Raw genomic sequence first — 72,089 nt, 5'->3', positions numbered from 1 at the left:
TCCTTTTTGATTCTCAAATTATCTAAAATTTTGCTAATGGGAGGCCCTTCAAGTTTGCTTCTGTGACTTTTTGCTATATCTCCGTCAGTCTTTGAGACCTTGTTTTCTGGCATAACTGGTTTTCTGCTTACTTTATATATCCCTTGCCTGAGAGTTGGATCAGTTATTTCTTCAAGGGGGCCTTTTTTTTCAGTTGGTTTGTTTGAGTTAGAGCCAGTTGGGGTCCATACATTGTGCTTAAGTCTCTCTCTCTTTTTAAAAGTAAACTTTTTTATTGTAAAATAGTTTTAGATTTACAGGAACATTGCAAAGATAGTACAGAGAGGTCCTGTACACCCCTGACCTAGTTTCCCCTATTGTTAACATCTTATGTTACTGTGGTATGTTTGTCACAACTAGGAAACCAACATTGGTACATTACTATCAACTAAATTCTACACTTCATTAGGATTTCACTATTTTTGCTTCATGTTTTTTTTTTTTTCTGTTCCAGGATTCTATCCAGGATAGCACTTTACATTTAGATGCCATGTCTCTTTAGCCTCCTCTGATTTATGACATTTCCTCAGACTTTCCATGTTTTTGATGACCTTGACATCAACATACTGGTCAAATGTTTTTGTAAAATATTCCTTAATTAGGACTTTTCTGATTTTTTTCTCATGGTTAGACTGGGATTATAGGTTTAGGGTATGAAGACCACAGAGGTGAAGTCCCATTCTCATCACATCATCTCAAGGATACGTGCTAGTAACATGACTTGTCACTGATGATATTATTTTTGATCACTTGGCTGAGGTACTATTTACCAGCTGTTCCAACTGTAAAGTTACCCCTCCCTCTATACTCCATTCTTTGAAGCAAGTTGCTAAGCATAGCCCACACACAATGAGTGGGAAGGAGGGAAATTCACTTCCCCATCCTGGAGGGGAGAGTGACTGCATAAATAATTTGGACTTCTCTGTAAGGGAGATTTGTCTTTTTTTCTCCTTTTATTTATTCAATCATTTATTTATATCAATATCAATTCATAGATATTTATTTTATACTTTGTGTTATAATACAATGGTATATTACGTTATTGCTCAAATTATTTTAACTTTGGCCATTGTGAGCTCTTTTAGGTTGGCTCCTATGTCTCTTTGACATCTCCTCTCCCCATATCCTCTTTTTCTTTTTCACTGAGGAAGATTAGCCCTGAACTAACATCTATGCCAGTCTTCCTCTACTGTATATGTGGGTCGCCACCACAGCATGGCTGATGAGTGGTGTAGATCTGTGCCCAGGATCCAAACTCATGGACCTGGGCCCCCAAAGTGAAATGCACTTACTTTAACCACTACACCACAGGGCTGGCCCCTTCTCATTATTTTTTTAAAGCATTTCTTTACTTGCTGTCACTACAAGATTCTCCAGTCCCATCTTGTATTTTCTCTGTCCCAATCCTAGAGTCAAACATTTCTTCAAGAGGCCCAGATTCCTTTTATTGGTGAATGGTTTTAGAAACTAAGATCTAGGTGCTGGGTGTGCTCATTGTTACTGGAGTGCCACTGCTTCTAGGCCCTCTCAGCTGACAGTATTAGAATATATATTTATATGTGTTTACCCATGTATGCATATCTATAATTATTTCTGTATCCATCCATATCTATATTAAGCTAAACATGAATTCATGTTGGCATCTCTGACTCTAATCCAGTACCACAGGTATCACTTTTGCCTGTTCTCTGGCTTATGTGTAACTTCCCTCTCCAACACTGAGAAACCTGGCATTCACAGTCTACCATCCATTTACTTATTATATCAACTCCAGGCTACATGTATATCTATTTCAGAATTTCTATCCACATATTCCCATGAGAAACAAATTTACCAGCTAGGGTACATTGCTTATGTATGGTTTTTGTCTTTACTTTTATAGTTCTCAGTCATTTCAGAAGTTACTTAAGTCATGTCCTTTAGTCCCCATCTCCCTTAGTGAGGTTATGTCATACATTTGTAATACAGTTAGAATCTTTTTTCACAGCTTGCATTCTATAGGATCTAAGATCCTCAACCTCCTGATTGGAGTTTTTTTAAATTCTAATTTATTAAGGTTCAATATTTATATTGTAAAGTTGTTGATTTTGAAAAATGCATAGTGTTGTTTTCAAAGGACAGTATGATACAGATTAGTTCCATCAGCCTAAAAAATCTTCTATGCCTCCCCTAGTCAAATGCCTTCCCCTCCCCAAACTACTGGCAACCCCGATCTGTTTCCCATCCATATAATCTTGTCTTTCTAGAATGTTATATGAATGGAATCATGTAATATGTAGGCTTTTCTTTCATTTAACAAAATGCACTTAAGATTCATCCATACTGTTGTGTAAATTAATAGCTCATTCCTTTATATTTTTGGATAGTATCCTATTGTATGAGTGTATCACAGTTTATTTATCCATTTACCTGTTGAAGAACATCTTGATTGCTTTGAATTTTTGAAGATTATGCATAAAGCAGCTGTAAACATTTGCATGCAAGTTTTTGTGTAGATTAAGCTTCTCTTGTTTTGTTGAGATAAAATTCACCTAACATAAAATTCACCATTTTAACCATTTTAAAGTGTATAATTCAGTAGTTTTAAGTATATTTACAATGTTGTGCAATCATCACAACTATCTAATTCCAGAACATTTCTATCATCCCAAAAGAAAGGTGGGGTCCATTGAGCAATTACTCCCTATTTCTCTCTTCCCCAACCCTGCCATGCACTAATCTATTTTGTCTCTATGGATTTGCATATTCTGGATGTTTCATATGAATAGAATCATACAATAGGTGGCCTTTTGTGTTTGGCTTCTTTCACTTAGCATAATGTTTTCAAGGTTCACACATGTTGTACCATCTATCAGTACTTTATTCCTTTTTACGGCTGAATAACATTCCATTGTATATATATATATACCACATGTTTATCCATTAATCTGCTGATGGACATTTGGATTGTTTCCACTTTTTGGCTATTATGAATAATGCTGCTATGAAAATTCATGTACAAGATTTTATGTGAATATGTTTTCAATTTTCTTGGGTTTATGCCTAGGAGTAGAATTGCTGGATCATATGGTAAAATGACATCTAAATTTACAAGGAACTGCCAAAGTTTTCCACAGCAGCTGGACCATTTTACTTTCTAACCATTAATGCATGAGGGTTCCAGTTTCTCCACATCCTTGCCAACATTCATTGTTTTTCATTGTTTTGATTATAGTTATCCTAGTGAATGTCAAATGGTATCTTGTGGTTTTGATTTGCATTTTCCTAATGACTAATGGCATTGAGCATATTTTATGTGCTTATTACTCATTTGTATATCTTCTTTGGAGAAATGACTATTCAGATCCTTTGCCTGTTTTTTTAAATTGGGCTGTCTTTTTGTTGCTGAGTTGTAAGAGTCCTTTATTTATTCTGTATACTAGACCCTTGTCAGATATATTATTTTCAAATATTTTCACCCATTATGTGGGTTATCATTTCACTCTTTTGATAGTGTCCTTTTATCCACAAAAGTTTTTAATTTTGATGAAATCCAATTTATCTATTTTTTCTTTTGTCGCTTGTGCTTTTGGTGCCATATTTAAGACGCTGTTGCCTAACTTAAGGTCTTGGAGATTTATTCATATGCTTCCTTTTAAGAATTCTACAGTTTTAGGTCTTACATTTAGGTCTTTGATCCACCTGGAATTAATTTCTCTATATGGTGTGTGTAGGCGTCCAAATTCATTCTTCTGCATGTGGATATCCTATTATCCCAGCACCATTTGTTGAAAAGATAATTCTTTCCCCATTGATTGGTCTTGGAGCTCTTGTCAAAAATCAATTGACCATGGACACATGGGTTTATATCTGGACCCTGAATTATGTTCCATTGATCTGCATGTCTATCCTTATGCCCATATCATACTATTTTGATTAGTGTAGCTGTGGTGAAATCAGGCACTGTGCATCTTCTTATTTTGTTCTTTTTCAAGATTGTTTTTACTATTTGGTATCTCTTGAAATTCCATATGAATTTTAGGATCAGCTTGTCCATTTCTGCAAAGAAGGCAGCTAAGACTTTTAATCATTGAATCTGTAGATCATTTTGGGAGTATTGACATTTTAACAATATTAAGTTTTCTACTCCATAAACATTGAGTATCTTTCCATTTATTTTGGTCTTCTTTAATTTCCTTCAACAATGTTTTATAGCTTTCATTGTACAATTTTTGCACTTATTTGGCTAAAGTTATTCCTAAGAATTTTTTCTTTTTCATGGAAAATGGAATTTTTTTAAATATCATTTTGGATTATTCATTGTTAGTATGAAGAAATACAACTGATTTTTGAATATTGATCTTGTATCCTGTAACTTTGCTGAACTCGTTTATTAGCTTTAATAGTTTGTGTGCGTTTATTCTTTAAGGCTTTCAAGATACAAGATCATGTCATCATGAATAGAGATAGTTTTACTTGTGCCTTTTAAATCTGCATGGCTTTTATTTATTTATTTATTTATTTATTCTTCTAAATTTCCTTGGCTAAAGCTTCCAGTACAGTGTTGAATAGAAGTGGCAAGAATGGACATTCTTGTCTTGTTCCTGATCTTAGGGAGAAAGCTTTCAGTCTTTTACTGTTAAGTATGGTGTCAGCTGTGCATTTTTGCATAGATGCCCTTAAGCTGGTTGAGGAAGTTCCCTTCTTTTCCTAGTTTGTTGAGTGGTTTTTGTATATTCTTTTAATTGTGAAAGGGTGTTAGATTTTGTCAAAGCTTTTTCTGCATCTGTTGAGATGATCAAGTGTCTTTTTTTCCCCTTCATTCTATTAATAAGGTGCATTAGATTGATATTTTTGTGTTGAATCATCCTGCATTCCTGCTATAAATCCATTTAGCCATGGTATATAATACTTTCAATATGCTGCTGGAATCAGTTTACTCGTGTTTTGTTGAGGATTTTGTCATCTGTATTGATAGGAGATATTAGCTAGTCTTCATATTATTTTGGTGGCATCTTTTGTCTAGCTTTGATATTAGGGTAATATTGGCCTCATAAAATAAATTAGGAAGTGTTTCCTCTTCTTATATTTTCTTTGAGTCATTCGTCCATCAAGCCACTAGACAGGTCAAAACAACTACCCACAGTTCTTTGTGGATGAGGTTTGTTCTGCTCCCTCTAGTACCTAGGCTGCAAATAGGAGCCATTATCTTCAAGGCCACTGCTGAACTGGGGAGCGTAGAATGGGACCAGTTAAAATGCCACAAAGTTAAATGCCACAAAGCTTGCTGTTCTTACTAAGATTCAGCTACTTTTCTTTGATTAAGCATTCCACTGGTTGCTGCAAGCTTTTGGTTAATTTCCAAAATTTCAAAAATGTTGATTCTAGAATTCAAAAGCAGTTTTTGTGGGGCCACCTCATGGCGGAGTGGTTAAGTTCATGTGCTCCACTTCAGTGACCCAGGGTTTTGCTGGTTTGGATCCTGGGTGCAGACATGGCACCGCTCATCAGGCCATGCTGAGGTGGCATCCCACATAGCACAACCAGAAGGATCTACAACTAGAATATACAACTGTGTACTGGGGGTGCTTTGGGGAGAAGAAGAAGGCAAAAAAAAAAAAAAAGGAGAGTGGCAACAGATGTTAGCTCAGGTGCCAATCTTTAAAAAAAAAGTTTTTGCTAGAATTGCTTTGGTTGCTTTTTGGAGGGGGGACTTTTGGAGTTCCTTACTCTGCCATTTTCTCTGCCATTTTCAAGTCTCTTAATTTATAACAGTCTCCTTTCTTTTTCCCCCATGTCATTTGCTTGTTGTTGAAGAAACAGGTCATTTGTCACGTAGAATTTCCTATAGTCTGGATTTTGATAATTACATGATAGTAATGTCATTCAATGATTCATTTGTCTGCTGTAATTTCTATAAACTGGAGGTTATAGCTAAAGACTGTATTAGATTCAGTTTCAGTTTTCTGACAAGAATCCATATATCTGGGGCTTTGTTCTTCTTATTTCAATACCTCAGGAGGCATGTGATGGCTTAATGTTTCACTGTTAATGATCAGTGGGTTCAGGTGTCATCAATCTGATTTATACATTATAAAGATCTCCATCTACCTTCCTCCTAATAGTGTAACATCTTTTACGTTTGGAATTCTAGGTCCTCTACAGAGTACTGTTCAGTAAATGTTCACAATTGTGCTTCTGCCCACAGGTTCTCTGGATAGAGGCCTCAGTTTGGAGGTTAAAAGTACAGCTCAAATGCCAGGGATGGAGGTGAGCCTCCAAGGAAATTGCACCTCTGAAGAGAAGTCGTAGTCTGAAGAGAAGCTTTAGCTTCCAGCTCCTTTCAGACATCTTCTGAACGGCTGTTTGGAGGAAAAGCTGGTAGTGCTGGATCAGTCAACAGACAAATAGGACAAAGCTGACTTAGAGGTCCTCAGAGCATTGGCACTGGCAAGATCAGAGAGATGGGGAATTACTTGTGCTGAAGCAATTCCAGACCCTCTTGAGCAAGGAATCTAAAATTCGTCTGAAAATAATGAAAACTCTGTGTCTCTGGAAGATTTAACCCAAATGAGGAGATAAGTATGACTTACAGAAAGCATACACTAATGGACTAGACTCAGAAGAAGGCAGTCGGCAAAGTGAAAGTAGGAAACATAATTTTTCCTTACCTTTCTTTAGGCATAGGGTCAATCCTAGGTAATTTTATTTTTTATTATTGCACAAGCTTTGTAACAGTAATGGAAAGGGGAAGAAATCAGCCAGAATCTCATTTCCATAACACATCAAGTGTATTTTCCATGTGTCCTTCCTGTCCTTGCCTATATAAATGCATACTTTTTACTCAGTTATAATTGTGGAGTAGAAACAATAATTGTTTCAGACTTTTCATTCTATCACAAGCATTTTATGCATTGGCTGTGTAGTTTTCATAATTACTTTGACAGTGGTGTGTTATTCCCTCAAGATGCCATTTCGATACTTTGTAAATTTTGTTTCTTTTTATGGGATATTTGCATTGTTTGGAATTTCTGATGTTTTCGTGATGCAGGACTCATCTTTTAGCGTGTGGTATTTTTCTGTTTTTGTTTTGTTTTGTTTTCTGCTAAGGAAGATTCACCCTGAGCTAACATCTCTGCCAATCTTCCTCTATTTTGTATGTGGGTTGCCACCACAGAATGGCTGCTGATGAGTGGTGTAGGTCCACGCCCAGGAACCAAACCCAGGCCGCCGGAGCAGAGTGTGCCAAACATAAATACTAGGCCACTGGGCTGGCCCCTGTTTTTTTTTTAAATGATTTCTTTATAAGTAATTGCTAACAGTACTATTACTGCAAAGAAATACTGAACAATTCTGTGATATGAGGGGCCAAATTGCTTTCCAAAGAGGTCATAACAATTTACACTGCTTGAGCACCTTAATGAAGTGGAGTTTCTCCTTAGTACTCTCATCTTCCTTTTTGTACCTATTTCTACCTCCTAGTGTTCCCCTGTCCAGGCAGCCTATGTCCTCATGATCCCCTTTCAGTTTCTGCCCGTAAGAGCATCCAGATAACTGTTGCCTGCAACCCACTTTGATAACAGAGATAGGAATTCTTTTCTCTGAATCTTGGGAACTGGAAATTACATCTATCCTTTTGCTTTCTTTGATAGCTTTCTTTGTAGAGCAGGTAGGGGTCACATCTGTTGTTCTGGTGGGCTTATTGACCAGTAATTTGTCTTTGGACTCCATGTTCTTCTGACATCTCTATCTTCGTAGGATTCTCCCTCCCCTCACAATGGTGCACAAAGGAGAGAGTCTGGCTACCATGCTTCTGACTGCAAGGCACCAGGTAAGTAAGAGTTTGTTCCCAACAGAAATGACATTCAAGTGTTCACAGCATTAACACGTTTTACTCTCTCACCTTGAAATTTATGTTCTCATATGAGAATTCTGAAATCAAATGTTATTTGGCTTATTGTGGTAAATGGTAGGTTCTGTAGAGAAAGCTCTCTCAACAGTACCATTCTTTAGTAATTAGCTCCTCAAGCCATGCATTTATTTATGCATCCAGTAAACATTTTATATTAGTTTCCTATTGCTGCATAACAAATTACCACAGATTTCGCAGCTGAAAACAACACCCATTTATTATCTCACATTTTTGTAGGTCAGAAGTCAGAGCAGGGCTCATCTAAGTTCTCTGTTGAGGTTTTCATATAAGCTGAAATCAGGGTGTCAGCTGAAGTCACGATCACATCTGAGGCTTGCAATCCTCTTTTAAATAAACTCACTTAGTTTGTTTGGCAGAATTCAGTTCCTTGTTTGTAGGACTAAAGTCCCATTTTCTTTCTGGTTGTTTTCTGGGCATTGTTCTCACAACTAGAGGCTGTCCTCAGGTCTTAGACATGTGGCCCTTTCACCACATGGCAGCTTGCTTCTTCAAAGTCAGCAGGAGAATCTGTCCAGTCTGCTGCCATACAGTCTTATATAATGTAACCTAATGAAGGGAATGATTATCCAATTGTAGTCACAGGAGCTGCTCACACTCAAAGAGAAAAGATTATACAGAGTGAGTACAATGGGAGTAGAAAACTAGGAGACACCTAGAATTCTGCCTACCATACATTTATGGAAAACTTAGTAATTAATTCAAGCAGTGCTTATTAAGTATTCACTATGTGTTTTCTTGGGGATGCTAGAGAAGTAGGAAATAGAATTTCTACCTTCAAGGAGCTTGGCATCTGAGTGAGGAAGTCAACATACAAGTAATACCATTGTAGCAGTCTTAGGTAGTAAATGACTAGTATTTTTGAAAGGAGTGGTACAGAAAAGAAGTGCTCTAGGAATTTTAAGATAGAAGGTATGGACTGCAAGGATCAGGAAAATTTCAAGTAAGAGGTGGAATCTATGTTGAGATGTGAAGGATGCATAGAATTTGAAAAATCTGGGAAGTGTGAGAAACACTATGATGGAGACTGTGGTTGTCTCCCAGTATCCATATTCCTCTTCTCAGTAACAGAACCCCTAAATTTTAGCTAGCCACATGGCCAGAAAGAATAAATGCCATGCTTTTCCTGCTTCTTTTGCCCCTGTTTCATGTGACTAACTTCTAGTTGATGTATGCAAAAGTGTCAGGTGACAGCTTCTGGGAAACTTTCTGAAAAAATGGCTGATATGTGCCCTTCTTTTCCCTTCTGCCCTTCTGCAGCCATCTTGGATTATGAAGTCAAGTTCATACATGATGGACCAACAAGATAGAAGAGCCTGGGTCCCTGATGCTTTGGAATGCCACGGCAGCCCTCACCACCTACCTAGACTTTTTGTGTGGTCCCTGGTTAAGTCACTGTTATTTTGAGGTTTTGGTTAGTTATAAGTGAACTGAGTCTTAATTAATGAAAGTATATTTCCAACAAAGTGAATAATACAATCAAATGCTAAGAAATGAGACTAGTTCAGCTGATAAATGAGAAGTTCAGCTGGTAGAAATAAAGCAGTTGTGCTAGAAAATAGAAGAAAATAAGACTAAATTATATGGTAGTCTAGATTGTGACAAAAGAAGCACCAATGGGCCAGCTGAGTAATTTGTAATTTATCTTGCATATAAACTAGAGCCAATGGAGTATTTTTTAAAAGAAATAGGCCATAGTGAATGTAATGTTTGAGAATGAAATTATAACCAAATGGATATATGAGGTAAAGGAAAGTGAAGAATTGAAAATGGTATGCTGGTATCCTTGAGAAATGGAGTCCTGAGGAAGAAGGGACATATTTAGGATTGAGTTAGTTCTGAAGATATTGCTTTTGAGATGATAAGAACATGAAGTGAACATGGTTTATGGGTAACTGAAGATTCAGAACTAAAGCTTGAGGTGTCGGTTCTTTATTTAGAGGAACAGTGCTAATAGCTGAAACAAAAAGAATATAGAGAGAATTGCCATGCCCAAGGCCTGAGCTTTGAAAAATACTCCCATAAAAAGCATAAAAGGTAGAAGGTACCATGAAAGATCAGAGAGATAGAAGAGCCAGAATAAAAGGAAGGGGAATGTATGGACAAGGAGTGAGTTTCATGACATGAAGGATGTCATCAAATCCAGCAGAAAAACTGAAAAGAATGAGGACAAAGGTAGTGGACAAAGATAGTGGGTTTAGGTGTAGCAAAGGGAGTAATTGTTATCTCAAAGGCTGAATCTCAGAAATAGCCTGGGAAAACTAAAGATTTGCAGTTCCACAAGGAAGGAATTTTTCAGTCTTCAAGAAAAGAAATCCTAGCAGGCTGTAGTGTATAGAAGGAGAGACTAAAGTATAATTGGGGCTTTTGCTAGTTGGTCCCAAGCTTATTTATGTGGTTAATGAGATCATTTACTCACAGTGAGGGTGGAGTGTGGAGGAGATTGAAGAAAAATCTGAATGATACCCATCAGAGAAGAGAATAACCTAGGGAGTCCATGTAATACAAATAGTAGTGTTGTCTAACAGCAGTGAGGGATATATTGAAGATGGTCTGAGAGAACTTTTATTTATTTATTTTTATCAAGTCAATATATCAATTGAGAATGCTTTTGGCTACAAATAACAGAACATTTAAACTATAGCTTAAACTATAGTCTACAGCAGAGTATGGCAAACTAGGGCCTATAGGCCAAATCTGGCCTGTTTACGTAAATAAAATTTTAATGGAACACAGCCATGCCATTTGTTTACATATTGTCTGTGGCTGCTAGAGCACTATAATGGCAGAATTGAGTAATTGGGACATAGACTGGATGGCCTGTAAAGCCTAAATTATCTACTGTCTTTTCCTTTACAGAAGACATTTGCCACCGCTGGTCTAGACTAGAGGAACATTTAGTGCCTACTCAACCAGAAGTCTAAAGATAGACAGATTCAAGGTTGATTCACTGGTTCAATAATATAAGGAAATTATTATCCCTGCATATCTCTTCCTTATTTCTTATTGTTGCAAGATGGCTGCCACAGCTCCAACCATCATTCTACAGTGTTTAATGCAGGAAGAAAAGGCAAGAGATATGTGGCAGATGGCCATTTTCTCCTAAAGTGATTTTTTTCCTTTTATTAAGGAGCAAAACTTCTAAGAAGTGCCCATCAGTGCCCTTAACTTTTCATTGGCCCAAACCATGAGACACTGAGAAATATTACTGCATAGAATACACAAGTGATGATAGTTCTCTTTCCCTAAGATCCAGTAGGTCATATTTCCAGTGTTTAAGGGGTGAGGAGAGGAAAAGGAACACACAGAGGAGATATAGGAAGAGTAGTCCTTCAGCTACAAGAAGAAGTAGAAGTGAGAATTGTTGAGGAAGACAAGGAAGTGGAGAGTTAAAAGAAAGAGGAGCAACCAAGCAGAGATTCTATAAGATAAGGACAAAAGATGCCCACAATATTTGGCAATTGAGTGGCCGCTGCTGACTTTAGTCTTTGCCGCAGTCTTTTAGACTTTGAGAGCAGAAGTCAGACTGAAGTTGAAAGTAAGGAAGTCAAACAGTGTAAGAAAGGGGAAAAAAAAGACTGAATAAATATTAACCAGAAGAAAGATATGGGTTAAAGAAAGGGAATTTTAGGTTGAGAAATGACCTGAATATTTTTAAAGGACAAGGAGAAAGAGCCATTGAGATGAGAGAGTTGAGGATGCAAAGAAGAGACTGACTGCTGGAGTGAGATTCCAAAGGAGACGAGATGAGGTCAGAGGTGCAGAAGATAAGATTAGCCTGGGGCAGGAGGGATGCTTAATCTCTGGGGTTGGAGGAAAACAGGTGAAGCGATGTGTAGAAAGAAACAAAAGTACCAGTTTGGGTGCTTTCATATGCTAGTAACTGAATACTAATGAGAGGTATCTTTAGCAGGAATTTTTAAATCATACACAAGAAATCCAGAGGTAGTTACAGCGTTGATTAATTCAGCCACTAAATGTGGAAAGTTCTGGAATGGCTTCTCTATGATTCTCTTAGCTTTCTCCTCTTAGTTGCAAGATGCGTGCCACAGATTCAAGCCCCATGTCCTCTCATAACAATGTTCAAAGGTGGGCCGGGGTAAGAATTCTTATCTTTCCCTGTCTGTCTTTTTTTTCTTTTGTTCTTTTTATTTTAATGTTTCAAACCTATTAAAAATTTGCAATAATAATGCGAGGAACTCCCATATGCTCTTCATCTAGATTCAGCAATTGTTTACATTTTGCATCATTTGCTTTATAATTCTGTGTGTGTATAATTTTTTTCTGAATCATATCTAAGCATGTTGCCAGCCCGATGCTTTTTTTCACTCCCATATACTTCTATGTATTTCCTAAAAACAAGGATATTCTCTTACAGTCATAGTATAATATCAAAATGTGGAAAATTAACATTGATACAATATAATTATTTAATCCACAATCCATATTCAAATTTCTCCTTGGTTGTACCACTAATGTCCTATATAGCTACCTTTTCCCCTTGTCCAGGATCCAGGCTGGACTCACTTGTATTAAGTTGCCATGTATTTAGGCTCCTTTGGAATAGTTCCTTAGGTTACTTAGCTTCTTTGTCTTTCTTGTTTTAACATGTTTGAAGAGCACAGGCCAGTAATTTTGTAGACTGTCCCTCAATTTGGATCTTCCTGATATTTCCTCATGAATAGATTTAGGTCTCGCAGTTTGTGCAGGAATAACAGTGTGGTGTGGTGTCCTTCACCATGCATGATATCAGGGTTCACATGATATCTATTTGTCCCAATATTGGTGATATTAACCTTGATCACTTAACAGTTTTCACCACTGTTAAATTATTTTTTCCCTTAGTAGTTCGTAAGCAATTTGTGGTGAGACACTTTGACAGTATGTAAATATCCTATACTTCATCAACCTTTCACCCATTAGTGTTATTATCCATTGATGATTTTTAAATTCCGTCATTCCTTCTACATTTATTAGTTGGCATTCTCCTGTAGGGAAGAACTCTCCCTTCACTTATATTCATTTATTTATTTATATCAGTATAGCCTTATGGATTCTTATTTTAGTCAATGAGATATAATCCATTATTATCATTATTTATTTTAATGCTTAAAGCATCTCAGATTTGGCCAATGGCAGTCCCTACAGTCTGGCTTCTGTGTTCTTTTAACACGTCCTCATTATTTTTGGAGCAGTTCCTTGTTTTTTGGCACAAGATATTTGGGGCTTATCTTGTTCTTTCCCTGACCCAGCCAGTCTTCAAATCAGCTATTACTCTACAGAGCTCCATTTTAGTGGAGCATGAAATTTAGACATGAAGGTTGGGACACTAAGTGCCACTCTTCTTCTGGGGTGTCATTGCCTCTAGGCCCTGTCAGTAACAGAGCTAACAAATAAGTCCTCCCCACCCCATTTACATATATATACACACATCTATTTTTGTATCATCTGTAGATAGATATAAAGCCATGAGTTTTTACTGATAACTCCAATTTCAGTCCATCAATAAAGAGTTCATTGTATTCTGCTGTCTTTCCGTAATTATTACTCACTTTTCTAAACCTGTCTCCCATTTGCCTCCACTTATTTAGTCATTTGCTCAAGCCTAGAATACACAGGCATTATTTTCAGATTTCCTAATCCATACAACTGTAATAGAAAACCTACTAACTAGAGTTTGACATTTGTTTACAGTTCTTTTTTGAGATAAGATTATATACAGTGAAATGCACAGATGATATGTTTAAATTTGATAAATTTTAATAAATGCTTATACCCATTTAATAACCACCTTAATCAAGATATAGAATATTTCTATTAACCCACAAAGTTTCTTCATTCTCCCAATCAGTTCCCACCCCACTCCCTGTAAGCAACCACTGTTCTGATTTTTATCTCAATAGATTTTGCCTGTTCTTGAACTTAATGTACATGGAATCCTATTATTATGTTCTCTATTGTGTCTGCTGTTTTCCCTCAACATAATGTTTTTCAGATTTATCCATATCCTGGGTGTATCAGTATTGCATTCCTATTTATTGCTGAGTAGTATTTATTGTGTGAATAGACCACAGTTTATTTGTTCATTTACTTTTTGATGGACAGTCAAGTTTTTTCCAGTTTTTGGCAATTAGGAATAAAGCTGTTATAAACATTCTTGTACAAGTCTTTTGTGTACATATATTTTACTTTCTTGTGGGTCAATACCTAGGAGGGGAGTTTTGGGGTCATAAGGTAGTTGTATATTTAACTTTATGTAGAACTGCTGAACAATTTTCCATTTACATTCCCCTTAGCAATATATGATAGATCTAGTTACTCCACATCCTTAACCAACAATCTTTTTAATTTTAACCATTCTAGTGGGGGCAAGTGATGTCAGTAAAATAGGGGCATAGGAATTTCTAACGCTCATTCCTCCCCCTCCCCCAACATCAGTTTGAACAACTATCCATGCACAAAAATACCTTCAAAGAGCCAAGGATTCTACTTGAGGGATTATAGCACCTGAGTGAAGCGCAGAAGTAAGAAAAGATGCATTGAGGAGGATCAGAAAGCTAGATTTACACTACTCCCATCACCCCTCCAATAAGCCCCAGGAGCCCAGCACAGAGAGAAACAGCCTCTTCACAGAAGAAGGAGAGTGAAGTGAGTGCCTGACTTCACCACAAACCCCAGAGCCAGCGGCCCCAGCACCAAGCTGACTTCCACAGTCCTAAGTGGCTTTCTGCTGGATCCCATAAATCCACGCCCCTGGCTCACCCCAGTGCCTGCTGGCTCCAGTGGCCTCAGGCATCCTCCGTGGCACCAGGCTCCTGGCAGTCTTCTTTGAATCCAAGCCCTAGGTTCACCCCAGAGCCTGACAGCTCCAGGGGCCCCAGGTGGCTCCTGTGGCTCCAGGTGGCCTCCTCTGTTCCAGACTCCCAGGAGGCCCTCATTAGCCAATTTCCTCAGCCCACCCAGGTGCTGGCTGGCTCCAGCAGCCCCAGGTAGCTTCTATAGCACCAAGCACCAGGTGGGCTCTCATGAACACAGGCCCCCAATCTGCCTTGGCACCTGCTGGCTCCTATGGCCCCTGGAGGCTCCTGTGGCCTCAGGCACCCAATCACTCCCCGTGAACCCAGGTGCCAAGTGAGCACCTATGAACCCAGGTTCCCAGGCAGGCCAAGCACAAGGCTAGTTACTGCAGTACCAGATTCTGATCTACCCTGGTACCAGGCTGGGTCCCATGGCCCCGGGCTCTCAAGTGCCCCAACATTAGGCCAGCCCACATGGTCCTAGCCTTGAGACTGGCTCTTACACACCCAGGCTCCTACCCTGCCCCAGTGCCAGACTGGCCCCTGCAGACGCAACCTCCAGGCTGGCCCCTAAGGCCGCTGGTTACAGGCTGACTCCTGTGGTCCCAGGCTCCAAGCTTACCCTAGTGCATATAAAATTACAAATTTCCCTCTAGGCAATCCCTTTTAGCTATATCTCATGAATTTTGCTAGGTTGTACTTTTACTATCATTTAATTTGAAATATTTTCTAATTCCCCTGGTGATTTTTCTTTTGACTCATGAGTTACTTAGAAATGTTTTTTTAAATTTCCAAATATTTCAGGCTTTTCTGGATACCATATTGTTACTGATTACAAATTTGGTTCTGCTGTGGTTAGAATATATTATATTCAAGATTTCAACTGTGAAATTTATTGAAACTTAGACATATGGTGAAATAGTCTACTTTGAAAGATAAAATCAGCTGAGTAACTGACTGGTATGTAATCATCAGACAGACCAAGCTGTCAGAAAAATCGAATTAAAGGAAAGGCATTCATCCATTCATTATGTATTTAGTAAGTATCTACTATTTACTCAGTTCTATTCAATATGCATAAATGAGCAAAAATTTCTGTTCTCATGGAATATGCAACTAATGGGAGGAGGAGAGACAATTAGCACAATAAGTAGACTAGTATATTAAAGGCTGGTTCTGCCACCAGTTTGGTGGGATTTTCAGTCTTTCTTGGAAGCTACTGTTTGTTTTTTTCTCTCAAATAGGGCCCTCCAGGTCACCCTTCTGACCTCAAGATACTTTGCACTCTCCAGTTCTCACCTCCTAGATAAATTAGAAGATAATTTCTCATGGTTTCCCCCAAAGACCTCCCTTTGTCCTTAGGATATTAACTGAACTGTGAATATGTTGCTCAGTCTGCTTCATGGCTTCTATCACCCCGACCCCAAGAAGGACTGAGAATCCCACCAATTTGATGGCCAAGCTAGCTTCTGTCTATATCCACAGAGAGAAGTTCAAGTTCCTGTAGGGCAGAAGTGAGTGGCATCATGTAGGATGAGAGATATGTACTCCCTAAACTTGCCCACTTCCAATCTTATATTTTTATTCTTAAGTAGAAGCCCATCTTTAAAATGCCACCCTCACCTTATATAAAATGAAGGAAAGAGGGTTGTCATGGTGGATTGGTACTCTCTGTACTCTTGGAATGTCCTCACAGGAGTAGCTATGCAGGCTCCAGAAACTGGGGCTAGCACAGAGTAAGAAGGGAAACCTAGAGGGCAGTGATGGTAACATCTGTTAGTGTTGCTCCTTCCTTCCTGGTGTCTGATGTTATGTACTGCTTCTGTGCTGTCTTCTCAGACATTTAAATTTCATCACAGCACTTGCTGCTCAGAAGCCTCCAGTGACTTCCCGTCTCACTCAAGAGTGAAAGCCAAAGTCCTTACATTCACTTATTAGGCCTCTTATTTCTTACCACTCTCCTTCTCACTCATTTTGATTCAGCCATACTGACTTCCTTGATAAACCTCAAACCCACTCTTGTACTTGCCATTTCTTTTCTCTGGAATATTATTCCTATGTATCTGCAGCCTTGCTTCCTTACCTACTCCGTCTTTGCATAGGATTCACCCTCTCAGTGATACTTGCCTTGACCACCTTATTTAAAATCGCTACCCTCATCCACCCCCCTCCCCCATATTGTACCTACTCCTCCTGTTTGTGAAATAAAGCATCTTATAATATGTGGTTTATTAATTTTATTTTTATCACTGCACACACTAGAAAGTAAGCTCTATGAACACAGGGATTGTTCTGTGTCGTTTATGACTTTATGCCAGGCACCTGGTGCTTGGCACACAGTAGGAGTTGGACAAATATTTACTGAATGAATCTTGACCTCTGTGTTTTGAATTTTTTCTCCATTAAAACTCAGATTTTGGGGGAAATTTTTCTCAGATAAAAACTCAGCTTTTATCATACACAAAATATAATTATTCTATGTATTCTTTTTTTTTTTTCTAAATGTTTGTCAAAACACAGTATTGGGGGCCAGCCCGGTGGTGCAGTGGTTAAGTTCGCACGTTCTGCTTTGGCGGACCAGGGGTTTGTTGGTTCGGATCCCATGTGCAGACCTAAGCACTGCTTGTCAAGCAATGCTGTGGCAAGCATCCCACGTTAAATAGAAGAAAATTGGCAAGAATGTTAGCTCAGGGCCAGTCTTCCTCAGCAAAAAAAGGAAGGAAGGTTGGCAGCAGATGTTAGCTCAGGGCTAATCTTCCTCAAAAAAATCCCAAAAAACGTCAGTGTTGGAAGATGCATTAGAATTCATCTGAAGCATAAATATTCAACCCAATCAAAGCCAGTGAACCCTTTTTATAATAAATATTTCATAATGCTTCCTTTACCTTCTTGAAATTTCATAGATAATTAAAACTATATACACACTTCATTTTAAAAATCAATATAATGCTCTAATTGTAACATGAAGAAAAAACAAAAGGAGAGCAATTTATATAAAATAATATGTATGTCAACTTGTAAATGCTCAGGCATGACTGCCCTGGACCACATAATGAAGGTGCCAAATGCTTGCACCTAAAAATGAGGAACAAGCTTGGCTTTAAGACAAGGAAGACAATATTGAATTGAATAGCATCTAGAATTTTTAAAAATATTTTATGTATTCAAATAAGGGCTAAATAAGTATATTAATATATATGTAGAATATCCATGAATGTACAGTTACAAATGTAGACAAAGGACAAGTGTCTCGTCCTCTTGTATCGACAACTCAAATACCATGAATGGCATTGTATCAATGAACAACTCTTGGCAAATATCTGATCAAAACAAAGTCCTCTTTTATCTTGATTCATCTGGCAGCTGCATCTTTGGAAAATTCAGACGTTGTTAAAATCACACAAAAAGTACTGCATGTTTATTAAAAAAATGGACTTAGGTTTATATTCAGATAATTAAAAACTAATTTTTCACGTATACGAATGCACAATTTTTTACTGTGTGGGACTGTCGAGCAGTACATTGCAGAATATCTGGCATATCTGGTCCCTGCTCACTAAATTCCATTATATCTTTTAATCATAGTGACAACTAAGAACTGCTCAACCCATTCCAGAATGCCTTCTGGGGTATTATACTGTCCCTGTTGAGAACAACAGATCTAACCCTATCACCTTTTCAATGACTGAGTCCTTTTTCTAACATCCTACCAAATAACCACCCAGGCTATGCTCGAACACATCAAGGGAGGGGGATTTGCTGCTTTTCAAGAGAGCCTCACCCAGTGTCGGACTATTTTGACAAACTTTCCCTTATAAACAGACCAAGTTTATTTCTAGTTATCCATCCTTTAATGTGTATAAGCAAATGTATTAAGTTTCTTGAGGGCACACAGACGGTATTTGATACTTCTTTATCCTGGCAAAATTCTTAGCATAGAGCAGGTATCCAAAATATACTTGATTGACTTCAGGCACTCAGAGCCTTAAGCTCCACTAACCACTTGCCCTCATTCTGTTCATTCTCCTAAAACGTCTGGCGAACAAGTATTTGTCTGTTTTTTAGGAATCCGTGACTTTTTGAGCTGTGGCTGTGTGTTTTACTCAGGAAGAGTGGTGGTGCCTGGACTCCATTCAGAGGGATTTATACAGAGATGTGATGCTGGAGAACTACAGAAATCTGGTCTCCGCTGGAAATCACAGTTTTCCCTTGAGATTCAGCATTGATCCAGTAGAGCAAATTGGGCTGTTAATAGCTGTGTGGAAAGGGCTTACTTAAGCGGTGATTTGGGGTCATGCATCACAAACTGCACATGTTCCTTAGGTTTAGCAATAGTGTTTCTGCTACTCATTCCCAAGGGAATGTCTACTGTTAGAGTTGGAAATAGGCAGTGGGGCTGCCATGTCTTTGGCTGCCCTTAAGGATTCTCTCCAGGGAGCAGGGTTGATGGGGTGAGAGAGCCCTCTCTCAGTAGCAAGACAAATAATAAATGAATCTTCCCATGTCGGAATGACCTCCTTACCATGGTCCCCTTCCTATGAACATAATGCCGACTCGCTTTCCCTTTCCTCTCTTTGCTGCCTTCAAAAGAAGTCTCGTGAGCCTCCTTCCAAGACTCCCTGTATTCTTATGTGATGAAATAATAAACAGTTTCAGATCTTATTATGTGTACTACTAACTGCCAGGTCACATGCCTTTCCTTATGAGTAGGGCTGCCAGTTTCCAAGCCTGATGTGATCATTTACCTACAACAAAGGGAAGAACCATGGCTGTTGAAGAGAGAATTTCCTACAGAAACCTCTTTAGGTGAGTGAGAACAATGGAAGCCAATGGAAGAAGCAACCCAATTGTTTGGTAACATATCTGAGGTAAGTTAGAGTTGTTCCTCATAGCCTAGCAAATCACTCTCCCCACATATTATCTAACATGTGTTTCTGGTCTCAGAGAAAGTGGCGTTCTTCCCTAAAGCTAATTACTCTCCCTGAGTTCTGGATCTCACCTCTGGATGTGTTTTTTTGGGACCTACCTAGCTCCTTCTCAAGCATCATCAGTATTTCATTTTCTATATTCTCCTTCCCTTGTGCCTTCAAACATTTATTGCTTTCCCTTATCTTAAAATTGCCAATTCTAGCTACTATTCAGTTTTTTTCTCCTGTCTTCTCTCAACGAATTCCAGGTTTGTGTGATATGCACCTGCTACCTCCACTTCTTTACCTTTTGTTTTTCTCCTTTGTAATTTGCCTTTCATTCATTCTCCTGAAAGTTATCTTCAGGAAGTTCTCAGCTTGCTTTGTTATATCTACCCCCTGCCATTTTATTTATTTATTCCCTTTTATCCTCATTCTGCATGCCTATTTCCCTCACCCTCTGTAGGCAACATTGTTTTTGAAATTAATCTATGTTGTTTGTGTATCAGCAGTTGGTTCTTTTTCATTGCTATGTAATAATGTGTATTTTTTTGGTAATGTTATAAGATTTCTATGGTTATTTTTAATTTACCTAAATGATTTTGTGTTACAAAGCTCATTTTGTTTATTTTCTTCTCAATACTGTGTCTCTGGAGGTTGCTCTGAGCATCTCTAATCTGGTGCTTCTAATTGCCGTATGGTGTACACCCATCACATTTTCCCAGTGATGGGTACTCAGATTGCCTCCAACTCCCCATGACCAAAGTCATGCTGCTATAAAATCATGAGACTTCTCCTAGTGATCTATGTGGGAATTTCTTTGGCATGTATATCTGTGACTTGCTCACTTTATTCTAGTCATGTTCATGGCCTCCTTTTCTTCTCTGTCATTTTTGACACAGTGGACTAGCTCTATTTAGTGCTCTCCACTTCCCTCTAGTATCTTTCATCATTCTTCTTTCTGTTCTCTAATAGTGTGTCTAAATTATTCATTTTTCATACTTCTGTTTCTCTTTGCCAGTGGTTTTCAACCAAGAGTGCTACTACTCCAGTAGGGGATATTTAGGGGGCATTTAGAAATATGTGGGGATGTATTAGAGGTGGAAGCACTACTAGTATTTAGTTCCTAGGGATGTTAAACATTCTATAATGCATGGGACATTCTATACAATGAAGAATTGCCCCTCTCACAATGCCCATACTGCCCCTATGGAAACCCTGCATGCTGATGACTTAGCTCCACCTCTCCAGCTCTAACCTCTCACCTTCCTCCATCTTCTTGTGTCACGTGCCCACATGTATGACCATCCATTCCCATAAGCTCAACTTGTCTAAGTCTAACTCATCATTGTTTCATAATCTCTCTTCTCAATATCCTGTTTCTTCAGTGAATTTGCTTTATAAACATTTTACTTTTTAAAAACTATTATGGAAAATCTCAAACATTTACAAAAGCCAACAAAATACTATAATAAAGCTCCATGTACCTATTGTCTAGCTTCAACAATATTCAACACATGGCAAATCTCATCTCATTTCCTTATTTTTTGAGTCTCTTAGGCTGAACATGATGGAATCATCTAACTATTCATTATCTTTTACTATCATATTCCTTTACTAGGATTGCTGTCATGTCCTATAGAGTCTTTAAAAGGTCTGTTAGATTAATCTTTGTTTTTTAAGACAAGTGGGAGTGTTCATTGATCTATTTACTCAAGAAATATTTTTTGAGTGCCTGCTGTGTGCCAGGCGCTCTTCAAAGTGCTGATGACGCAGCAGTAAACACAACAGACAAAAATCCCACCCTTCAAGGAGGGAGTTTTTATAGTTGAGGGAATAATTTAACAAATAAGATAGTGTTAAGGGTTATGGAAAAATAAAATCAGAGAATAGGCATAGGGAAGGCCAGGGTGAAGGAGAGATGCAATTTTAAATATGATGGTCAGGGAAGGCCTCCCGGAGAAAGTGATAACTGAGCAAAGATTTAACAGAAGGAAGTGAGTCATGGGGGTATTAGGTAAAAAAGCAGACCAGGCAGGGAGAAAAAAGTGCCTGGCGTGTCCAAGGAACACGAAAGAGACCAGCATGCTTGGGGGGCAGCTAGCAAAGGAGAAAGAAGTAGAAATTCATGTCAGAGGGTAACATGGGGCAAGATTGTTAGAGTCTTGTAGGCCCTTGTAAGGATTTTGATTCTACTCTGAGTGAGGTAGGAGACATGGCAGGGTCCTGAGCAAAGGAGTGACATGATCTAACTTGCCTTTTAACCAGATCACTTTGCTTGTGGTGTTGAGATTGTGGGGAGCAGATTGGGAGAATGTGGATGGTTGCAATGAGGAGAAACTGTCAGTCATGAGTTAGCCAGGAGACTCGCATAATTTAAGCACAAAGACCTGGATTCTAAGCTCAGATTCCTTTCCACAATTACTGTACATTGCATGTTTAAAGTAGGCTCGGGATTGGTGGGAAGAGAGCCTTCTCACAACACCCCCAAAAAGAAACCCTGGACATTTCTAAACTAATTAGCCAACCATCTTCAAACTTGAAGGTTAGGTGGTCTGATAGAGCAGGAACGAATGCAGCGTATCTCACCCTGGCTCACTACATTCCCCAGAACCCCCCAACAAAGGCCAGATACCTGAAGATGACACTGTTTTGCACTTGGTGAAGTTTTCAGGTCATAAAGCTTAGTTTCATGATGTACCACATAGTTGTATATTTGGGGCATTTGTCACTATTCAGGAAGCACAATGCTTTCATTTAAAGAATGTTTACTCATATCGGGCTTTACTGGTTCTCGTATTGAAAACACCAGCAGGAACTGATATTCTCATTTGAGTGCCCAAGCATCTCTGAGCAATTGCTCTGCCTCCAGCTTTTCAGTACTTTCCCCCTCATCTCCCCACCACTCATCCCCCTACCCCCACCCCAATGCATTTCCCTGCAAATCCCATCATCATTTTCTTTTTGTCTGGGCCATGTGTCTAATTTCTGAAGATGCTTCCCACTGGATCACCTTCCTTCCTTCCCTCACATTTTGAAATATGCATATAGATTGATATGGCCCCTTTCCTACAATTCTTTTACTATGTCTGCCTTTTCTCCTTCCCCATCCCTGTGTGCTGTTAAATGCAAAGACATATTTCAGAGTGTAAGAGTCATATATATATATCTGTGGACATATTTTCATGATACCAGTTCATCTTCACCAATTCCCTGTCACTTAGCACAAGAGACATACATTAAAAAAATTTCTTTCAGGCTGGGAAAATAGTCTGGAGCAAGGAATCTATTGAAAACCAGGATGTTTCTTAAGAAGACTCAGCCTTGTGGCAGTAATGGAAAGACCCACCAATGATGGTCCTTGGAACTTAAACTTGGGAGAAGATGGGGAATGTGAGAATAAGTTGGAGAGCCAAAAGGGAGACCAGCAAAGAGTATAGGATCAAAAATCAGTTGCTAGCAAGAAAATACTCAACAAAGAGAGGGGCCAGGCAAAGAGAAAATTTGCAAGAACTTTTCTTAGTACACAACAAGAAATTCCTACAGGAAAGAGACCATATAAATGTGATATGACTGAAAATATTTTCAAACGGAATACAGAGCGAATGAAACATCATAAAATATGCAGTGTAGAGAAACCATACAAATGTAAGGAATAAAAACTCAGTTACCATTCTTTTCTTAATAATCATATAATGATTCATTGTTTCTCATTTCATTTTGGAGAGAAATCTTCTGAATATAATAATTGGAAAGTCGTCAGAGATAATGTAACTTTTTTCAACATCAGAAAATCCACAGTGGAGGGAAACCCTTTAAATGCAACGACTGTGTGAAAACTTTCAGCAGGAGTTCTTCTCTCATTAAACATTAGAGAACTCATGCTGGTGAGAAACACTATGAGTGTAAGGAGTATGGGAAGTCCTTCAGCAAGAGTTCATCACTTATTAACTATAAAGAATACACACTGGTGAGAAACTCTGTGAGTGTAAATAATGTGAAAAAGCCTTCCAAAACCAGTCATCTCTTATTCAGTATCAGCTAATATACACTGGAGAGAAACCTTATGAATTTAATGAGTGTGGGGAAAGCCTCTGGCCAAAAGTCATCCCTGACTCATTATCAGAGAACACATAAGGGAGAAAAATCCTATAAATGTGTTGATTGTGGGAAGGCCTGCAGAGACCACTGCTCTCAGAAGTCATTCCAGAACTCACACTGGAGACAAACCCTACAGATGTAATGAATGTGGAAGAGTCTTAGCCAGAGTTCACACCTTACCATACATCAAGTAATCCACACTGGAGGGAAGCCTTGTGAATATAATGAATGTGGGAAGGCCTATAGCCAGAGTGGAAATCTTGTCAAACATCAGAAAATCACACTGAAGAGAGACCTTGTGAACGTAGCCAGTGTGGGAAAGCCTTCAGTCAGAGTTCACACCTTACCACACATCAGATAATCCATACTGGAGAGAAACCCTAGGAATATGGTGAATGTGGCAAAGTCTTCAGCCAGAGTGCAAGTCTCACCAAATATCCAAAGAATACTCACTGGAGAAAGACCCTGTGAACGTAGTCAGTGTGAAAACGCCTTTAACCAGCGTGCAATTCTTTAAGCAACTGCTAACTCACACTTCCTAGAAAGTCTGTGAATGTGATGAGTACTAATGACTTCTAGTAAATACTAATGACTTCTGGTAAATATTGGTCATCACCAGAGATCAAAGATTTTACTGGTAGGACAAGGAAAATTTAAGTAAGTCTTGACATTTCATGAAAGGTCAGCAAGTTAATGTTGTCAGCAAGAGACCACTAAATATATTTTGTAAGATACTTGAGGAGAGGTATTGCGTGGTTTTGACATTCTTTAGTAGCTTTTTATTAGGGTTTTGTACAAAGACTCAACAGTAAATGCTTGTATCATTTACTAATACATTTTTGGTCAAATCTTTTGTACGCTCACCCTCAGAAACTTTCTTAGGATTTTTAAAATAGGAATGCCCCAACTGGAAATGGAACCACCTAAATAAAATTGAGAACGTGCTTTTAAGTGGGAAGAGCATCCCAAATTCTATATCTACAAGTTCTATTCAGAGAAGCAAGGAATCCAGGTATCTATCATGGGTCTTCTCAACTGTGAGAGATCAATACCAGAGGACTTGTAGGAGCAAAAGGATACCCTTTAAATAACTGACCCCTTTAACAGAGCAGTTCCATCACTATGCTTCTCTTTACCTCTTCATCCTCAACATCACAAGGTTGAATCTAAAGAGGAAAGACACGTGGGAAGAGAGTGACGTTCAAGATTTATTTCACAAGAATAAATTTTTACAGGATGTAGCCATGTACTCTTTGAAACCTATCTTGTCTCCTTTGAACACACCAGTGAACAAGTAAAAGATTAGGAAAGACACACAGATACTATATCTCTGAGCCTGTTCCTTATTTCTTGGCACTTGGTTTACAAAGCACCATGTAATTTTTCTTCATGCATGAATCCTAATTACTCATATTAAATGAGCCCATGCCGTTTTAAGAGATTGGGCCTTAGGTAGAAAGGTAAGATGATAGTAAATCAGAGTTCCCTTGAGATACCCACAACATACGAAGATGAAACCAGAAATGACCTAAACATGATGAAATCAGGAAACCTGACTTACTTCTTGCTTTCCCTTCATAGAAATGCTCTGCTCCCTCTTTAAAATTCATTTATATTTAGCTTTAGTTTACTGTTAATCAGTATAAGTTCAAACACGACTAAAGTATACTCCAAATTGTATGGCACTGCAGTAATTGCAATACAGACAAATAATGACAACAGAAATAGCAGCAATATATGGAAATTATTTCTCTAAACTTTTAGGCCCGTATTCAGTATGATAAAATGGAAAATACAAGTTAAACTTCAATTAACTTCAATTTTATCCATCCATTGATGAGTTAATGACAGTGTCCTTATTTGGGTACAGCTCTAACAGCTGGCATTTTGGGCAGTTTGAGTATGTTAAAGTCAATAATGCTAGTTTTCATTTGAAAAATCAGTCAAAGTTAGTTAAATGCCAAAAGACATAGCCTCAAACAAAGTACTATATAAATTTTCATTACAGAATCTATGAATCAAATATATTTTTAATAAAAATTTCTGATTTCATATATTTAATGGGAATACATTAAAATGTTATACACAGAGATACTGCCTGCCAAAGGGCACAAAGGAACTTTCTGGGGAGATAAAAATGTTCTATATCATGATTGGGGGTGGTGGTCATTCAGGTGTATACATCTGTCAAGCCGTTTACCTGTATACTTAAAAATTATACATCAATAAACCTTTTAAAAAATAATATGTAAACAGCCCATTCAAAAATTTCTATTATTTCTCTTTCAAATCACGTAATTTTTTTTCTTCAAAATATGTGCACTTTCTTGAGAAGTTTGTAAAACTAGGTCTTTATTTAGATTTGCAAGTCTACAAGATCCAGATTTGAGTTCAGCAGCATCTACTTCTCTCTCCACACATACATGTATGTCACACACACACATACACGCATTTTCATCTCTTGCTGCATCATTGAAGGCCATGAACTTTAATCTTGCCTAGTTTATTTTAACAATAACTATTCTCATTTTTTCAGATAGCATTGCTTGTATTTTTCCAATTTTGCTTTATTTGAATCTTTCATGGCAGTTTTTCATTTGGGAGCACTGAGTTTCTAGATATTTAATTCTGAGTTCTGTTTGACTCTCTCTTAACTTCCCAGTTTCCTTGAGATGCTCCTTGTGTCATTTGCCAGGCTGTGTTCTCAGCAGCATTACATTATTAACGCGTTTAATCTTCACAACAACCTATAGAAGGAACCACCGATATGCACTAAAGGAGAAAGCCACATACTTGGAGGGGTCTCAAATTTTGCCCATTCGTAACCAAAGGATTGTGCAAGACTTGTTTAGATATAGGAATCAAGAAATGTAAAGAGTCAATCAGACAAATCCATTGATCGTTGTTTTCCCAGGCTTGTCCATTTAGGAAGGAACTGAAGAGCTTAAGACACTTTAAGAGAGACAGATACAGCAGCACTTATTCAGCACCATGCACTGTGCTTTTCTGTGCATTACTGACTTCTCAAAACAACTCATGTGCGCCTCAGTGCTAGGTCCCTTAACGTTCATCACTGTTAGAATGAACAACTGACATCAAGGCCATACCTTACCAGGGAATGGAACCTGGTTTAGTTTCCATTTTAAGTATGAAGCTAATGGAAACTTTAAGCAAGTGATATCTTGGGCCTGTTTTTATTTTTGCCTTTGGAAAGTAGTAAGGTACATAGCACAATAATTAAGAATGTGAGCTCATGTAGCCAAATCGTATGGGTGACTTTGGGGTGAGTTGCTTCTCTGAGCCAGTTTCATCATGTGTAAAATGAAGTTAATTATGACCTCAGTCATTCGTTCAAAAAATATTTGATTATCTACAATGTGCCAGTCTCTGTTCAAGCTTATGTTTTGAAGTAAAATGTGTTAAAGCACATCTGATAAGAACTACTAGGAATAAATTTATAGTCCAACAAAATTAGGCTTACTCATTCTCTGCAACAAAGTAGACTAGCACGAGCAGAAACCATGGGACATCTCACAAAGGATGAAACAGGGGTATTGTAGGATTTTGAGGGAGGGTTTAAAATAAGCTGTCTTTTGATTGGCTCAATGCAAGGCCACTCTGGATTAAAAGGTGGACTTAGGGTCCTGTTTCTTTGGAAATCTGTTAAGATAAATGTGATATGTCGTGACTGCAAATGCTGTATCTGAAGCTCTGCAGCTGGTTTGGAAATAGAGAATTTTTTTCTCTGCCAAAGATGGCTCTGATTCTCCAGGCAAGACTGGGATGTTCATTTATTCTGATATGATGTCAATTAGTCTCTAACAGCCTATGATTTTAGCAAACAAGATTTCTTAGTAATTTTTTTTTTAGTGGCAGTAGCAAGGCAAAGGCGGAGATGTCATTTGTAAGAAAGCAGTAATTATTTAAAGAGGATCATTATGACACTTTACAGCTGCAGTATGATTTTGGGAGAAATAACGTTTCCTGTTAACTTTGCAGCAGGTTTTATCAGTGTCATCCAGGTCTGGTTAATGGTGGGCAGGTTTTTGCTTTTTCAAAGGAGACAACACATAAAATGTGTTTAAAAGAGGGCCTGGCACACAGAATGTGGTTAATAGTAATTGACTATTGTTATTATAAAGTAAAGGAGTCTGATTTTCCTGTGTTCCAGTGACTTTTAATTAGTTGTTTATGTTGTAAAAAAATAATAGGAACCTACCTTTGTCCTTTGCTTACTAGAGAACAGTCAATGTTGTAATACAGAGGAACTCTGCTACATGCAAATTATTGACGTATACCCTAGTTACCGTGGAAGAGTCTCATAAATCAGGACCCCAAGCAAAATAGCCAGACAAGCAACGCTCTCCAGTGGCCACGCCTCTGTCCAATTAGGATCACCTGGGCCGGCTCTAGCCACGCCCCTGTCCCTGAATCAGCACAGCCGCAGACATGCCTGGGAAATGTAGTCCGCGGAGGGAGAGTGGCTCCAGCCGTGGCAAGCACCGCCCAGGCGTAGTTCTTCTGGGACTGGAGAACCCTTTGTTGGTACTCCTGCCGCGCGCCGTGAGGCTGAGGTGTCTGCAGCACGGCGCAAGCGGGTCCTAGGTTTCACGGGTTCTGAAGCTTCGCGAGGCCTGGAGCTTCGCGGGGCCTGGGCCTTACCCTTTCGGAAAGATTGGGGGAGAGGGGCGGCTGTGTGCGGGCTGGAGAGGTGGGAGCGGTTCACTTTTTTACCTGCGGCTGTCTCTAACCCGGGAGGCGCGGGAAGAAACCAGGACGGTCCCTCCAGGCCACTGGACTTGCAGTGTCTCCGCGGGTACTCAAACCAGCTCAGAACCGTGCGGGATCGGGGGTCCAGAGCCCCGGGGTTGGGGCGGCTTCTGGGCATTGGAGCCTGGGGCTGAGACTATCCAGAGAGTGACGGCGGCTGGCCGGCGCCAGTGATAAAATACGAGGCCCAGCCTCGTGCCAAGGGGTCAGAAATAGGTGGGGGCAGAGAGGAGAACTCCCTGAGAGCCACAAACTGGAGAATAGACGCCCCTTGGCTAGTCTAGGGGCTTGTCTGCAGGAGGCCCAGGATCACTAAGGAAGCAGAACTAGCGGTAGTATAGGAAACAGCCTGTGTGATGTCACAGAGCCGGGAGCACTGCAAGGTGCAGGGGACGACTTTCCGTGAAGAAAGAGGTAAGAAATAGACCACGTCGGGTGTGGGAGTGGTCCGAAGACTGAATTTGAGGAGAGGTAGCCTTCCTTTTGCTCACCTTAAGAATCCTGGGGAAAGAGCTTTGTGTGAGAAGGTGGGAAGAGAGCTTCTTTCCACGCCAGTGGTGGGGGCTGCATGAGAGGGAATGTTTGAAGCCTTGGCCGAAACCCCTCATGTCACTTCGCATGACGCATTTTTCCCACGCCAGCCTTTTATCTATCATGGCACAATGGAAACAGTCTGGTTTGTTTTACTTAGTTATTTTTTAAAATGTCATACTGTGAAATTGATATGAGAGGGGCGTACTGTTCTAACATATGTATAGATTCGTGTAAGCACCACCACAATCAGGATGCAGAGCTGTTTTATTCACTCCAAAAACCTTCCTTGTGCTATCCCTTTATATTCACACCCCCCCCCCCCCCCCCGCCATTAACCCCTGGCAGCCACTGATTGTTCTCCATTTCTATGGTTTTGTCTTTTCCAGAATGTCATATCAATGGAATCATATGCTGTGTAACCTTTTGAGACTTGCTTCTGTCACTCAGCACAATGCCTTTCAGACTCATCCATCTTGTGTATGTGAGTTCCTTCTTACTGCTCAGTAATATTCCACTGAATAGATGTACCACAGTTTTTTTAATCCATTCATCTGTTAATGGAATTTGGATTGTTTCCAGATGCTTTTGGTAGTTATGAATTATGCTACTATAAATGTTCATGCACAGATTTTTGTGTGAACTTCAGTTTTCATTCAGCCTAGTGTTTGAAGGCAAACACATCAGAATTTGAATCCTGACTTTGAGACTTATGGCCTGTGTGGTAACCTTGGGCAAGTTAACTTTTTTGACTACCTTCATCAGGGAGTTGTTGTGAGGTTAAATGACCCAATGTATCAGTGTTCTCAACTCTTTCAGACCCAACAGGCCCTTTTTATAACAAATATTTTGTAATGCCCTTGTTTCTATTCTGAAAAGAAATTCATTAAATTGGTAAAACTAACCTACATGCATAAATTTTTAAAGCTATGTAATGCCCTTACTCTAAAATTAAGGAGAAATAAAAGGGAACACATTGCAACTCAAGAGAAAAAAATCACTGTATATTAGCACTGGGAAAAAAACCCCAAAACCAAAATTCTGTGGTTATGTATAAAAAAAGAGGTTCTGAGCTCTGATAAGTATCAACAGATTTTCACCCATGTGGATGTTCTGCAGGACATTTGAAAATTGTATGGAACTGTCCTGTGCTGAAGGGTGTGTAGCATCGCTGGCTCTCACACATTAAATGCTAGTGGGGCTCCTTTCTCTGGTCATAAGGATTGGTTCCTGTCCACTGAGAGCCTCTGATTTATGTGAAACGTTCAGTATATTTACTAACTCATGGCAGCCGCAAGCAACAACATTCTGAAACTCCAAGAGGAGATTCTCCATTGTTTTAGTAATTTGGGGACTGGCTCAACAGTTTCACCTTCTTCTAAACCAGTGCTTCTCAAACTTGAGTGTGCATCAGAATCACCTGGAGGATTTGTTCAACACGGATTACAAACCCACTGCTGGAGTTTCTGATTCAGTAGGTCTGGAGTGGGACCTAAGAATTTGTGTTTCTGGGAAGTTCCACGGTGATGCCGATGCTGCTGGTCTAGGGAGCACATTTTAAGAAGCAGTGTTCTAAACCTCTCCCTTCAAATGTTTAAATTCAGTAGGTCTTTTAAAAATTTTAATCTTGGTTAATCTCCGTAAAATTCTGTAAAGCAGTGGAAACAGATACTCTTATCCCTGTTATTTTGTCACTGAGGAAACTAATGTTCAAAGACATTAGTGACTTGCTCAATGCTTTACAGCATTTTGCTCACCTAGATATTAGAATCCAAGGTTCTTCATTCCCAGTTGAGTGTTTTTTCCTTTAAGTAACACTGCTTGTGATAATAAAGGCAGTATGTGCTATATTGAAAGAATTTGAAAAGCAATTTCTCCTAGATCCTTGAAGAACCAAGGGAGATGGTACTATTTTATATCACTTAATGATCCATTCTTCATTTCTTACACTCCCCTAGCTTACTACACTCTCCAGCCCCGCTAGCCTCCTGTTCTTCCTAGGGCATGCTGAGGGTATTCCTGCCTCAGGGTTTTGATGAAGGGACTTTGCACTTGCTTTTCTCTCAGTGTACCCTCAGATGTCTTCGTGGCTCACTCCCTGTTTTTATTCAAGTCTAATCAAATGTTGCCTCCCCAGAAAATCTTCCCTGGCCATCCTATCTAAAATAAAGGTCTTCTTTATCCACTTACCCTACTCTTTTGATAGCATTTATCACTACCTGAGGTTGTATATGCTTGTATGTATTTGTTGGGTTTTTTTTTGCTGCGTCTTTCTGAGGGACTTTTTTCTGTTGTGTCATTGTCACATCCCCAGTGCTTACAAGTGTCCTTAGCACAGAGTTGAATAGATACTTGAATCCAGTATGTTAGTAATTGGATTATGACTCCAACACAGATTTCAGCCCAGTTTATTCAGTTCAGCAAACATGTTGAGCACCCATCATATGTAGGTATGCACAGTGTTGGTATTAGGGATGTAAAGATGGATAAAACTTGATTCCTGCCTGAGGGAAGGGAGGAGAAAAGACACTCAAAAAGGTCATTTCAATACAGATAGTAAGTGCTATGATAGAGACTAGATTACTGCTCTTATTCTCTGACCTACTTTGGTCATTCATAGGATACAGCATGGGACTGAGGCCACAGTCTCTGTGGCCCCTCTGTGGTCATGGGATGGCACAGAATATCTAGATGCCCTTACTCACTGGAACTGAAGATTCAGTTGGTGTCGTCTCACAAAGTACCACATATGTGGATTTCTAGACCAGTGCTGTCCAATAGAACTTTCTGTGAATATGTTTTAAATCCGTGCTGTCCAGTACCATAGCCACTAACCACATTGGCCTTTGAGCAATTGAAATTTAGCTATTTCAATTCAAGAATTAAGTCATTAATTTTATTTAGGTAACTTAAATTTAGACAGCTACATGTGGCTAGTGGCTACCATATTGGAGAGTGCAGTTCTAGAATGTCAACTGTTGTAGCTGTAGACACAAACTGACTTCTTCATAGCTCCTGTCTCTCCCCTCAGTGCCACCATCTCAAGACTCTGCCCTTCCTCAAGAGCCCAAAAGAGGAGGGAAAGGCTGACACTAGGCCCATGATAGCCATGTTCAGGGTGAGTTGGATCTCCTTCCTAAATCCTAAAGTGTTAGCTTACATTTCCTACTTTCATTCTGTTGGTTTAGGTCCCAACAAAATCCAGTACAGTGATCTGACCCCAGATATTTTCTTCCCAAGTAAGGCCTAGTCTCTGACCATAGGCTTCATAAGGCTTGTCATCATTTGCCTCCTGCCTTCCCATGGTTTTTCTGTCTTTCATTAGGTAAGCAGCCGTAGCAGTTAGGTTCTCAAGTAAGCCATTGTCTGTGGTACTTAGTCCTTGAGGAGTCTATGGCCCAACCAAGGAGTTAAGGAAAAATTCAAGGAAAGACATAAATTATTTTCAAGTGATAAAGACAAAATATCCCACAGAAGTTCAGAGGAGAGAGAGTATAATTTGGAAAATTTCATGAAGGGGATAGAATTTTGGTCGGCACTAAAATATGGTTGGAATTTAGTCAAAGGCAGGACAGAGGGCCTTTAAGGGGAGAAAACATAAGGCCAGCCTTAGGAGTAGAAGTGAGCATGTTTCCTGTGGGGCAATAGGTGGTAGGTTTATATTGAAAATTGTGAGGGTGAGATTGAGTATACTAGATAGGAATGAGGCGTTTGGATTTTACTGTATGGCTGATGGTGAATTAGTAGAAATTTTTGAAAAAGAAAATCCCATAATGAAGCTTGTTTGGTTTGATTTAGATATAGGGGATAAAAGAGAGTAGAGTTAAAAATGACTCCAGTTGGGGAACCTGGAAGATTCGAGAGAAATTAGATGATTTGGAAAGGAAACCAGTGTGCTGTGGAGAGGATTCAGGTGGGAAGCTACTTAGGATGAGCTAATTTTTTAAGTATATATTTACAGCAAGGCATATAAGGCAAGTGAAAAGAGACCTCAAACTTAGATGAAGATAGGATTCCAGAGGTGAGGACTTGACGTGTACAGGCAGGGACCTGCCTGTGGTCTGCGTTATAGTAAACACACTTTCTGAAGCTCTACAGTCTGGCCCTCATTACATCTCTGACCTCATCTCTTATCATGCTTCCCTTTATTCCTTTATTTCCAGCTGCGTTGATTTCTGTTTTTTTTGCATTGACTTCTTTTCTTTTCCTTGAATGTACCAGGCTCATTCTCTTGCCTCCTTCAAGTCTTTGCTCACGTGTAACCCACTCAATGAAGCCTTTCCTGACTACTCAAGTTAAAATTGCACCACTATCCCCCTTACTCACGTCAGCATTTTCTATCTCCTTTGCCTGATCTATATTTCCCTACCGTACTTTTCACCTTTTAATATAATCTACAATTTATTTATGTGGTTAGCATATTTTTTGTCTTCCCCTACTATGGAGTATGCTCTATACAGGCAGAGTTTCTCTTTCTTTTCTTCCTTGTTTTTGTTTCTTATCCACTGCTATATCATCTGTGCCTAGAATAGTGCCTGATATATAGTAGCTACCCATTAAATTTGTGTTAAATAAATGTTGAATGATTTAATACAATTGTAAATTTATGATTTCCAACCTCACATTGCCCCTTGATAATCTTGGTAATCCTTGACACTTCTGTGGAAAACTTAGACTGCTATATCTATTTCACACTTCTTTTGTTTCCTCAGACCTTGAACCACTCTATTCTCTTCACAGATTACAAAGAAAATACAGTCTCTTAGATGGGAACCCTTTCACCATCCTGAAACGAACGTCAGCCTGCCTAAATCTGTATAGTCCCGTTCTTTATCCCTCCCATTTAAATTGAGGAGCTCTATCTACCCTTCTGTAACAATTCTTCTACCTGTGCTTTGGATCTCATCTTTCCTGTATCTTCAATACCTTTATTCTGTTTCCCTTCTCCCTCTTTCTATTTTATACACCCTTGGCAGTTGTATCCTTCCTGTTATTTTTTCCCAGCTTTAAGGTATCTTTTACATGAAATAAAATTCATCAATTTCATCTGAATGTTTTGAATTTTAACAATTGTTTACAGTTGTGTAACTTCTACCACATCAAGATATAGAACTCTTTGTCCAGTATAGTACCCATTAGCCATATGCACCTATTTAAAATTAAATTAATTAAAATTAAATGAAATTAAAAGTTTATTTCCTTGCTTATACTAGTAACATTTCAAATGCTTAGTAGTCACATGCGGCCAGCAGCTACTGTATTTGACAGTACAAGTATACAGTGCTTTGATCATTTCAGAAAGCTCTATTGGACAAGGCTATGAGTGCTACTGTAACTATGTCTCATAAATTTTGATATGATTACATATATTACCATTATATTTGAAATATTTTCTTATATTTTTTGTAATTTCTTTGACTAATTGACTTAGCACTACGTTGTTTAATTTCCAAATATCTAGGGATTTTTCCAGATATCTTATTGTTATTGATTGCTAGCTAAATTCCACTTTCCTCAGAGAATATATTCTGAATGATCTCAATCTTCTTATGTCTGAAAAATGCTTTTATTTTACTTTCATCTTTTAAAGATACTTCCTCTGGGTGTATAATTCTAGGTTGACAAGTTTTGTTTTTCTATCAGTACTTTAAAGAGGATGCGCCTCTGTCTTCCCAACTGCATGGTTTCTGGTGTGAAATCTGCTGTCATCTTATCTTTGTTCCTCTATGTGTAATATGTCTTTTTTTCCTCTGGCTGATTTTAAGATTTTCTCTTTATCACTAGTTTTGACCAATTTGATAAAGTGCATTGGTTCTGTTCTCCATGTTTCTTGTGCCTAGAATTTGTTGAGCTTCTTGGGTCAGTGGTTTAGTAGTTTTCATCAAATTTGTACAGTTATAAGCCACTATTTCTTCTAATATTTTTTTCTGCCTCGCTCCCCCAATTTGGGAATTCCAGTTACACAAACATTGGTCTGTTTAAATTTGTCCCACAGTTCATTGATGCTCTGTTCATTTCTTTTTTAAAAAAAATTCGTCATTCTCTGTTTCTTTTTGGATAGTTTTTATTGCTATGTCTTCAAGTTCACTGATCTTTTCTTCTGCAATTTTTAGTCTACCTTTAATTCTATCAGTGTATTTTTCATCTTGGTCATTTTAATTTTTATCACTAGAAATTCAATTTCAGTCTTTTTTATTTCATCCACGATTCTCTGCTTAACTCTTTGGACATATGGAATATAGCTATAATAATTCTAATTCTAACATCTGTCAGTTCTGGATTGGTTTTGATTAATTGTTTTTTGTTGTGAGTTGTAGTTTTCTTCTTATTTTTCCTAGTAATCTTTGTTTGGATTCCAAACATTAATTTTATCTTCTTGGGTGTTAGATGTTTTTGTATTCCTAGAAATATTTAAGAGCTTTTATCTGAGATGCAATTAAGTTACTTAGAAATGGTTTAATCCTTTCCGGTCTTACTTTTAAGATTTTAAGGTTAAGATATATATATATATATATATATATAGTAGATCTATTTTCCTTTAACAAACCTTTCCTGTTGGGTAACACACTCCTGTGTGTTTCTCCTTTACTCTCATACTACTACCACACTCACAGCACTTCTGACACCAGATGTGTGGGATGTTTTTCCCACACCAAGCAGTTCGCTATGACACCAGCTGTGTGTCCTACAATTCAATTCAGTTCTGACACTAGTCAGAGTTAGTGAAGACCCCACAGGTTAAGGGCTTTTTCCTACAGGATGGCCTCCCACTTCAGATGCCAATTGCAATTAGTAGGCCCCCACGTTGCCCACAACTTCTGTCTGACTTGGCTACAAATTGGACTGTCCCATGACCTCCCTTTTTGGATTCAGTCATTTGCTGTAACAGCTCACAGAACTCAGGGAAACACTTACTTATGTATTCCAGTTTTTTATGTCATAAAGGATGCAGATGAACAGCCAGATGAAGAGATATAAAGGGCAAGGTACAGAGGGTTGGAGCATAGGAGCTTTTGTCTCTATGGAGTTGAAGTGTGCCACCCTCCCAGTCCATAGATGGTTTCACCAACCTGGGGGCTCTCCAGACTTTGTACTTTGGGGATTTTTTAGGGAGGATTCATCATATAGGCATGACTGACTATTCATTCAATCTGTAGCCCCTCTCCCCTCCCTGGAGGATGGGAGGGTGGGGCTGAAAGTTCTAAGCTTCTAATCATGGCTTGGTCTTTCTGGTGACGAGCCCCTATCCTCAGGCTGTTCAGGAGCCTATGAAGAGTAACCTCAGAACAAAGGACACTCCTATCACTCAGAAATTCCAGGGGATTTAGGAACTCTTTGTCGGGAACCAAGGACAAAGACCAAGTATTAGAACAAAAGATACTCCTGGTGCTTTTATCACTTAGGAAATTACAGGATATTTTAGGAGCTCTGTGCCAGGAATGGGGTCAGAGACCAATATATGTTCTTTCTGTTATTTCTCACCTTATATTTTCTTTATGACAGTGCATTTGAGTACTTGTAATACCGAATACTTTGTAAATGCTTTTGTATTATATGAATAATTTCTGTGTTTAAAAGAAAGAGTCATGCAGTATATTTTAGATCCTACATTACTTCCCAGATAGAGACTGATGAAGAGTCATTTATTTATTCAACCATGACTCATTGTACACTTTCTATGTACCAGGCACTAAGTGTGCCCAGGCACTACTTTGTTGTTACATGTTTTATGTATTGGCTATGTTCTCTCTGATATTCCTGGTGAGAGAGGCAGACTTATTTTTATCTGATCCTGAGCAATGTCACAATTCTCTTGTTCATTGTTTTTTATTGCTTCAACTCTACTAGTTTTCATACTAAGTTTTCAAGATATTATTTGTCAAATCTAGTTCAGTTATATTTGGCCTTCAACATAATTAGCTGGTTGCTACTCTCCATATCCTTCTGCCCTCACACATGCATAATCTCTCTCATATCAACATGACTCATGAGGATGGTACTTTTTTTTTTAATCAATGATGAACCTACAGTGACATGGCATAATCACTCAAAGTCCATAGTTTACCTTAGGGTTTTCACTTTTGGTGTTGTACATTCTATGGGTTTTGACAAATGTATAATGCCATATACCTGTCATTATTATGTCATACAGAGTATTTTCATTGCCCTAAAAATCACCTGTGCTCTGCCTATTCATCTTTCCCCTCACCCCCAACCCCTGATCTTTTTTTTTAAATTAAGATTACATTGGTTTATAAGATTATATAAATTTCAGGTGTACATCATTATATTTTGATGTCTGTACAGACTGCATAGTGTTCACCACCAAAAGTCTGGTTTCCATCCATCAGCACTGGTGTTTTTATTGTCTCCATAGTTTTGCTTTTTTCAGAATGTCATATAATTAGAATTATACAACATAGAGTCTTTTCAGATTGACTTCTTTTACTTAGTAATATGTGTTTAAGTTTTCTCCATGTCCTTTCATCACTTGATAGCTCATTTCTTTTTAGCACTGAACAATATTCCATTGTCTGGGTGTACCACAATTTATTTATCCATTCACCTACTGAAGGATATCTTGGTTGCTTCCAAGTTTTGGCAGTTGTGAATAGAGCTGCTATAAATATCCATGTGCAGGTTTTTGTGTGGACGTAAGGTTCAGCTCATTTGGGTATATACCAAGGAGCATGATTACTGGATCATTTGGTAAGAGTATGTTTAGTTTTATAAGAAACTGCCAAAGTGCTTCCAAAGTGGCTGTAGCATTTTGCATTCCCACTAGCAATGTAGGAGAGTTCCTGTTGTTCCACATCCTCCCCAGCATTTGGTGTTGTCATTGTTTCAGATTTTGGCCGTTCTAGCAGGTGTGTAGTGGTGTCACTTTGTTTTGATTTGCATTTCCCTGGTGACATATGATGTGGAACATTTTTTCATATGCTTTATTTGCCATCTGTATATCTTTTTTGGTGAAGTGTCTGTTAAGATCTTTGGTCCATTTTTAAATCAGCTTGTTTGTTTTCTTATTGTTGAGTTTTAAGAATTTTTCTGTGTTTTATTAACAATGCTTTAACAGATATGTCTTTTGCCAGTGTTTTCTTTCAGTATGACTTGTCTTCTAATTCTCTTGATACAGTCTTTTGCAGAGCAGAAGTTTTTAATTTTAATGAAGTCCAGCTTATCAATTATTTCTTTCATGCATTGTTTTGTATCTAAAAAGGCAATCAGCATACCCAATGTTATCTAGGTTTTCTCCTATGTTACTTCCAGGAATTTTATAGTTTTGCAGTTTATATTTGGGTCTGCAATCCATTCTGAGTGAATTTTTGTGAAAGGTGTAAGGGTCTGTGTCTAGGTTCACTTTTTGCATGTGGATGTCCAGTTGTTCCAGTACTATTTGTTGAAGAGACCATCTTTGCTCCATTTTTTAAAGTCTTTATTCTGTTGTCAAAGATCAGTTGAGTATATTTATGTGGGATTATTTCAGGGCTCTCTATTCTGTTTCATTGTCTATTTTTGACCACACTTTCTTGATTACTATAGCTTTATAATGAGTTTTGAAGTTGGGTGGTGTCAGTCCTCCAACTTTGTTCTTCACCTTCAATATTGCGTTGGCTATTCTGGGTCTTTTTCATTTCCGTATAAACTTTAAAATCACTTTGTTGATAGTCATAAGATAACTTCTTGGGGTTTTGATAAGGATTGCATTGAATCTATAGGTGAAGTTGGGAAGAACTGATATCTTGAAAATATTGAGTCTTCCTATCCATAAATATGGGATATCTCTCCATTTATTATTTCTTCTTTGATTTCATTCACCAGAATTTTGTAATTTTCTTCATATTGATTTGTACCTACTTTGTTAGATTTATGGCTGTTTCATTTTCTTTCAGTGCTCACATAAATGGTATTGTGGTTTTAATTTCAGATTCCACTGTTCATTGTTTGTATATAGGAGAGCAGTTGGCTTTTGTGTATTAACCTGGTATCCTGCAGTCCTGCTATAATGCCTTATAAGTTCCAGGAGTTTCTTTGTCTTTTATTTCAGATTTTCCACAGATGATCATGTCATCTGTGAACAAAGACAGTTTTATATCTTTCTTCCCAATTTGTATGTGTACCTTTTAATTACTTCTCTTGTTTTATTGCATTAGCAAAGACTTCTGGTACAGTGTTGAAAAGGAATGGTGAGAGTGGACATCCTTGCATTGTACCTGATGTTAGCAAGAAAGCTTCCAGTTTCTCACCATTAAGAATGATGTTAGCTGTCAGTTTTTTAAAATAGTCTTTATCAAGTTGAGAAAGTTCCCCTCTATTCTTAGTTTACTGAGAATTTTTTGTCATGAATGATTGCTGGATTTTGTCAAATGCTTTTTCCGCATCTATTAATGTGATCATATGGTTTCTCTTTTTTAGTTTGTTGATGTAATGGATTACATTAAGTGAAACTTGCCTTGCATACCTGGGATAAATCCCACTTGGTTGTGGTGTATAATTATTTTTATGCATCGTTGGATTCAATTTGCTAGTTTTTTTTGTTGAGGATTTTTTGCATCTATGTTCATGAGAGATATTGGTCTATAGTATCTTTTCCTGTAGTGTCTTTATCTGGTTTTGGTGTTAGGGTAATGCTGGCCTCATAGAATGAGTTACAAAGTATTCCCTCTGCTTCTATCCTCTGGAAGAGATTATAGAAAATTGGTACAATTTCTTCTTTAAGTGTTTGGTAGAATTCATCAGTGAACCCATCTGGTCCTAGTGCTTTCTGTTTTGGAATATTATTAATTAGTTATTCCACGTCTTTAATAGCTATAGGCCTATTCAAATTGTGTATTTCTTCTTGTATGAGTTTTGGCAGATTGTCTTGCAATCTGCCAAATAGACCAGGAATTGGTCTGTTTCATCTAGGTTGTCCAATTTGTGGGCATTGAATCATTCATACTATTCCTTTATTATCCTTTTAATGCGTATGAAATCTTTAGTGATGTCTTCTCTTTATTTCTGATATTAGTAACTGGTATCATTTTTCTTTTTTTCTTAATTAGCCTGACTAGAGGCCTATCAATTTTATTGATCATTTCAACTTTTGGTTTTATTGATTTCTCTATTGATTTCCTGTTTACAATTTCACTGATTTCTACTCTAATTCTTTTTTTATTTTTCCTTCTGCTCACTTTGGATCTAATTTGTGCTGCTTTTTCTAGTTTCCTAAGGTGGAAACTTAGATTATTGATTTTAGATCTTTCTTCTTTTCTAATATATGCGTTCGGTGCTATAAATTTCCCTCTAAACACTACTTTCACTGCATCTCACAAATTTTGATAAATTGTTTTCATTTTCGTTTAGTTCAAAGTATTTTAAAATTTCTCTCACAAATTCTTCTTTGACCCATTTGTTATGTAGAAGTGTGTTTTTACATTTTTTTTCTTTTTGAGGAAGATTACCCCTGAGTTACCATCTGCTGCCATTCCTCCTCTTTTTGCTGAGGAAGACTGTCCCTGAGCTAACATCCATGCCCATCTTCCTCTACTTCCTATGTGGGATGCCTGCCACAGCATAGCTTGCCAAGCAGTGCCATGTCTGCACCCAGGATCCGAGCTGGTGAACCCCAGGCCAGCAAAGCAGAATGTGTGAACTTAACTCCTGCACCACCGGGCTGGCCCCTGTAGAAGTGTGTTTTTAAATCTCCATGTATTTTGGGATTTTCCAGTTATCTTTCTCTCATTGATTTCTAGTTTAATTCCACTGTGGTCTGAAAGCAGATATTGCATGATTTCTGATCTTTTAAATTTGTTAAGGTGTGTTTTATGGCCCAGAATGTGGTCTGTCTTGGTGAATGTTCCCTATTAGCTTGAGAAAAATATGTATTTTGCTGTTGTTGGATGAAGTAGTCTATAGATGTCCATTATATCCACTTGATTGATGATGATGTTGCATTCAGCTGTGTACTTACTGATTTTCTGCCTGCTGGATCTGTCCATTTCTGAGAGAAGTTGAAGTCTCCAATTATGGCAGTGGGTTCAGCTGTTTCTCCCTGTAGTTCTATCGGTTTTTGCCTCATATAGTTTGCCTCTCTATTGTTAGGTGCATACATGTTAAGAATTATTATGCCTTCTTGGAGGACTGACCACTTTGTCATTAGCTAAATGTCCTTCTTTATCCCTGATAACTTTTCTTACTTTGAGGTCTGCTCTGTCTGAAATTAATATAGCTGCTTCTGCTTTCTTTTGATTAGTGTTAGCATGGTATATTTTTTCCATCCATTTATTTTTAATCTGTATGTGTCTTTATATTTAAAGTGGATTTCTGGTAGACAATATATAGTTGGATCTTGTTTTTTGATCCACTCTGACAATCTCTGTCTTGTAATTGGTTCATTTAGACCATTCAAATAATCACCATTCAAAGTGATTATTGATATAGTTGGATTAATATCTACCATATTTGTTAGTGCTTTTTATTCTTCCACTCTTATTCTGCCTTTTGTGGTTGTAATTGAGCCTTTTATATGATTCTATTTTCTCTCCTTTTTTAGTATATCAGTTATGCGTTTTTAATTTTTTTAGTGGTTGCCGTAGAGTTTGTAATATACGTTTACAACTAATCCAAGTCCACTTTCAAATAATACTATACCACTTCACGGGTAGTGTGAGTGCGTTATAATAACAAAATAATCCTAATTCCTTCTTCCTTTGTCTTGTATCATTGCTGTCATTTATTTCGTTAATACACAAGCATACATATTATACATAGATATAGGATGTATACATAAGCATACGTAATCTATTATTGATATTTAAAAAAAAACTGTTATCTGTTAAATCAATTAAGAATAAGAATATTAAGTTTTTATTTTACCTTACTTATTCCATCTTTGGTGCACCTCCTTTCTTTATGTAGATCTGAGTTTCTGACCTATATTATTTCCCCTCTCTCTAAAGAACTTCTTTTAACATTTTTTGCAAGGCAGGTCTGCTGGCAAATTCTCTCAAGTTTTGTCTGAGAAAGTCTTTATTTCTCCTTCACTTTTGAAGGATAATTTCACAGGGTATAGAATTCTAGGTTAATTTTTTTTCTGTCAATACTTTAAATGTTTTACTCCACTTTCTTGCTTGCAAGATTTCTGAGGAGAAGTTGGATGTAATTCTTATCTTTGTTCCTTTCTAGGTAAGGTATTTTTGTCCTCTGACTTCTTTCAGGAGTTTTTCTTTATTTTTTATTTTCTATAATTCAAAAATGATATGTCTAGCTGTAGTTTTTTGGGTGCTTGTCCTGCTTGGTGTTTTCTGGGCTTCCTGGATCTGTAGTTTAGTGTCTGACATTAATGTGTGTCATTGTTTCAGATATTTCTTCTGTTCCTTTTTCTCTTTCTTGTCCTTCTGTTATTCTCATTACACTTATTATACTTTCTGTAGTTGTCCCACAGTATTTGGATATTCTGTTCTGTTTTTTTCAGACTTTATACTCTTTGCTTTTCAGTTTTTGAGGATTCTGTTGATAATATCCTCTTGGAGATTCTTTCCTCAGCTGTGTCCAGTCAACTAAAGTGTCTCTCAAAGGCATTCTTCATTTCTGTTACATTTTCTCTTTTTATCTCTGGCATTTTTCTGTTATTCTTTCTTAGGATTTCCATCTCTCTGCTTACATTGCCCATCTGTTTTTGAATGCTGTCTACTTTATCCTTTAGAGCCCTTAGCATATTAATCATAGTAGTTTTAAATTCCCAGTCTGATAAATCCAGTATCCCTGCTATATCTGGTTCTGATGCTTGCTGTGTCTCTTCAAATTGTGTTTTTTGCCTTTTGGTAATTTTTCATTGATAATTGAACATGATGTACTGGGTAAAAGGAACTGCTGGAAATAGGCCTTAAGTAATGTGGTGGTAAGATATTGGGGGAAGGCAGGCATTCTATGGTCCTATGATTAGGTCTTAGTCCTTTAGTGAGCCTTTCTCTCTGGACTGTGAACCTCAAAAGTGTTTCTTTGTTTTTTCCTTCTCCCTTCGTCCCACAGGATAGCAGGAATGGGTTAGAGGATTTCTGCCATGTCAAAGGCCAGAGCCAGTTGGAGTTGGGTATTTCCCTTCTTTTAAGGTGAGTTAGGCTCTGATAAAACCCAAGCAGGTTAGGCTGAGGTTAACTAATTTCCCCTGAGGGTCAGCCCTGTTAAGAAGAACAGAATGTTCTGAGTTATTTCAGAATGGATCCTTTCTCCCTTCCCCTGCCAAAAGCCCAAGAGGACTTTTCTCAGATGTTTACTTTGGGAATTTAGTCGAGCTCTTGGAGCTAAATCTCACAATATTATGGATGCCCTCCCTCCCCATGACTGCATCCCCCTAGAGTGTTTTACTCTCAGAGTTGTCCACACTGAGCCTTCAGCAATTCATCAGTTATAGTTCAGATTTTTCTACCCCTGGCACTGGTTCTTGCAGCATTTTCCACTGGTGAGTCTCTGATCCTATAAGTTGTGACTGCCTGTATTCCTCTGTCTTTCCCTTCTCGGGGGCAGTGGTTTGCCCTGTGTCCTCTGGTCTCTTAAGGATCAAAGAAGAATTGTTGATTTTTCAGTTGTCCACCTTTGTATTTGTTGTTAGGATAGAGTGGTGACTTCCAAGCTCCTTATATGCAGAAGCAGAAACCTGATACTTCTTAAAGTATGGATTATTCCATCATGTAGACTTAGGAAATTTGATTTTGGGGGGGGGGGGCGGCCTCCACATAGAGCTACAAACTGCTAAAGTCTAAGAGTAATGGAATGGACAACCTGGAAGAATCAAAATAGGAGGTTTTGGTGAGAATGTGTGTGATGTTTGTGAGTTCAAATTTCAGAGATTTAACACTCTGTGGAGATGGCTCAGTCTTACAGTTGACTTTGGGAATGGGTACAAGAATTATATAGAAAAATTAGAAACAAGATTTCTATATAAAATGAAAGCTGAAAGATCAAACATGCCACTTATAATAAAAACTGTAAATTGGATTAAAATACTTTCTAAGTATTCTAAATGCTTTACATATTTACATATTATTTACATATTAACTCATTTAATCTTTGTGATAAGCCTGAATTGTAGTACTTGTTATCGTCCCTATTTAAAGTACAGCCTCTTGGTTTAGTTGTGTTTTGGTTTTTGAACCAAAGTGATAAAGAAAGATTTCAAATAAAAGATTATACAGATATAAATAAAAAGGAAGCTGAACTACAGAATTAATTTAAAAATAGAATTTATAGCCAAAGAAAATAAGACAAAGGAGGTCTTTTAGGATTATGATTAAGTTTGCTTTTTTTTGAATATCTAATACATCCATATAGTTCAAAAATAAGAAATTGGAAAAGATATACAGTGAAAGGCCTTCTTCATATTCTTTTTCTGCCCAGTTCCAGCTCCCCACCCTCCTTAGATAATCCTGTTCTTATCTGACCAGACTTTATAACAAAAAAAGAACACGTTATGCATACTGTTTACCATCTTGCTTTTTTCACTATATCTTGGGGATCTTTCCATATCGGTATGTAGATCTTCCTGTTTTTTTACAACTGTGTATAATTCTGTTTTTAAATTTAACCAGTCAGTTCCCTATTGAGGAATATTTGGGTTTCCAGATAATGCTGCAATGAATTCCTCCATATATATGAATTTCCCAAAGTAGAATTGCTAGATAAAAGATTCAGTTATGTACCTGTAATTTTGGTAAATATTACCAAATTGCTTACCATTAGGGCTATCCTAGTTTATACACCCTTCAGCAGGGTATGAGTATGTCTGTTCCCTATGGCCAAGATAAGCATTTTTGTTAATTTGAGAGGTATAATCTACAATAAAGACATACCATGGCTTTTTCTATCCTGAATAGCATAGCACCAGAGTTTATAAATATATATAAATAAAATATACATATACGATATACAAAATATGTTAAAAATGCAAAAGAAATATTGACAAGTGTACAAAGATAATATGCCTTTCTTACTACTAGACAGAATCAAGCAAACAAAAAATGAAGATGTGTTGGTGCCGGGCCAGTGTCATAGTGGTTAAGATTGCAAGCTCCGTTTTGGCAGCCCAGGGTTTACAGATTCAGATCCCAGGCGCAGATGTAGCATCACTCATCAAGCCACACTGTGGCCGCATCCCACGTAAAATAGAGGAAGAATGACACAGATGTTAGCTCAGGGCCAATCTTCCTCACACACACACACACAAAATAAATAAATAAAAAATAAAGATGTGGAATGTCTGGATAATTCATTAAAGTTGATTATGTACCTCTACAAATGGAGCATACATTTTCTACTATAAAATCCAGGGAAAATTACAAGGTTAATCATATATATTAGGCAACCTAGCAAACCCTAATAAAGTTGTTGAAAACTTTCAGGCTCAGTTATCTGAATCTCATGCTCATTTTTATCTTAGTCTCTTTATTCATGTACTTCCATCTACTGTGCATGCTTCCTTTTATGCCAATCCTTGTGGCAGGTATTTACAGAGTTCCGCAGAATGATACACAAAAGAACTTTATTTATGCTAACAGTTATATATTAGTGGAATTAGTTATAGTATTCATGATCTTGATATATATAATTTTTTTAAGTAAATACTTTTTTGAAGCAAGTTAATTTCTTTTAAAAGTGGTCGTTAATGTTGCTTTTTTAATGATCACACATTTATTTCTTGACTCTATAGTTTGTATTTGTCCCTCACCACTGTACTATAAATATGCTCATGAAGGGCATTCATTATTCCTTTCCTTTCAAAAGAATCTAGTGACTTTTCCTTAGCCCTCTTTTATCTTCTTAGATAAAATTGAGTTCATTGTCCTTATGAAACCATCTTTTTATACTGTGCATGACAGTGTAAAGCTCTGATTTACCTAATTTTCTAACTACTCCATGAGTTCCTTTCGTGGTTTCTCTTTCTGTCTCTTAGTAATGGGTATCTGTGAAAAGTTGTCTCTGCAGTGGTTGTTACGGTTTATAGGTTGAATCTCCCCCTTAGCATTTATGCCTGTAATTATTTAAAAAGTAGAAACTTGCCACCAAACATTTACTTTTCCAAAAATTAGGATAGTGCTTTTATCTTAACTTTTGCTTTAAACAGTTTCCAGGGCTTAGTTAAAAAAAAAAAAAGTGACTGGACTGATTTTTAAAAACTACTGTCATTGTGGCATTCTCATTAAAAAAAAAAACAGCCAACATTTGTCCACTCACCAAACATTTGGCAAACATATGCTGTGTGCCAGATATTGTGCCAGGAGTTGAGGGCTCAAATGTTAAAGACTTCAGTCTCTCATCTCCAGGAGTTCAGGGTCTAGTAAAAGAGGCTGTGATAAGTGCTGTGCTGAAGAATATGCTGACCCAACATGGGGAGCAGTGGTGAAGAAAGTGGACTCTGGGCCCCAGCTGACTGGGTTGAATCCTGGCTCTGCCACTTACTAGCTCTGTAGCCTTGAGAAAATTTCTTAATCTCTCTAAGCTAGCACTGATCAATAGAAATATAATGCGAACCACATATGTAATTTAAAATTTTCTAGTAGCCATGTTTAAAAAAAATAATGAGAAACAGGTAAAATTAATTTTAATCTTATCCCATAACCTAAAACATCGTCTTAACATGTACTCAATATAAAAATTTATTAAAGAGATATTTTACATTTGTTTTGTACTGGATCTTCAAAATCTGGTATGTATTTTACACTTATAGCACAGCTCAATTTGGACTAGCCATATTTCTAATGCTCAGTAGCCACATGTGGCTAGAGGTTACTGTATGGGATAATACAATTTTATGCCCTATTTCTTCATTCATAAAATGGGGATAATAATAGTTTCTATCTCACGGAGTTCTAGTGAGGAATAGGTGATTAAATACGTGTAAAGTACTTAGAACAGTGATGGTTCTAAGCATGGTAAGCGCTCATTAAATGTTAGCTGTTATTATTTTTAAGGATAATTATTTTATTGTTGTAGAGGCCATGAAAATATAGATAAGGAGCCTAGAAGAGGTGATGTTAAAATTGAATCCTGAAGAATGGGCAGGAATTAGATCAAAGACTAGGTGATGGGAGGGGAGTTCTACATGAAAAGAGCATTTACAGGGAGACATAAGAAATTTGATGAATACTAGGAAGTAAAAACAGTATGGTTAGAGTATAAGGTATGTGTGAAACTGACAGATGATGAGGCTGGATTGGTAGGTGGATCAAATCGTTAAGGACCTTTATCTCAAAGGGTCGGTCAATGACAAGCCACATATATGATGGTGGTCCCATAAGATTAGTACCGGATAGCCTAGGTGTGTAGTAGGCTATGCCATCACATATAGCATGTGTGAGTACAGTTTACGATGTTTGCATAAGGATGAAATTGCCTAATGACGCATTTCTCAGAACATATCCCAGTCGTTAAGCGATTCATTTCTGTATTTGAAAGATCACAGTATCAGCAGTATTGAGGGTTGGAAAGGGGCCAAATGAGAGGACTTCTTCTGATTTCACAGAGAGAGTCAGTAGAAAGCTGAGATTAAAACTGAGGATTTTATGAGCCTGTAGCCATGATAATTTCTACTACTTCAGACAGAGCAGTAGAGATTAAGTGCTTGGACTCTGGAGTTCTGGCTTATGTGTTTCTTGGGGCAAGTGGCTTCAGCACTCTGAACCTCCTTTGAAATAGAAATTCCATTATCCACCTGATAGGCTTCTAATTAACTATTGTTAATATTGTGAGGCAGCTTGGCATAAACTCAATACAACCAAAAAAGGCATCAAAGTTTCTTTCTCTTTCCTCTAAGACATGAAGTAGTGACTCTGGAGACACATATATGCACACATGAGATAATAGATAAACAATGTAAAACACTGCTTTTAAGTGCTAAAATTAGAAGTTAAAACAGTAGAGCAAATATTGTGGGAGATCAGGAAAACTGGGGAATTAGGAATGTCATGGGAATAGTATAATTTGAGTGGGGCTCTGAAATATGGTCAAGAATTAGATGAGCAAAACAAGGCAGGAAGGGCTTTTTGGGCAGGAGAAGCAACAATAAATTAGTTACAATGAGGAATGAATGTTGGATGTTAGTACAGTTAATTAAGTCATTAATTCCTCTTGTTTAATGCTTGCTTATTATATGCCAGCATCTAGGGTGTCACACTGAAGGCATGTTTAAGTGAAAATCTACATACTGAATAAAGAGGCTGTCCCCTCAATTTTTTCTTTCACTTGACTCAACATGGGCAGTCAGGCTTCTGCATACCACTCCTTCCCCAAGTAGAAGGTTGAAGTATTTCATTCTGGGGAAACAAATCAGCCCAAAATGAAAGACAATAGGTGCCAACGTTTGGGGGGTCCATTAACGATATAGGCAGGTGTCTTCCCAGTAATCCTGCAGTGAAACCCATTATTGATCATGCCTTTACACACAGACACTTATCTTTCAATCAACATATTAGAAACTCACTCTTAAGTATTAACCCATAGTGAAGGACTACTTCTAGATATGCTGATATATAAAAAGAAGGATCATCTGTCTTTTGTCCTCTATGCTTAATGTTTCTTGCCTTTCTGTCCATGACTGAGAGTAAAAAGAATCTAGATTTGTCTTAGGAAAGCCCTAAGAATTGTTTTTCACTTTAAAAGAGTAAATTTTCCCCTTTTCAACCTTTCTTTTTTCCTTTAGACCTAGTTTCTGCTCTTACATCAAATGTAAAGCAGTAATATTAGCAATTATTCTGCAAAAATGGATTAGGTAAAAGTATTGCTTTGTGTAAGTCAAAAAACCAAATCTAGTAGAAAAGTTTATTTAAAATACATTTAAAGAGCTCTTAATTGGCTTTAAGATAATAGTTTAAATGTTAAGTAGTTTTCTCACTGGAGGCTCCCTAAAAGACCATCTCTCTTTGATAACAGTTTTTCTTTCTTTTTCTTTTTTTTGTTTTTGAGCAAGATTAGCCCTGAGCTAACTACTGCCAGTCCTCCTCTGTTTTGCTGAGGAAGCCTGGCCCTGAGCTAACGTCTGTGCCCATCTTCCTCTGCTTTATATGTGGGACACCTACCACAGCATGGTGTGCCAAGTGGTGCCATGTCCGCACCTGGGATTCGAGCTAGCGAACCCCAGGCCGCTGAGAAACAGAACGTGCAAACTTAACCGCTCTGCTACCTGGCTGGCCCCACAGTCTGTCTTTCTTAATCCTTGCTTATCTTCATGGGTTTTTTTTTTTCCACTCTCTGTAATTTAGCATTTTCCCTAATCATCCTTCTCTCCTGACAGCGTTTGCTTCATTCTCTTTGATTACATTATGTCTTGAATCAGACTCTTTCATACCACTAGCATTTCGAGTTAACCCCTCCCTAGATTACGAGGCCATATTTATATTCCCAGTATGGTATGTTCTCGGTATTTGTAATTTCATTATCTCATTCCTAATATAGCAGCTTCTTTTCTCCCAGCATTGGACATATAGTAGATTTGTATTTTTATGTCTTTTAGATGAGAAGTCTGGACCTAAAGCCAACAAATCAACAGTAAAGCAGCAGGACATTTTCAACGAAGGTTCATTCCAAGGAATAAAGATGGAAGAAATTACAAAGAGAAAGTCTGTATTGGGAGAATCCTGGAAATCTAGAGGCCAGTTTAAGAATCAGCACCTAAACCAGGAGAATTATCTGGGACAAGATATACTCACCTGCATGGAAATCCCTGCCAAAGAAAGAGATATAGAGTCTAATGAATTTGGAAAAGGTTTCAGTATAAGATCAGTAGTTGTTTTGGAGCAGAATGATCCTGTAGGAGAGTGTTGTCATGAATATGGTACACCTGGAAAAATATCCCAACAAAACTCAGATTTAATTAGACAGAAGAAGTGTGATGGAAAGAAACCTTGTAAATGTAGTGAATGTGGGAAAACCTTCAGAGACCACACTACTCTTATTCAGCATCAAAGAACTCATACTGGAGAGCGACCCTATAAATGTAATGAATGTGGAAAGAGGTTTAACCAGAGTTCCCACTTAACAAACCATCAGAAGACTCATACAGGAGAAAAGCCCTACAAATGCAATGAATGTGGGAAGGCCTTCAGTTATTGCTCAGTCCTTATTCAACATCAGAGAATTCATAGTGGGGAGAGACCTTATGAGTGCATTGAATGTGGCAAGACATTCAGTCGTAGTACATACCTTACTCAGCATCAAAGAATTCACACTGGTGAGAAACCCTATAAATGTCTCGAATGTGGGAAGGCTTTTAGCCAGAGCACACATCTTACTCTACATCAGAGAATTCATACTGGAGAGAAACCTTATGAATGCAATGAATGTGGTAAAGCCTTTAGTCAGAGTGCACATCTTACTCAACATCAAAGAATTCATACAGGAGAAAAGCCCTATGAATGTAATGAATGTGGGAAAGCCTTCAGTGATCACTCAGCTCTTATTCGACATCATATTGTCCATACTGGGGAGAAACCTTATGAATGTAATGACTGTGGGAAAGCTTTCAGTTACTGTTCAGACCTCATTCAACATCAAAGAATGCATACTGGAGAGAAACCATACAGATGCAATGAATGTGGGAGTGCCTTTAGTGATTGTTCAGCCCTTATTCAGCATCAAAGAACTCACACTGGAGAGAAGCCCTACGAGTGTAATGAATGTGGGAAAGCTTTTGGTAACTACTCAGCTCTTATTCGACATCAAAGAATTCATACTGGAGAGAAACCCTATGAATGTAAGGAATGTGGAAAAGCCTTCAGCAGAAGTACATACCTTACTCAACATCAGAGAAGTCATACAGGAGAGAAACCATATAAATGTAATGAATGTGAGAAAAGTTTCACCCAGAGTTCATTCCTTACTCAACACATGAGAGTTCATACTGGAGAAAAACCCTACAAATGTATTGAATGTGGGAAAGCTTTTAGTGACCGCTCAGGGCATATTCAGCATCAGAGAACTCACACTGGAGAGAAGCCCTATGAATGTAATGATTGTGGGAAAGCTTTCAGTTTCTGTTCAGCTCTTATTCAGCATAAGAGAGTTCATACTGGGGAGAAGCCCTATAAATGCAATGACTGTGGAAAAGCCTTCAGTGATCGGTCAGCACTTATTCAACATCAGAGAACTCACACTGGAGAAAAGCCCTATAAATGTAATGTATGTGGAAAAGCCTTCAGTCAGAGTACAAACCTCACAAATCACCAGAAAACTCATACTAGTGAAAAATCTTATAAATGTAATGAATGTGGGAAAGCTTTTAGTTACTGTTCAGGCCTTGTTCAACATCAGATGACTCATAGTGGAGAGAAACCTTATGAATGCAGTAAATGTGGGAAAGCCTTCAGCTGGAGGACAGACCATAAAAAACATCAGAAAACTCGTACTGAAGAGAAACTCTACAAATGTAATGAGTGTGGGAAAGCCTTTAGCCAGAGCACATATCTTACAAAACACCAGAAAATTCATAGTTGAGAGAAAGCAAATACACATACTGAATGTAGGAAAACGTTCAGACAAAACTCTTCTGTTCCACATGAAAAACCTCACACTGGAGAGAAGTCCTCTGAATACCTTGGGAGTTTGGCCAGTATGGAGACTCTTCCCAAGGAAACAGAAGGAGGATCTTGAAAACTGTCAGCTACCTAGAGTGGCCACATGGCTTAGTGGAAAGAGCACAATTCTGAGTTTTAGAAGTCCTGGACTCTAATTTCAGCTCTCTTACTAACTAGGTCTAGTACTTACTTCGGGGTAAGTCACTTTACCTCTTTAGACCTTAATTTATTCATCTGAAAAATTGGAATGCCTGATTAATCTTTAAGATTCACATTTATTTTATTTACTACTAGTGCAGGCTTTTATAGATGTGATTCTTAATTTGTGACTTATTTATAATAAATACATCAGGTGTGATTCACAGTGTGAGCATGTAGTAGTCATTAAGGATTCAATAAAAATGTAGACCACATGCTATATATACTATTTATTACCTTTGCATTGGTTCTCCAAAGTTCAGCATATCATGAATATTGAAGAAAATTGAGAGATAAAATAGTATAGGATCTATGAATTATTGCAGTGGGAAAGTTGAGATCTTTTCTTGATTAAGAATCTGGTTGTTAGATAAAACCTTAGAAAAGAATGAACTAAAATGTTGGTAAAGGCTAGATTACCTAGAATCTGTCCAAACTTAGTCTTGAAATATAAACTTTCTCTACTAAGTTTAGTATTGTTGCCATCATGTCCCAGATGAAAAGGAACTAGAAAACATGTCTTGGGCAGGTTACCAAGAAAAGATAAAATTGGAAAGTTTGTTATTTCCATACCTAAATATATGAAGGCCAGGTGGATGAGAATAAATGCTGAGATCCAACACATCTAGAAAAGTCTGTTGTTCTATTGTCTGACTTTTTCCTGCGACTACAGAGACAATGGCCTGAAAATATGAAGATTTACCCCAGAAACCTGTGATTTTATTGACCAGCTAGGGAGAGAAAAAAGATAGAACTTATCCAATGTATGGTTTTGGAGACTCTTCTAGACTTACTGAATCTGGAGTTCATTTTGGTGTCCAAGAAGATTGTTCACACGTAAGGGTAGATTATTATGGACTTGCTACACAAGCTTTGAGAAAACCTGGACTTAAGGAAGTTGTGTTTAAGCCTTACTGAATTTATGTATCCTTCTAAGAACATGTGAAAGTCATGCTTTCTCATCAGAAAAATATGGGACAGATTTCATACAGTTTTGTGAGCAGTTACAATATATATATATATAATACTGGTAGTTCTATAATCACATATATATTATACTAACAATAGTTCATTTGAAAGTGTAATGGAGAAGAGATTCTATTCACAATAGCTATAGAAATATAAAATATTTAGGAATGAATTTAGTAAGAAATATGTAAGACCAAAAAATTCATTAAAATTTTTTTTATAGTGGCAATAAGTTAATCAGTACACGAGAAATGTATCATGTACCTGTAGGGGATGAGTGAATAAAATTGTTAGTTAAAATCATTAATTAGCAAATTTAATTTGAGGTTATTCTAAGTTTAATATGAAAGAAAAAAGGGATGAGAATGGGTAAAATATTTCCAAAATATAATAAAGCTGGGGTGGGGAGGTGTGCAAAAACAATTGATCCATAAAGCAGAAAAGAAGACTCTGAAACAGGCCCAGTACATAAAAGAACTTAGCATGTGAAATTCTTCATTAGGAGTGGTTGGATAACTAATTCAGTAACAGTTTTCAGACAAGTAGCTAACCTTTATAGTAAATAAATTTCCCAAGTGGATTAAAGATCAAATGTAAAAATGAAACTATGAGAGAAACAAATATATGTAGATAAATACCTAACTGATCTTGAGTTGTGGAAGCTTTCCAAACTGTTCACAAGAAGCAATAATTATTACTACCAAAAAAAAAAAGCTAAAATTTGTGTTTCAACATACCTCAAAAAGTGAAAAAGCAAATGACGGATTAGGAAAAGAACTTTCTTGGTGGTATATATGATGGAAAAAGTGTTAATATCTATTATATATGAGATTTTATGAAATAAAAAAACAGTAAAGGAAAACAAGGATATGACACAAAAGAAGAAATACAAGTAGCCAATAAAATGTGAAAAATAGCCTTATTTGTTTTCAGAGAATTGTGGATTAGAACAATTATTTATACATTTTTTGTTTCAACAAATTGACAAAGTACAAAAAATACAGTGTTATTCAATTTTGAAGGATGAATACTCTAACCCAACCTTGAATGCTATGTTTATTGGTACAGTATTTCTGGAGGCACTTTGACTCTATGTAACATGAGACTTAGGAATATATGTGTTGGTTAACCTAGTTAGGTTGGTTAACCGAAGTGGATATCACTTCTAGAAATGTATTCTAAGCAGCAGTCGTTGATGTGCACACACAGTTATCACCAAGGATTTCTATTTTAGCATTGTTACATGGATGAAAAGGTGGAAACAACCAATTTGTGTCAGACAATAAGAAACTGGCTACATCTGGAATATTTTGCAATCTTTAAAAATAATCTTATAGAAGAATATTTAGTGAAAACTAATTGATATGAAATAAAAAACAGGTAAAAACAGTAAGTACTATATATATCTATGTATAGGAAGAAGGCTGGAATTATATACAGCAAAATGTGTTTATTTTTGGTGGTTATAGTTAATTTTGCCAAATTTTCTGTAATGCCTATGTATTGTTTTATAACCAGAGAAACTATTTTTTAAAGGAAATTGATAACTAAGCAAATTTAATGGTTTTGTGGAATATGAGAACACCTTAGTGAATTATGCAGTGGATTTAAATAGTATGGGTACAAGTGTAAGACTGTCATAAAGCTGTTACTTTATGACTTTTTTGTTGCTATTTCAACCTGAGACAATGTGTTCACTTCTTACACCTTCTCCATACAGCAAATACCACTCCACTAACTGAGATAGTTTCAGTCAGGCAGTTCTCACACTCCTGCTCCCGACAATTTGACCGTTGTGCTAACTGCAATTGGAATACATCCTCATTTACTTTCCTTATTCCTGTCTCTTTCAAACTACATTTTATGGCCTAGCACATACATAGTGTCAGATTATTATTATTATTATTATTATTATTATTATTATTATTATTATTTGCCTTCAACAGCTCCTTGCGGTACTCATTTCTTCTTTCTTTGAATTTCTGTGGCATTTATTCACATGGTATTTAGTACTTAATGATTCTTTGATGTTCAATAATAAGTTATTTGAGTAGGATTCATACCTTAGAGTTTTATGACTTCACAGAGGCTAAGTAGAAGTGGATATATAGTAGATGCTCAGTAAATTTTCTTTGACTAGGAAGGGAGAGTGCTGTAGTAATATGGACTGAGGAAGGGACGATGCTGTAGTATGAAGACATGTGCTTTATCTGATTTTCAAGATGGCTCTTAGAACTCGCTGTCTTGTTCAGCCTACAAATATATAATCACATTTGCTTTTTACTATATATTTTGTAAACTAATTAAAATTTATAGTGATTATATTACAATCGAAGGTGATACCATACATCAGTCTTTTTTCTTCTCTAAGAGACAGCTAAGGTCCATGAATATAGTTCTCCACAATAATTTCTAATTCCTATTTCAACACAACTATCTCGGAATTTTTTTTAACCTAACTTCCTCAATCTTCTCCAGCAACTTGCCACTGAACTCCAGCTACGAATACTGGACCTTCACACATATTTATTCTGACATGTTCTTTCATATCTTGCTTTGGAGATAACTCTTCTGCTGAATTATTGAATCAATCATTCATTTTGGTCTCCATGAAGTATCCAGTTCCCTTCTCCTGTTTATAATAGAAGCCAGTTAGTTTTTATAAATGTAAGATCATTTCTTCCATTTTCTCTTTAGATGAGTGAGGTTAATTATTTCTTATACCTAGTTGATTTCCTTTATCAACCCGTTAGCAACCAGGTTTGACTTTGTATTCAAAGAGTTACATTTGTTAGGATATAGGGATATCTCTTTTAACAGACCCAAAATATCAGTGGTTATACAGAATATGGACATAAACAACCCAGAGTTCCTAGGTGTAGGAACTCTGTGATGTCAGGAACACAGGATCTGTTAATCTTGGTGCTCCACCATCCTCAGTGTGTGCTTCTATCTTGAGGTCCAGGCATCTTACCTGTTTTCAAGTCAGCAGGAATGGAAAGACATCTCATTCCCATTAGGGGCATGACCAGGAAGTTTTGTGCATTATATTACTCATATCCCGTTGACCATAAATGAGTTATATGACCTCACGTACCTGTGAAGGAGAATGAGGAAAGTTTTATATATAGTTTTAAGGGGAAGAATGATGATAAACAGCAGAGATCTTAAAGCAATTGTCTCTCTTATTGGTTAAATTGCAATCGAAAATGACCTGGTTTCATAAAGTCATAGGCCATGAATTCAGTCTGGAGGGTGGGCTGGTTAGATGTTCCAACTAGGGTAATCCAATAACAGAGGAAGTGGAAAGACTGAGAGCAAGCGTCTCCCTAGGCCAGCTGCACTCTCAGCAGGTGCAGGCCATGTTCAGCATGTGGGAGGTTAGGCCCATCCAAAAGGGGGATTTGAGCTTAATTCATTAACTTTTAATAGGCCTTTCTTTCCAAGTGATGTGCCCAGTTCTGAGTCAAGCCGAGTATAGGCACCCCCAAAACATATTACAAAGGAAATCTGAATCACATTTCAAGCAAGGTGAAGGTTTGTTGCTCTGCTATGTACTCATGTACTCTCCACTCAAATCTGTCAGGGGAATTGGAGCATTTGTTTTACTCCAGCTTACCTGGAAACCAGAGTGATCTCTCTGCTACTCTTTCAGGCTAGTTCAGACGTAAAACTTAGTAACCAGACTAGATCCTGTGCACCCCCTGACAGTATAATGTTGAGCAGTCTACATATTCTCTTAAGAAATGGAATGCTCAGTTGAGGAAACCAGTACGAAAAATGGTTAAGGGCACCAATTCCTCCACAAACCAATTGTGTAATATTTCCTCAGATAATATAATCTCTCAGAGTTAATTCCTTCATCTGTAAAATAGGGACAAGATTACCTATGTCAGAGTTACCTTAAGGATTAAATGAGATAATTTATAGAAAGCGTCACTTTGTTGGTACTTTATTATTGTTGTAGTTATATATTATACCTATTATATAACTTATGTGAACTGCTATTTTTATAATGCATTGATGACATAAGTTATGAATTATTGAGTCAGTCATAAAATGATAGGCTCAGAGGGAGTAGGAGATATCCTTTCTATTGAACAATAATACATAATGGCCCTGAATCCAAAATTAATTGGAAATGTCAACTTGCCAAAGGACATTTTTACAAGTTAGGTTTATTGAGGTATACTTGGATCAATAATTTAAAATCTTCCCACAACAAAGGCTCTAGGCACTGATGGCTTTACCAGTGGATTCTATCAAACAGTAAAGAAAGAACTGTTCCAATGTTCCAGAAAGTAGAGCGTGTGCTCTCCCCAACTCATTCTGGGTGTAGTATAATCCTGATACAAAAATTGGACAAGGACAATATTTAGAAAGGACGATTATAAGCCAGTCTCATTGATGAACATAAATGTAAAACTCTTGAGTATATTATTGACCCACTGTCTAGTAATGTATGTGTGAAGGATAATATAGTGTGGCTAAGTTGGAGTTATCCAAAGAGTGAAAGATTGGCTGAAAGTCATAAAAATCAAGCCACGTTAATTCATCACATTGAAAGATCGAAGGAGAAACACATCTGGTCATCTCAATGGATACAGAAAAGGTGTTTGGTAAAATTCAACATACACTAATAATAATAATTTTAAGCAAACTAGGAATAGAAGAAAACTTCCTTTATCTGAAAAAGAATGTGTACAAAAAGCCAAAGGCAACATCATACTTAAGTGAAATTGTGAAAGCTATCTCAGAGAGGAAATAAGGCTGCTACTCCTCATCACTTTGCTGTAGGTCCTAGCCAGTGCAGCAAAGCAAGGTAAATTATAAGAGAATTGGAATGAAGTAATTATTATTATTTACAGATATTACTTTAGTATGCAGAAAATTTTAGAATCCTCAGATAAATGATTAAAATCATTAAGAGATTTAGCAAGATTGCTAGATACAAAGTTTTTTTCTATATAGCTTACCAACAAATTAATCTTAAAAACACACCATTTAAAATGGCCTGAGAATAAATTTAAGAGATGATGTAAAATCCTTCATAGTAAAAATAAAACTCTACTGAGAGACATTAAATAAGATCAGGTAAGTGAAATTATATATTATGTTCATAGATGGTAAAATGATACAGTATTGTAAAAATGTTCTTCTAAAATTGAACAGATTAAATCCAATTAAAATCTCAACACTTTTGTTGAACTTAATAAGCTCTTTCAAAACTTTTTTTATGGAATGCAAAGAGCCAAGAATAGCTAAACATTCAAGAAAAAGAAGAAGAGGAGGTGATAGGGAGAGAACTTGCTCATCCATATATGAAAACTTATTTTAAAGCCTTATCAACTCAGATGGTATGGTATTGATGCAAGGATAGACAAATGGGCCAATGAACAAAAAAAGAGCACATTTGATATATAATAAATGGGATACTGTAGAAGAGTAAGGAAAGGAAGAAGTGTTCAACAAATTTTGCTGGCTTAATTAGATATCTATATGGAAAAATATACCATACATAAAAATTAATTCCAGGTGTGTTTATGCTGAAAGGTATAAAGCATTTAGAAGAGAATAACAAAAAATATCCTGAGGACTTTGGGATAGAAGAAGGTTTCCTAAGGAATAAGAAACAAGAGCACTAAGCGTAAAAGCAAAATTGATCAATTTAATGACATTAAATTTATAAAATAAGAATAAGTGAAATTAAGAACTCTGTTCATCAAAAGACACTATAAAAGAATGAATCTAAGTCACAGAATAGGAGAAGGTATTTGCCACATAAATAACTTACGCAGACTAGCATGAAAATGCAGAATCTATAAAGACCTTCTATGACAGAGAGAGTGAGCCAGGCAGAAGATGCTTTGTCTTTTCTGATTTACCCTGAAATGTCAGGCATAGTATCACTTCTGCTTCATTCTGTTTGTTAGAAGTGAGTCACTAATTCTAGCCCATAGTCAAGGAGAGAGGATTTAGAATCCACCTTTTTTTTTTTTTTCCCAAAGATTGGCACCTGAGCTCACAACGGTTGCCAATCTTTTTTTTTTTTTTTCTCCTATATTTTCTCCCCACGTCACCCCAGTACATAGTTGAATATTTTAGTTGTGGGTCCTTCTAGTTGTGGCATGTGGGACACCACCTCAGTGTGGCCTGTTGAGCGGTGCCGTGTCTGCACACAGGATCCGAACCAGCAAAGTGGAGCACATGAACTTAACCACTCGCCCATGGGGCCGGCCCCTAGAATCCACCTTTTGATGAGAGGAGTGCTGAAGAATTTGTGGACATATTTTAAAACAACTACAGCAATCAGTTTTAATAGAAATGAGGAAAATGCTAATTAATCCTAGATGCTACTGGTCTTCCATCAGAATTGCTAAAATTAAAAAGACGAGAAGCACTAATTATTGACAAGGATGTGAAGTCATAACTTTCATCGCCACTATTGAAAGTCTAAACTGATAATAACTACTTGAGAAAACAGTTGGACTTTATCTAGTAAATTGAAGACATACATACTCTATTATCCTAGATATGTACCCAAGACAACTGTGCACATGTACACCAACAGATCTGTGTAAGAATATTCATAGTATTGTCGTTTGTAAAGGCAAGAATTGGAAACAACCTGAGTGAACATTTATGGTAAATTAGAAAAATAATGTTTAATACTATTCAACAATAAACAACAGGTCAGAGCTACAGCAACAATACGGATGAATCTTACCAACATAATTGTGTGAAAAGAAGTCACAAAGGAAACATTTAGTATGATTATACTTATATGAATTTCAAAACCAGAACAAATAATAATATTTAGGCATGTATATGTGTGTGGTAAATGCATTAGGAATATAAAGAAATGATTACCATTAAAGTCAAGACTGGTTTTCTGGGGGAATAAGGAGAGTGTGGAAGACAGAGGTTGTGAATGGAAGGGACATATAGAGGGTTGCCTGAGTGCCAGCAATGCTCTATTTTTTTGTCGTGAGTAATGGCTAAATGAATATTCACTGTATAATTACTTGTTAAGCTATAGATACAGATTTTATTTACCTCTCTGTGTCTGACATTTTACAATAAAAATGTAAAACAAAACAGATGAGAAGCTTTCTATGTATTGATGTGTAAAGATTTCCAAAATATATCGTGAAGTATGAAAAGCAAGGCCCAGAACATTTGAATCTCTATATTTACATACAAGTGGATAAAGAAACTCCGGAAGAAGAGGTAAGAAATTAATAATAATAGAACCTGTGGAAGATGGAGGACAGAGTGGAAATCAGGTAGGCGGGTGACAGAGATGGGAGGGAAACTTCTCTGGAGAACTATTTATACTTCTCTTGAACTCTGTGAGTGTATTACCTTTTCAAAATACTAAATAAACAAATCTCTTAAAGCAGTATTCAGAAGCCTCACAGGAAAGTGTGTCTTCTTTAGAACAGATTCTCCTTCCCCCGGAGTCTCCTGTGTTATCTTCATCTTTAGGCACCAATAGCTCAGGAGTCAGTTTATTCCTGGACAGCCTGAAGCTTTGCAAAGGGGAAGAACTAATGGTTACACAGATGAACATCTGCCGCTCTCCGGATGGGACTGGAAGTCTCAGGTGCTTAGTCCTACTGCAGGGTCAAGCTTTTAACTTCTTGCACAAGCATGAACCAGCATGGTGGATCACGTGATTAAACAGAAGACCCATGATTAGCAACTCCATCAGGTTTATACACACAACCACAACAGAGAGCTGTAGAAACAGAATCTAGAACATTTACCTATGAATAGACCATTCCTGTACCCTTTCAGGGTTAAACTCTTGAAATTTGCTTACACATCTACCTGTGGAAAAACATTGAGTGCTCCCTATGTACTCCAGTAGGGCATTCATTCAACATTTATTCAACAAAGTATTGAGTAGCTGCTATATTGTAAGTGAAGAAAAGTGAGGCCATCTTGTTTCGCTAAATGGCCTCCTCTGTGTGACTAATCGCTGCTCTGCACATACTTTAAAAAGTTCACATGTTCTCCTGATGTATGGCTTCTGCTTATGTGTATACTCCCTGAGAGCTTGATAAATTAAAACTTTGTTCTATGAATTTCTCTCCAGTTACAGGCTGACCACAGGAGGGAAACACAATTACAAGGTATTCATCAGAGCTGACAGAAGAATGGAACAATAAAAGACCCTGGAGTCCGTCATGCCTGAATGAAATCCCCTCCTAACTGCTCATTTTCCCTGTGTAACTACTTCAAGATTCTGCAATTTTTGAAGATGGGTTTTTTTTTTTGAGACATCAGTCTGCCATCTTCCTGATTATGCCGGCTAATCAAATTAAAACTTCCTTTCTTGATCCCTGACTCCTTGTGATTGATTGGCTCAGATCATGGAGAGCAGAGCCAGCCCATTGCTTGGTATCAATATGACATGTACTCCTCTAGATACTAGAGCTATAACTATGAACACAATGGGCAAAAACCTCTGTCCTCACGGAGTTTGCGTTCCAGTGGGAAATGCAGACAAATGAAATGAATAAGTAAAATAGTATAGTAACTAATGAAAAATAGCAGGAAAGATAATAGGGATGGCTGGTTTTTTAAAAAGTATTTTGTAATTTTAAATATGTTGAACAGTTAAGCCTTCACTGAGGAAGTGGTATTTGACCAAAGACCTGAAGGATATAAGGAAATGAGTTAAGCATATATTTGGGAAAAGTTGTTTCCAGGCAGAGGAATCAGCAAGTACAAAGGCCTGAGGCAGGAGGATGCCTGACTTGTTGGAGGAAGAGCAAGGAGGCTGGAGGTGGCTAGAGAGGAAAGGAGGAGAGAGGAGAGGGGAGGGCTCTTACAGGCCGCTAGAAGCACTTTGGCTTTTATACTGGATGAGAGAAGAACCCTTGAGAGGTTTGCACTACTGCTGTGTCTAGACTAGGCAGGGACAAGGATAAATAAAAAAGAGGGAGACCAGTGAAGCGTCTATTGCAAAAATCTAGGTGAGAAGTGATAGTAGACTTTCTAGTGTGCTAGCAATGGAAATAGTAAGAAAAACAGCTGGATTATGGATATATTTTGAAGGTGGAATTGATAGATGGGACGTAGGATGTAAGCAAAAAGGATTTACAGATGACGGCACAGATGGAGCAGTTGTTTACGGAGGTGGGGAAGATTGGTGAGGAGCAAATTTGGGAGGAAGATTAGGAGCTCAGTTTTTGACAATAAGTATAAAATACTTGTTGAGAAAGCAGTTGCATATGTGAATCTAGAGTTTCATGGAGCAGTCCAAGATGGAAAGAGATATTTGCATATACATGGTATTTAAAGACTGAGCCTTGAGCATGCTAAGGTTTAGGGAAAGATTATACAAGGGATAGTTATAATATGTCATAAGTGCTATTAATAGAATTGAAATAATCTCAGGAACCCTGGGTGTATTCCAGGAGCTTCTAAACCAGTCTTGAGGAGTCAGCAAAAGCCTCCAGATGGAAGTAACAGAAAATGTCTGACCTGAGATCCAAAGGACTAGTAGGAACTGGGAAATGGGAAAAGGGGAAAGAATTCCAGAGGAAATGCAACTGCAAATCCAAAAACAAGAGAGGACATGAAACAATGCGGAATTTCACTGTCCCTTTCCACTCCAACTCCTCTGTCACACCCTCCTGTTGGAGGAGAGACTACAGATGTTTAGGGGAAGTTAAATGGAGAGATTTAAAATTTGGATTTGGTGAGTAATATTTATGTGGCTTCTAATCATTTCTATGTGGAGTAAAGTTGTTATTGAACATCTAGTGGTATAATTTCTGGCATATACAGTGCAGAGGCAGCTTCAAACGACAGGAGCCTTCGTGTACAGAGACTTCCAAAAGCCCTATTTCCCAAGATAAGTCCCGGGAACAAAAATCTTGTTTTCAGACACAGCAACTCCTGGTCCCTGTCAAAATGGACCCAAACGTTATCCAGTGGGAAATGGAATTCTGAAAGTCTGGCTCCCTTGCAGATAAAAAAAAAGCTTTGGTACCAGCTGGTTAAAACATCGCTGCCCTGGAGGCAGGGGTGTTAATTCCACACATCCTCAGGTTTTTCTCAAGTGAGAGTTTCCTCAGGGCTTTGCTCTGTGGGCTCCTCCTGGGCTCCCTCTGCAGTTCCCCCTCAAGCCCAGAAAAGCGTTTGAAGAAGAGAGTTCAGAGGTTGGATCTTTGGCCGATTGGGAAAGCGCAGACTTGCAAGCACTGCTGGAACCATCTGGTTCTCAAGGGGGCTGATTTTAAAGAGGCCAAGAAAAGGGAGGAGCGAGCAAGGAAGAAGGAAGGAAAAAGATGGATGTGGAGGAAAAATATGAAACCATTCTCCTGTTGGAGAAAAACTAATTGTGATAATGGAATTGAATATTAGCGGGGTAGCATCAGATTATAAGCAGAGTAGCACAGCGGAAGCCTGCTGGATCGGTAACCCAGATAGCAATGAATTAAAACCATCATTAACTCTAAATTTATAGCAAATTCCTTGCTAAGCTGTATTCAAACAGTTGAACTAAATCTAGATCTTATATATTTAACCTTTCCTAAGGAAAAATCTTTCTAAAATTTGCCTCTCTGAGACTCAGTCTGCTGTAGAAGTGTGGCACGTAAATTCAAGGAAAAAAATCTCACCTTTCTGCTTGATAAATTAAGACATTTCTGATAAATTAAGGCTCAGTTGATGGTGGCACATTGCCCCAAGGGTGTAAAAATGCTTTCCTCTAGGTTTCTTGACATGGAAACAATTGGAAATACTGAGTCAGAGGCACCTCTTTCAATGGAGGTGGTCTCTATATGATTTCATGGAGGAGGCAGAATGACAATTCCACATTTTCTTCCAGTAAAGGGTTTTTCAAATTATTATCCATTATTATGCCTTAATGATTATGTGCTACAAGTAGATGCAAAAGTAACACAATCCACAAGAAATATTTTTAACAGAGATTTGGGGCCACAGGAAATAACAACAGCAGATTTCAATATTTATACCCGTACTTGGCACAGAGAAGTATGGTAGGAAGATTTGAAAGACTACAAAATGATGTTGTATTGGGATAAAATTCTATGGGAAATACGGAATCAAAATAACGAATTCAAGGAGATAAAGGATCATTGTAAAATCTCACCCTCTCTCAAGGGATGTTGCTAAGTATTAAATTACTGTAGTTTTTAGATTCTTTTGATGTAAGTCACTATATCCTTCAGAAGAATTTAAACTTATGAAGAAAAATGTTAGATGTCCAGTGAAAACATGTGATAGGGAATACCAAGTTTGCCAAAATTATTTTAGGAGGTTAAAAAAATCCCCAAAGCAGTGAAATGTACAGAGTAGGTCCACCACAGTCACCACATGACATTTCCCTCCTTTTTAATGACTTGATTTTTTCCCTTGGACTAAGAAAAACAGTGGTAGACTTTACCAAATTTGGCAAATTCTTACCATTGTTCTCCTCTGGTTGCTTTCACTTTCCTCTCCTTGTTTTTTTTTTTTTTTTTTTTTTAATTTTTTTGTTGTTCCTTATGTCTTTTTTGGGTTATTTCTTGGTGCCCAGTAACTAAGGGCTAACAGACGTAACTAAGCATTCCATAAATATTTATTGGGAGCAATCAGTTGGGTTTTTTTTATTTCCCATTCTATAACTGTACAGAAAACAGAAACAAGTGCTGGGTAAGTTGACTGTGGAGGTTAAAAATCTGCTCAGTTGCTTTTCCTGAGTGCAAGAATGCATGTGCCACACCGTTGAATTGAAAAAGTCATTAATCCTATTTCTGTCCATGGCTATGCCATACCCCTGGAGCCTGGGTAGCTCAGTTGGTAGAGCATCAGACTTTTAATCTGAGGGTCCAGGGTTCAAGTCCCTGTCCAGGCACTGGGGTGTATTATTCCCTTGGTTCGAAAGCTACTTAATTCTCATCTGCTAAAGACAGAAGTTTGGGTTAAAGTTTCAAGACTTTTACCTGTATGGAGTGAGTAAATGCCAAGTCAGTTACTTTAACCAGTAGCTAAGATTTGCTATCCTATTCCAAGCAGAAGATGACTTTACCAGTTTTTAATAATGGAGATTTCCTGAGTAACACAGTACAAAGGCTTACAGACCATGAAATATAAGAAAGCTATCCTTCTAGATAAATGTGTTTTAGCAAAGGAACAAGAAACTGTGTTTATTGAGTAAAGTATTCACTGCGTCAGAACCCAGGACTTTTAGATTTTCAGTCCTTCACTCTTACAACTGAACTACATAACGGATGAGGAAAGCTCTCCACCAAACCATGGTAATGTCACATTCTGATGATAAACACACATGGTAGGGAGTTATATGACAAATACTGCAGTATGGTCTTTAGGCGAAATACTCACCCTACCCAGAAATAGCAGGACACTTTAACATTCAGTTCCACAGTTTTGGCCAATTGTTTGTTGATGGTGCAGTTGATTGCTCAGTGGATTGCATTTTTCTTTAGAAATATGCACTTCCCCCTCTCTCTTTGCCAAAGAATTGTACTTCCCATTCCGTTTGAAGGTTATATGATGATCTACGTAGAAAATCGTAAGGAACCTAAAAACAAACAAACAAAAAACTTCCTAGAACTACTAAGAATGTTCAGTAGAGTCACAGAATACAAGATCAAAACAGAAAAATCCATAGTATTTCTATATACTAGCAATAAACCCGTGGGCACCAGAATTAAAATACAGTACCATTTACATTGCTAAAAAAAGACAGAAAGAAAGAAAAACTTAGATGCAAATCTACCCAAACATGTACATGCTGAAAACTACAAAACTACACAACGCTGATGAAAGGAATCAAAGACCTAAGTAAATGGAGAGATATTCTGTGTTCATTGATAGGAAGACTCAACATAGTAGAGATATCAACTCTCCTCAAAATGGTATACAGGTTTAACACAATTCCTATCAAAATCTAGTAAGATGTTTTTGTAGATTTAGACATGACTATTCTAAAATTTATATGTAAAGGCAAATGAGTTAGAATACCTAAAATGACTCTGAAAAAGAGGAAGAGGGGCCGGCCCCGTGGCCGAGTGGTTAAGTTTGTGTGCTCTGCTTCAGCTGCCCAGAGTTTCGCCAGTTCGGATCGTGGGTGCAGACCTACACTGCTCATCAAGCCATGCTGAGGCAGCGGCCCACATAGCACAGCTAGAAGGACCGGTAGCTAGAATATACAATTATGTACTGGGGGACTTTGGGGAGAAGAAAGAAAAAAAGAGAAAGATTGGCCGCAGATGTAAGCTCAGGGCCATTTATTTTTTTAAAGAGGAAAAAGTGTAAAAAAGTCTCTCACGATTTCAAGACTTATTCTACTGCCACAGTAATTTAAAAAATGTGCATTATTGGCAGAGGGATAGACAGATAAGTCAATGAAACAGCATAGAGAACCCAGAAATCACATATAAATATAGCTAAGTTATTTTTGACAAAAATGCAAAAGCAATTAAGCAGAGGAAGGAAAGTCTTAGTCTTTTCAAAAAAATAGTGGTGGAGCAATTGGATATCCACGGGCAAAAAACGTGAACCTCAACCTAAACCTCACACTTTATTAAACAAATTAACTGAAAACAGTTCATAGATTTAAAATAAAATATAAAACTTTTAGAAGAAAAAAGTATAAGAGAAAATTTGTAGGACCAAATTGTGCTGCTGCACAATCTCCCACTCAGAAGTGACTGGACAGTGGTGAAAAGAAATCCTCCCAGTGGGTAGAGCTTTAGATGGTTCATTTGATCATCCACTTTATATGGAGAGAGGAGAGGCCTAAGGTAAGGCTGGATATGGAACCCTAGGCAGTAGGGAATGGTTGTCTGGATGGTCGGGAATCTGAAAAGAGCAAGATTTGAAGATTAGAGACCAGAAGAGTGGGGAAAGTCATGTGGACTGATTTATGGGAACTGTCACAATGCTGAGGATCTTTTTGTCATATATTAATGCCTACCAGATAAACCTCTACTTCAGAACAGGCACTGAACAATCAGGTGGACAGATCGACTCATCCTGTAGATGTTATCACCTTTAGGTTTCAATAAATAGGAATTCGTATTATAAAAAAATGAAGAAAGATGTCTACCCTCCTTTATTTTGGTGGGGGCTTAAGTGTGGTGAGTCATGTCTCTAAGTATCTCAAGTGATCCCAGATATCTTAAGATGCAAATTTCCCATATACAAATATCCAGCGGATGCTAGAAAGCCATAAACCACAGCTGACAAAAGTAAATGCTGAATGAACGGAGTAGCGTTTCAAACTACTGTACTGTGACAACAAACACAACAAAGGAAGGTGAGAATTACTGATCCTAGAAGAAGTGTAAGGGGAACTCAATATACAAATCTCTTTGAAGCATATACAGAAAACGAGGGCAGGTGCATCTATGCAAAGCCTTTAGAGCCATTGGTCCTGACATTTGAACGAAGGCTTGAGGGAAGCCGTGGAGTAAATCCTACAGACATCTAGGTAAGTATTTTCCAAGCAGAGAGAACCACATGAGAACAATATGTTGGATGAGGTAAAATAGAGGAATAAAAAAATTATTGGAACAAAATATGCTCCAAGAGATGAGGACCAATATCTACTTAACCACACGGGCAAGAATTCTTCAGCAGATGAGAGGAACAAGAAACCACCTCACAAGTGTGGGACAGAGGTGGAAAAAACTGAATCCAAGAGGACTGTTTAGACCAAGTGTGATTTTCCTTCGCCCACTGCAGGAATCAACACAGATAGGGGCAGATGGAGTGTAGCCCCTGGAGAGTTAACGTGTTTACTGTGTGATATCAAAAATGGCTTGTGGCATTAGAATACTCCTTTCAGTCTTTGACTACTGGTCCTACCATTAGGGAAAGGTCACTGTGTTCTACCCCATTATCTGACTCTAGAAGGACAAACCATTTCTAATACCATTATATAGGTAATAGTGTTTTTCAAATCGCTTTGTGACTCAGAAGTGAATGAGTGTGAAATCAATGTAAAAGAAAAGGTCATTATTAGTGTTTTAATAAATGAAACAGAATGTAGTGGGAATAGGAAATATCAGAATAAGCCCCACGTAGTAAAATATTGTTTTGTGGAGTTTGGCTTCTCTCTTTCCCTCTATATATAGGTAGATAGATACAGATGTAGATATAGATATAGGTAGATAGGTAGGTAGATTCAGATAGATATATCTCTCCATATAGACATATATATAGATGTTTGCATATTGTATTGAGTTTTGATTTAAAATGTATTTCTGACTCTGGATTGCAGTCAGAAAAGTTTGAAGAAAGACTGACTTTTGAGAGGATACAATTTGAAGATCGTAGCATCTGCTTGAGATGACAAAGATCTGGGAGGACAAATGCCCAAAAGGAATAATCGAGTTTCACTATCCTTGGATTCAGAACATCCCTGAAGACTTAAGAGAAACACATTGCTTGTCGTCTGGTTACTGTCTGTGGGCTCCCTTCCCCTTCACGTGAAGTCTGGGGAAAATATATCAAAATTCAAGAACACTCTTGTCCCAGTCTTGGTAAGGAAATCTTCGCTGAACAGAACATCCATCCCACCTGGGCTGCCTTAAGAAGGCCCACATAAACGCTGTTTCAAGTGAGGGCCGCTCCGGTGGGGCTGTGCGCACGGCTGGGAACCGGAGGCGGGTCCTCAGCTGTGCGAGCAACCTTCGCTCGCCCGTGTACCATGAAAGAAAATGCTGCAGAGGCTGTTCCTTAAGTTCCATTGTGGACAGGGAAATGGAGTAAAAAGAGAGAGAAGCAAACAAACAACAAACCCTAGCATGCAACCCATGGCCTAGCCGTGTGACTGAATGAACACATTACGCTCATCATCCAAAAGCTTACATCACTGAAGATAAAAGGTTTACAACATCCCAGATGGGCCCTATCTAGCGTCATCACAGAGGCAGCTGCAAACCAGAGCTGGTGTTCAGGGACTTCCTAAAGGTTCTGCTCTCTGATAGAAGCCACGAGAAAAGGAAGGTCCTATCTTTATTAGTTTAGTTTTTTAATTATTATTTCCTTGGGTTTTTTGTTTTATTTATTTTATTTTTATGTCAAAACGGCCCCAAACGAGATCCAATAGAAATTGAGGTCGCCATGTAATAAGTTGAGCAATAAATTTGGTTTATTCTCTCTGTTCCAGGGGCACCGTCCTCGTGAAAATCTTGTGCCCTTGCAAGCAAATAAAAACCTCTCTTTTATCCAAACGATGTTTATGAGATTTTTTTTTGCAGGAAACAAACAAGACGGTTAACACGATTCCTCTCCAGTGGCGGCAGGGTTGGCTCCAGGACTCCTCAGATCTTGCCCGAGAAGGGTTCACTAGAGTTTTATTCCGCGCGCTCTTCCTCGGCTCTCCCTGAGCAAGGAGCGGCTCCTGGAAGAAAAAAAAAAAAGAAATCCGAGTTTGGACACTCCGGCAGGTTAGAAAAGCGCAGTCCTGGACCCATTGGTTGTGGAGGAGTGGATCTCCGACTTGCCTGGGAGAGAGAGGGGCGGCGAAAACGTTCAAAAGGAAAGGGACGGAAAAGATAAAGAATGCTTTCTCTGCGCGGGAAAGGTGATCTGGATCATTGAAATGAAAAACAGGGAAAAAGTAAAAATGGCTAGCAGAGTGGCGCAGCGGAAGCGTGCTGGGCCCATAACCCAGAGGTCGATGGATCGAAACCATCCTCTGCTATGGGGTCTTTTCTTTTCTTAAACGCTTATTCCTTGCTAAGTTTTATTCCAACTAGGCTGTGAGTAAAAAGATAAAATCAGTTTCTATGCATAGTTCATATTTATCTCTTCCATGTGTAATCAATCTTAAAATTCACCTGTCTGAGAATCCTTCTCCAATTTGCGTTCTTCTTTCCCACCTTCCTTTGAAATGCCGTTTTCCCACTAGACAATTCCTAAACTCTTCTTCCTATCTGAAGTGGCACACTGCCCAGAATTGTAGAATTCCTTCCATCCCTGGCGTCCAACAAAAGAAAAATTGGAAATCTTCCTTCAGTTGAGGTAGTCTTGTACATCATACACCATTTCATGGAGAAAAACGAGACAAATTCCACATTTACTTCTGTTAAATCTTCCAGTAAAGGGTTTTCAAATTTATTATCTACTTATGATGTTTTGATTGTGTATTACCAGTAAATGCAAATATAACTCAAACCCAAAGAATTAATTATAACACAGATTTGTGGTCCCATCAAATAGCAAAACCGGATTTCAATATTTACACATATATTTGGTGCAGACTAATATAATCGAATGATCAAGTAAAGATTTTAAGTGTAAACATTCATTATATTGGCATAAAATTCTGTGGAAATACAAATTCAAGGAGAAAGAAGATCGATATAAAATTTCCAACTGTCACAGAAGGGCGTGCTCTTCTGTTTTTTTTTAAGGGATGTTGGCAGATATTAAATCACTATGGTTTTTAAAATCTATTTGATACAATAAAGGAATGTGATGCCATTGCTTAAAAAATATTTAAAAGTTTACAATATGCCAGTCAGTACAGTCTTTACACGTATCTGTTGAAAAATGTTAGGCGTCCATTAGAAAAATATATGAGGGTGTTCCAAGTTGGTAAAAATTCCTCTGGAAGGTAAAATCACCTAAAAACTAGTGAAGTTAAGGGCACAAAGGAGGATCGTACTCACCCAGGACATTCCCTTCCTTATGAATGATTTTTTCTTGCATCAATAAATATTTGGCAAAATGCAATAATTCTAACTACTGCTCTCCACTAATTGGTTTCCACTTCTCCTACTTTGTCATTATTTTTGTTTTTGTTTGTCACCAAAAGGTGACTAGTGAACGTATTAAGTATTAATAAATATTTACTGAAGACAATCAGTTGGTTCCACCTCTTGAGTCTCTCACCTTTTACAAACTGTGTGTAAATAAATAAGGATTGTTGTGTTGATGCTATTTACATTTCTTCTATATAGGCCAGCATGGCTTCTTAGACAGTGCAAACCAAACAAGTAACAGCTCACCAGTGAATACCAAGTAACGCTGAGAATACACGAATACACTTCTGTTCAATGAATTTGCCCTAAGGAATTTAAATCATTTCTTCAGCTATCGTTCCCGAGTCCAAGAATATATTTACAGTACCAATCAACAACAGTGATATTTGCTCAAACCATTTCTGGATATAAGAGGTTTTCCCTGGAGCCTGTGTGGCTTGGTTGGTAGAGCATCAGAACTTTGACCGGAGAATCAAGGATTCAAAGCCTTGTCCAGGTGTGACAGTATTTCCTCTCTTGGTGCACAAGGTTTGTTTCTATGTACTTGAAGGAATATACCTAAGGAACTATACTCAAGGTACCTCACATACACCTGGATGTAATTTAAATGTTAAATTCTGAGCCCTTTGAGGCCTCTTGGGTGATGGTGAGTGTGTTTTGCATGAGGAAGAGACATGGATCATTGGTGGTCAGAGGGCAGACTCTGGTAGGCAGCATCTAAGATGACCCCCAGTGATCTCCACCTCTTGAAATTCATGCCTCTATGTAGTTCCCTACCTAATTTTATCAGGGTTGGTCTTTTTGTGACCAACATAATTGATGGATCTGGCTCTAGGGGAAGCCAGTTGCTATGTCACCAGCAGCCCTGTGAAGAGGCCCAAGTAGGGAGAAAGTGTGACTTCCTATTAACACTCAGACAATTTGGAAAGGGATCCCCCAGCCCAGTCAAATCTTAAGATGACTAGAGCTGTAGCTGGCATCTTGATTGCAACTCATGAGAGACCCTGAGCTGGAACTACCCAGCTAAGACACTCCTAAATTTCTGACCTACAGACACCATGAGATAATAAAAGTTTATTGTTTTAAACCACTAAATTTGAAGTTATTTGTTAAAGTAGTAGGTAAATAATACAAACTTCAAACCAAGTTTATGACTTAAGGCTCCGTGAACTACCCAGGAATTCACATCTAGGATGCCTATCTGCTAGAGGTTCACTTTGTGGCTGACTTCTCAGTGACAGGGATGTTTTCTATTTCTTTTACTCCACACTTTCCTAAGTGACAAGACAATTTTTCCTGCAGTTCACTGGGGGTGAAGGTTGAGTTTTCTCTCTAGGTCATTATTAACCTGAATCTATACCACACGGGACATGTGCTAATATAGGGTGGTTCTCCATTTTGAGCAGGTCCAGTGACTTCACTTTGCCTCTGTTTAGAAGCTGCTAAAATATAAGCCCAATTTTTCCTCCATGAGTAAATGCTCTAAAAGAAAAGGCAATTGGGTGCTATAGTACTCTGCTTCTCTTGTTTTTATTTCCTTTTAGATTTTTTTTTTACATGCCCCT

General features: G+C 37.8%; 1 protein-coding gene, 1 long non-coding RNA gene, 2 other non-coding genes and 1 pseudogene across 11 annotated transcripts in view; all 5 read left to right on the top strand.

The window, feature by feature from the left end:
- LOC139077448 (uncharacterized) overlaps positions 1-14,104 on the top strand; it is a 20,537-nt gene extending 6,433 nt beyond the window's left edge. Inside the window, exons 2-4 of the long non-coding RNA XR_011529989.1 lie at positions 6,227-6,665; positions 7,777-7,849; positions 9,209-14,104. This is a non-coding gene — a long non-coding RNA (uncharacterized lncRNA). The remainder of the gene's footprint in view (positions 1-6,226; positions 6,666-7,776; positions 7,850-9,208) is intronic.
- A 9,332-nt stretch (positions 14,105-23,436) lies between these two features.
- Positions 23,437-24,137, top strand: LOC139077183 (zinc finger protein 79-like; annotated as a pseudogene).
- Positions 24,138-28,074: 3,937 nt separating this feature from the next.
- Positions 28,075-61,110, top strand: LOC103566333 (zinc finger protein 184). Of its 8 annotated transcripts, XM_070585120.1 has the most exons (4): positions 28,300-28,937; positions 29,444-29,538; positions 43,068-43,147; positions 49,540-61,110. In XM_070585120.1, the coding sequence occupies exon 4, from the start codon at positions 49,623-49,625 to the stop codon at positions 51,516-51,518; it is 1,896 nt and encodes a 631-aa protein (XP_070441221.1). In that variant the 5' UTR covers positions 28,300-28,937; positions 29,444-29,538; positions 43,068-43,147; positions 49,540-49,622; the 3' UTR covers positions 51,519-61,110. The 8 variants fall into 8 exon arrangements, 7 of the variants coding, with proteins under 7 accessions (XP_070441220.1, XP_070441218.1, XP_070441217.1 ...); XM_070585119.1 differs by lacking the exon at positions 43,068-43,147 and having other exon boundaries at positions 28,075-28,937; positions 29,444-29,534; XM_070585117.1 differs by lacking the exon at positions 43,068-43,147 and having other exon boundaries at positions 28,077-28,937.
- Positions 61,111-64,567: 3,457 nt separating this feature from the next.
- TRNAK-UUU (transfer RNA lysine (anticodon UUU)) lies at positions 64,568-64,640 on the top strand. Its single transcript has one exon. It is a non-coding gene; the product is annotated as a tRNA-Lys (tRNA).
- Positions 64,641-69,389: 4,749 nt separating this feature from the next.
- On the top strand, positions 69,390-69,461 carry TRNAM-CAU (transfer RNA methionine (anticodon CAU)). Its single transcript has one exon. It is a non-coding gene; the product is annotated as a tRNA-Met (tRNA).
- The last annotated feature ends 2,628 nt before the right edge of the window (positions 69,462-72,089 follow it).

This window comes from Equus przewalskii, chromosome 19, assembly GCF_037783145.1.
Source record: "Equus przewalskii isolate Varuska chromosome 19, EquPr2, whole genome shotgun sequence".
Lineage (NCBI taxonomy): Eukaryota > Metazoa > Chordata > Mammalia > Perissodactyla > Equidae > Equus > Equus przewalskii.
Note: the sequence above shows the minus strand (reverse complement) of the source record. Positions and strands in the feature narration are given on the sequence as shown.

Bases quoted from the DNA above. Each gene is read 5' to 3' on its own strand.
- LOC103566333 (XM_070585117.1), top strand. From the start codon at position 29,445: ATGTCATATCAATGGAATCATATGCTGTGTAACCTTTTGAGACTTGCT. The intron at 29,539-49,539 runs GTGAGTTCCTTC...TATGTCTTTTAG, and splicing joins GACTCATCCATCTTGTGTAT to ATGAGAAGTCTGGACCTAAA.